The sequence below is a fragment of the Trichechus manatus genome, unplaced genomic scaffold (genome assembly GCF_000243295.1).
Source record: "Trichechus manatus latirostris isolate Lorelei unplaced genomic scaffold, TriManLat1.0 scaffold00122, whole genome shotgun sequence".
NCBI classification, from domain to species: domain Eukaryota; kingdom Metazoa; phylum Chordata; class Mammalia; order Sirenia; family Trichechidae; genus Trichechus; species Trichechus manatus.
Window position 1 is genome coordinate 7,421,015 of NW_004444058.1, and position 61,206 is coordinate 7,482,220.

At 42.9% G+C, this 61,206-nt stretch overlaps 1 protein-coding gene across 1 annotated transcript; it reads right to left on the reverse strand.

Annotated features, from left to right (window-relative positions):
• Window positions 1-30,294: 30,294 nt before the first annotated feature.
• On the reverse strand, window positions 30,295-55,547 carry LOC101355377 (docosahexaenoic acid omega-hydroxylase CYP4F3-like). Its single transcript, XM_023738771.1, has 12 exons — window positions 55,350-55,547; window positions 49,951-50,095; window positions 47,057-47,110; window positions 46,837-46,964; window positions 40,738-40,859; window positions 39,751-40,021; window positions 39,394-39,460; window positions 39,074-39,203; window positions 31,275-31,408; window positions 31,117-31,181; window positions 30,871-30,953; window positions 30,295-30,472 (listed from the first exon to the last, which is right to left on the reverse strand). The coding sequence occupies exons 1-12, from the start codon at window positions 55,545-55,547 to the stop codon at window positions 30,295-30,297; spliced, it is 1,575 nt and encodes a 524-aa protein (XP_023594539.1).
• Window positions 55,548-61,206: the final 5,659 nt, after the last annotated feature.

Sequence of the window (61,206 nt, forward strand, 5' to 3'; positions counted from 1 at the left end):
TAATAGGGAACCCAGGGTTGAGAAGGGAGAATGTAGACGTGTTATGGGGTTGTTAACCAATGTCATAAAACAATATTTGTACCACTGTTTAATGAGAAGCTAGTCTGTTCTGTAAACCTTCATCTAAAGTACAATTAAAAAAAAAGAGCTTGAAGGCACAAAAAAAAGAAACCACGTATTAAAAAAAGAGAGAGAGAGAAAAAAGGAAAATGTTTATCGTTTAGCCAAACTGTTTACTGAACACCCTGGTTTAATTCCAGTATTACAGGCTGGACTAAGAAACAATTCCCATTGCTAAGCTGACTAATTTGGCTTTTAACTACTGTATCCTTTTAATGATCGACAAGCCGTCCCTAGAGAAGAACTTCTAAGTTAGAAGGAAGTTGGATACTACCAGCACCCAACTACTAAACGTTGGTGAGGACCTAATAGCAAAACTGTTTACCAAATTATTTACATCTTCCCATAATTCAGAATTTACATTTACCCTTAAATTTAAAAAGAGAATAATTCTTTCACTAGAAAAATACTGGTAAAGTAAGTAATCCTTTGAACCTACCAACTATGTAACTTCTCATTGCTCCTGTTGCCAAGAAGAGAGGCAAGTAAAGCTTAAGGAGGATTTTGTTTCTGTTTGCACTCTGGCAAACGTTTTGACTTCTTTTTCTGTATGCTTTCTTGCAGACGTCTTGTCTGGGACGCCAGCCATAAAGTTCTTGTTAACTTAGGTTTTATTCACGTTGGTGGGGCTTGCTACAAAGAATCTCAGAGTCCTTAAACCAAGAAACCGAATGCATTGCTTCACTGTTGCAGTCTGACTTTCTGTGTGCAGGGATGAGTGAAATCACCAAATCTTGCAAAATAGGTAATGCCAATGACAGCTCTTTATCGGTTTTGTGCTGAATTTACTTAAAGTAATTTAAAATCTCAGTGATCACTTTGGAAAATGAATTTCCATCTACTATAGATTGTTTGGAGCCTTGGTGGTGCAGTGGTTAAGCTTTAGGCTGCTAACTAAAATGCTGGCAGTTTGAATCCACCAGCCACTCCTTTGAAACCCTATGGGGCAGTTCTACTCCATCCTATAGGGTCTCTATGAGTCGGAATGGACTCAACGGCAACGAGTTTATAGATTATTTTTTATTGGTGTAACAAGGACTTAAAGAATAAGATCATTCTGAATTGCTTTCTCTAAAGGATCCCGTGAAACACGCAAAAAACAAGACTATGAAAATAAAATTTTCTACCTCTGGATGGTACTATTAGATTAGATTATAATATACCTTCAAAGAACTTATTCTAATAGGTTTAACAATAAACAAGCTTTTATATAAATGAAATAATCCTAATATTCCCAAGAATTGATAAAATAATTTTGTTCTAACAAATATTTTTATTCCAACTTTAAAAACAAGATCTTAAAAAACTAAAGCTTTCTAGATAATTTAAACTAGGTATTATAAGAAATATGTCTTATTTCTAGAAGAGGAATAATTTTATTAATTCCAAAATAAGAAGACTGTTAAACTGCTTACAGTAATTACATTTTGTAATATATAAACTTAAATTACTAAGTAGCTTATTAATATTAAGCTGGATTAATGGATATTCATTATACTTAAAGTTTATAGACACTTACTTATATGTTACAGACAAAAGAGATATCAATAGATATTGTTGTTAGGTGCCATCAAGTCGGTGCCGACTCATAGCGACCCTATGTACAACAGAACGAAACACTGCCCAGTCCTGCACCATGCCCACAATCATTGTTATGCTTGAGCCCATTGTTGCAGCCACTGTGTTAATCCATCTCGTTGAGTGTTTTCCTCTTTTTCATTGACCCTCTACTTTACCAAGCATGATGTCCTTCTCCAGGGACTGATCCCTCCTGACAACATGTCCTAAGTATGTGAGACCTAGTCACACCATCCTTGCTTCTAAGGAACATTCTGGATGTACTTCTTTCAAGACAGATCGGTTTGTTCTTTTGGCAGTCCATGGTATATTCAATATTCTTAGCCAACACCTCAATTCAAAGGCATCAATTCTTCAGTCTTATTCATTTTCCACCATTCACATGCATGTGATGCAATTGAAGATACCATGGCTTGGGTCAGGCGCATGTATATATACACATATTTAGATCGGATAATGAGTATGTTCATTTTATGTCACTTGAAGGGTTATATTTTAAGAAATATGTAACAAAGACAAGGAATTTTAAAGGTTTATGTGAATTTTTTATATCAAAATTCTTACTTGTTATAATTAATAGATTAATTTATGAGAATTTTTGAGAACTTTTAATATCAAATAACATATAAAGCAAAGAATTAAGTTTCTAACTGTTAAAATAACAATTTTCTTTACTAGATAGAAGAGTTAATTTTATTCTTTTTGCAATCTGCCTTAAAGACATAGGATCAACAGAATAAATACCGAAGTCAAAAACCAAGCTGCATGGCTTTGAAAAAAAAACTAACGTTTTTACCTTTAAAATCTTTGCTTTAAGTAACTTAAGTATCGTTTCTCAGCAATCTTTAATAAACTCCTGATAATTGGGAAACTCCGTAGAAAGTCACAAAAGGTTTGTTTCTGTTGTGTAACAAAGAAAAAAATGCAAAAGATTTATTTAATATGTTATGAATTACATAAAATGTATTGTCAAAATCAGGAAAAGTGCCAAATTTTCTTTAAATTAAAAAATTACATGTCAATAATGTTTATCTAATGTTGAACAGCAAGCACATGATGTTGTTGTTGATGTTAGGTGCCGTCGAGTCAGTTCCCAATCATAGCGACCTCCTGTACAACAGACCCAAACACTGCTCAGTCCTGTGCCATCCTCAGTCGTTGTTATGCTTGAGCCCGTTGTTGCAGCCACTGTGTCAATCAATCTCATTAAGGGTCTTCCTCTTTTTTGCTGACCCTCTACTTTACAGAGCATAAGGTCTTTCTCCAGGGACTGATCCCTTCTGATAACATGTCCAAAGTATGTGAGACCTAGTCTCATCATCCTTGCTTCTAAGGAGCATTCTAGTTGTACTTCTTTCAAGAAAGGTTTGTTCTTTCTTTTAGCAGTCCATAGTATATTCAATATTCTTCACCAACACATCAGTTCTTCTTTGGTCTTCCTTATTCATCGTCCAGCTTTAGCATGCATATGAGGCGATTGAAAACATCATGGCTTGGGTCAGGCACACCTTAGTCTTCAACACTTTAAAGAGGTCTTTGGCAGCAGAATTCAGTGTGTCATTTGTCGTCTTGACTGCTGCTTCCATGAGTGTTGATTGTAGATCCAAGCAAAATGAAATCCTTGACAACTTCAGTATTTTCTCCGTTTATCATTACGTTGCTTATTGGTTCAATTGTGAGGATATTTGGTTTCTTTATGTTGAGATGTAATCCATACTGAAGACTGTGGTCTTTGATCTTCATCAGGAAGTGTTTCAAGTCCTCTTTACTTTCAGCAAACAAGGTTGTGTCATCTGCATAGTGAAGATTGTTAATGAGTCTCCCTCCAATTCTGATGCCTCATTCTTCTTCATATAATCCAGCTTCTCGGATTATTTGCTCAGCATACAGTCTGAATAAGGATCGTGAAAGGATGTAACCCCAAAGCACACCTTTCCTGACTTTAAACCATGCAGTATCCCCTTGTTTTGTTTGAATGACTGACCCTTGATCTATGTACAGGTTCCTCATGAGCACAGTTAAGTGTCCTGGAATTCCCATTTTTTGCAATGTTATTCATAATTTGTTATGATCCACACAGTCGAATGTCTTTGGATAGTCAATAAAACACAGGCAAACATCTTTCTGGTATTCTCTGTTTTCAGCCAGAATCCATCTGACATCAGCAGTGATATTCCTGGTTCCATGTCCTTTTCTGAATCTGGCTTGAATTTCTGGCAGTTACCTGTCGATATACTGCTGCAGCTGCTTTTGAATGATCTTCAGCAAAATTTTACTTGCATGTGATATTAATGATATTGTTTGATAATTTCCACATTCAGTTGGATCACATTTCTTGGGATTAGGCATAAATATGGATCTCTTACAGTCGGTTGGCCAGGTAGCTGTCTGCAAAATGTCTTGGCATAGTCAAATGAGCACTTCCAGTGTTGCATCCTTTTGTTGAAACATCTCAATTGGTATTCTGTCAATTCCTGGAGCCTTGTTTTTTGCCAATGTCTTCAGTGCAGCTTGGACTTCTTCCTTCACTACCATTGGTTCCTGGTCATATGCTACCTCCTGAAATGATTGAACGTCACCCAATTCTTTTTGGTACAGTGACTCTGTGTATTCCTTCCATCTTCTTTTGATGCTTCCTGCATCGTTCAATATTTTGGCCTTAGAATCCTTCCATATTGCAACTTGAGGCTTGAATTTTTCCCTTCAGTTCTTTCAGTTTGAGAAATGCTGAGTGTGTTCTTTCCTTTTGATTTTCTATCTCCAGATCTTTGAACATGTCATTATGATATTTTACTTTGTCTTCTCGAGCTGCCCTTTGAAGTCTTCTGTTCAGCTCTTTTACTTCATCATTACTTCCGTTCACTTTAGCTACTTGATGTTCAGGAGCAAGTTTCAGAGTCTCTTCTGACATCCATTTAGGTCTTTTCTTTCTTTCTTGTCTTTTTAATGACTTCTTGCTTTCTTCATGTAGGATGTCCTTGATATCATTCCACAACTAGTCTGGTCTTCAGTCAACAGTGTTCAATGAATCAAATCTATTCTTGAGATGGTCTCTAAATTCAGGTGGGATATACTCAAGGTCATACTTTGGCTCTCGTGGACTTGTTCTAATTTTCTTTAGCTTCAACTTGAACTTGCGTATGAGCAATTGATGGTCTGTCCTGCAGTCGGCCCCTGGCCTTGTTCTGACTGATGATATCGAGCTTTTCTATTGTCTCTTTCCACAGATGTAGTCGATTTGATTCCTATGTATTCCATCTGGCAAGGTCCACATGTATAGTCACCTTTTATATTGATGAAGAAAAGGTATTTTCAATGAAGAAGTCGTTGGTCTTGCAAAATTCTATTATGCAATCTCCTGCATCTCTTCTGTCTCTAAGGCCATATTTTCCAGCGAATGATCCTTCTTTGTTTCCTACTTTTGCATTCCAATCACCTGTAACTATCAATGCATCCTGATTGCATGTTCGATCAATTTCAGACTGCATAAATTGGTAAAAATCTTCATTTTCTTCATCTTTGGCATTACTGGTTGGTGCATAAATTTGAATAATATCTCAATATTGAAAAATAGTATCTCCATACTGAACAATAATTCGAGAAGCTCTTCAGGTCTTGATATTTTCATGTTGGCCTGACAGGATAGCAACATTCTGCAGTCCAAAATTTTTTCATGTACCTGCTGTCCATCAACATCACAGCTGTAGAATTAGCCCAAAATTTTGCACTCCTTTAGGTCATTACTGTCGCCATCATAACACAGTCCCTGGACATCAAGAAGGAACCCAAACTTGGCATCAGTGACGTGCAAATGAGCAGAACTTGCGTCCATTTCTCCGTGAGGATGGATAAGAATGCCCTTCACGATTCTTTCCATTTCCTCCTTAGCTGTTAACCTATCATCTCTTGAGATCTCAATAGCCATTCTGTTTCTTTTGTCTCCAACATCTTTCAACTGCTCAGTGGCACCCCTCCTTCAATTGGTGCCCAGGTTACGTGCCATACCTGCCATACCTTAGATAAGCCTCTGCTCCACTGACAGATGAGTGGATGCTGTGCATGAGATGCGTTGACCAGGAAACAAACTCAGGTCTCCCGAATGAAAAGTCAAGGATTCCACCACTGAACCACCAGTGCCCTCAGGCCTGGAACATAGTAGGAATCAGTATAGGTGATTTTTGAGAAGCCAGTGAGCACTAGGGTTAAGAGCAAAAATTCCAGGTCCAGTTGCCTGAGTTCAGTTCAGGAGCCACTGCGTGAATTTGTGCAAGTCCCTTTACCTCTCTGTGCGTCTTTTTTCTCACGTGAAAATTGTCATAATAACAAGGTTGTTGTGAAAATTAAATGAATTACAATGAGCAGAGTGTTTAGTACCCTTTGGGGCACCAGGTCCTCACAAGCATGTTGTCATATTATGGTAGGACAAGGACACAGGCACCAGCCAGGAGGCCTAGGTCCCTCTGGCACACACTTCAGGGTCCTTGCTGGCTATTAATGTCCCCCAGCAGAAAGGAGGCTCTAAGGAGAGGAGTTAGCACCCAGCTTGCAGTCAGAGGGCACTTGTGTGTCAAAGTCTGACTCTACCACTCGACAAGTGTGTCACCTCAGGAAAATCAGTTGCCCTCTCTGTGTGTCACGTTCCTCCTCACTGAAAGTGGTATAAAATAAGCCTATGGGACTGAGGAACGAGCTAAGTGTGTGTTCCCTGGAGAAAGATTCTGATGCAAAGACTTTAATGCAAACACTTTATTTGAAGATGATCCTAGGACAAGAATTCAACCGCAAGTAGTTTACTTGGGGGGTAATCCCAGGAAGCACCAGCAGGGTAGTGGAAGAGTTGGACAGGGAAGGAATGAACCAGTACAGGCTGTGCTATTAAGAAGTTCCCACAAACAACCACAGCCTCCACGATACTGGGTCCAGAACAACTGTATGGTACCTGGCTACCACCACTGACTACTCTGACAGGGATCACAATAGAGTGTCCCAGACAGAGCAAGAGAAAAATGTAAAACAAAATTCAAACTCACAAAAAAAAAAAAAGACTTACTGGTCTGACAGAGACTGGAGAAACCCCAAGACTATGGGCCCTGGACACCCTATTAGCTCAGTGCTGAAGTCACTGCTGGAGTTCAACCTTCCGCCGAAGATTAGACAAGCCGATAAAACAAATAACACAGGTAGTTCAACCAGGAATATGAGACAAAATGGGCACACCAGCCCAAAAGCAAAGCCCAGAAGGCAGGAATGAACAGGAAAACTAGAGGAACAGAAACTGGGAACCCGTGGTAGAGAAAGGGAGAGTGCTGACTCATCACAGGGTTGACAAACAAATGTTACAAAACAATTTGCGTATTGTTTAATGAGAAACTAAATTGCTCTGTAAACTTTCACCTAAAGTACAATTTTAAAAAAGTTCCACTGTGAGCAACAGGGGCTCAGTCCCACTGGGGACTGCAGGGAGGCAGCAGAGAGCACGCACCTGAGAATCATCCCACTGAGGGAGGGAACTGGCGTGTTGATCCACCAATAGCCTCCAGTCATTGGTCAGGGCTGATTCCAAGGGCGTTTTTTCTCCAGAAAGTTCTGCCTGCACTGCATGGTGAGGTCTAGGAACAGGAGGGGACTCCAATAGATTCTGTTGTGATGTGCACACATCCACACTCCCACACACATCCCACACACTCCTATACACACATGCACACGCACACATGCACACACACATTTTGATACACACACGCTTACATACATACATCTTCACACACACTCCTATACACACACATGCACACACACACACATGCACACACAAACACTGTACCCAGACCAGAAGCCTTAGAGCCTGCTGTCCCAGAAGTATCCAGCAGAGGGCACCAACACAATCAGGTCTAGGAAGAGGTCTGACCAATGCAGGGGCAGGCCCAGGTGTGTTCTGAGCATTACACATGCAGGGAGGCGTCAGCTGGTAGGAAAGCGGGGTCAGGGAAGAACTTGCATGATTGAAGAAATGACAGTGTTATCTGTCCTCCAGTGGGGATGACCCCATGGCGTGTGAACACTGGTTTCCTAAGAGAGAAAGGAGGGAGTCACTAGAGCATGTTCTTGAGCACATGGGAAGCTGGTCCAGCCTGGCTTCATAGAAGCAGATGGAAGGTCCATGGTGGCAACAGGTGTGAAGGAAATGCTGGTGGAAGAAGATGAGGTGCTGGGGCTTTTTGCAAGTTCTCTTCTGGTAGTTTTGAGTCCCCCAGGTGCACAAGTTATCTATTGCTGAGTAACAAATTACACCCAAATCAGAGGCTTCTATAACCCAGCAATCCCAATCTTAGGTACCTACCCAGGAGAAGTGAAGGCAGGAATGCAAACAGAAACCTGTACACCAATGTTCATTACAGCACTTTTCACAATAGAAAATGTGGAAAAAAATGAAATATCTATCAACAGATGACGGATAAACAAAATGTGGTCCATCCATACAATGGAATGATACTCAGCCATAAAAAGAAATGAACTCCTGATGCATACCGCAACACGGATGAACCTTGAAAACATCTTGCTGCCGTTGAGTCAATTCCGACTCACAGCGACCATATAAGACAGAGTAAAACTGTTTCCAAGGCTGTAAATCTTTGCTGAATCAGACTGCCACATCTTTCTCCCATAGAGCAGCTGGTGGATTTGAACCACCGACCTTTTGGTTAGCAGCCAACTGCTTTAACCACTACACCACCAGGGCTCCTAAGTCAGTCACAAAAAGACAAATATTGTATGATCTTACTTATATGAAATAAGCAAACGTATAGAAACCAAAGATTATTAGTGGTGACCAGGGGTGGGAGGGAGGGTGAAAGGGGGAATTTTTGCTCATGGCATTGAGTTTACGTTAATGGCGGTGGAATGATTTGGAAAAGAATTGGTTGCATAACTTGAAAAATCTAGCAGTGTCACTGAATTGTATGTGTAAAAATTGTTGAAATGGTATATTTGTTGTATGTATTTTCACCGCAACTAAGAAAAAAACTTAGTGGCTTGAAGGAACAGCCATGCATTATCTCACAGTCTCTGTGATCAGGACTCTAGGCACAGTTTAGCTGGGTCACCTGGCTCTACCAAGGCTACTATACAGGAGTTGGGAAGGGCCACAAGCATCATAAATCTGGGATAGTGGAGAATATGCTTCCAAGTTCACTCATGTGGTTAATGGCAGGATTCAGTTCCTCCCAGGATGCTGGGCTCAGTTCCTCACTGGCTGTTGGCTAGAGGTCACCCTCAGTTCCTTGCCAAGTGGGCCTCTCCGTAGGAAAGCTCACAACATGACAACCAGCTTCTATAAGATCAAGCAAGCAAGCAAGAGAAACTATTCCCAGAGGTCACCTTTTAGCAAAATTACATTGGCACACAAAATAAAGGATATTACCCTGAGTCCAGTGCTCCATTAAAAAACCATCTATATGAGACCAAAAGGTCAACAATTACTCTAAAGCAAAAATGAGAAGATAAGGGGCAGTGGAACTAGAGTAGTGGAAATAGAACAACCAGAACACAATTAAAGAGAATGTTGACACATTATGAAAAATGTAACTAATGTCACTGAACAATCTGTGTAGAAATTGTCAAATGGGAACCTAATTTGCTGTATAAACCTTCACCAAAAACACAGTAAAATATTATTAATAAAACAATAAATAAAAGAAAACATGCAAGAGAGTGTGTCAGAGTAGGACTGCTCCTTAGGGTTTTCGATGGTTGTGAACTTTGGGCCTTTCTTCTGAGGCACCTCTGGGTGGACTCAACCACCAGCATTTTGGTTAGTAGCTGAGCACTTGACCATTTGCACCACTCAGGTTGCCTATGCAAAATATATAAAGAGCCCTAAAAATCCAACAATAAGAAAGAAAACACATGAGGAAAAATAATGGGCAGAAAATTTCACCAAAGAAGATATATGGATAGCTAGTAGGCATATGAAAATATGCTCAACCTCATGCAAATTAAAACCACAGTGCTCTACCACTGCACATCCATACGAATGGCTAAAAAAAATACTGACAACACCAAGTGTTGATGAGTATGAGGAGTAAGTAGAACTCTCATATGTTACTGATAGGAATGAAAGATGATACGGATGTTTTGGAAAACAGTTTGGCAGTTTCTTATAATGTTAAACATACACTTATCATGTGACCCAGCAATCCCACTCCAAGCTCAGTGAAAACTCATGTTCACATGAAAACCTATACATGATTATTCATAGTAATTATATTCATAATGGAGTTCCTGGGTGGCACAAATGGCTAAGCACTCAACTACTAGTTGAAAAGTTGGCAGTTCAAACCCATCCAGAGATGCCTCAGAAGACAGGCCTGGCACTCTGCTTCTGAAAGGGCACAGCTTTGAAAATCTATGGAGCAGTTCTACTCTGCATTCATGGGGTTGCCATGAGTCAGAATTGACTCAGCAACCAGTAAGAACAACATATTCATAATAGCCAAAACCTGAATACAACTCACACGTCTTTCAGCTAATGATCAGAGTGGTCCATCCATACAATGAAACACTATTTAGCAAAAAGAAAAGAAATAAAGTATTGATACTCACAACATGAATGAATATCAAATGCATTATGTTAGGTGAAAGAAGCCAGATTCCCAGACTACATTCTGCATGAACCCATTATACAACAATCCTAAAATGGCAAAGTTATAAGGAAAGAGAACAGAACAGTGGCTTCCAGGGGCTAGAAGCAGAAGGTTTTGACTACAAAGGGGTAACACAAGTCAATTGTTGGAGCGATGGAGCTTTTCTGCATCTAGACTATGGTGGTGGTGGTTACACAACCCTTGGCATATGTCAAAATTCACAACTGTTCACCAAATAGAACAAATTTTGCTGTATGAGTTTCTGTTATTGGTGGTGGAATAATTTTTAAAAGGTTAGTGAGAATGGCTGCACAACTTGAAGAATGTAATCAATGTCACTGAATTGTACATGTAGAAATTGTTGTGATGGCATAGGTTTTGTTATGTGTATTTTCACCACAGTTAAAATATATATTTATATTTTTTAGAGAGAGAGATGACCTCGAGAGAGCAGCGTTGCACAACGAGCTATGTATAGGAGCCGACACACTGACAGCCACATGCAGGTGCAGTCCCCTGCAGAGGGTGGGCTTCTAGAGGCAGGTGGTGCAGGAAGCCACCAGGAGCGGAAAAGGGCAAGGAAACCCTTGGGGAAGAGGAGAAAGGAGGGGATCATATGTGCCTAGAAGCGATGTCCTTCTGCAGCAAGATAGGGAGCCTCTGGGTCAGAGAGCTCCAAAAGCAATAACATCTAGTGTCCTTACGACTACACAGTAGTATCTCATCCAGGGCTAGCAGATGTTGGGCACAGTTTTGAGGGGTCTGTAAAGCAGGCAGGCTCTAAGTGGCTAAGAATCTGCTTATCTGGGCTATTTTTAAAACAATTGGATGTGCACAAATTTGTATTTGGCATCAGCAACCTTTTTTCTTTTTTTTTTTTTTAGGTGGGGGGTTAACAGGCCTCAGCTTGCTATAAAGAAGTAAGTAACTTGGGGTCAATACACAGAGGACTGTTTTAACTCATGAATATAACAGGTCACCAGGCCTGTGAGAATGGCACAGGACCGGGCAGTGTTTCCTTCTGTTGTACATAGGGTCGCTATGAGTCAGTTCAACAGCACCTAACAACAAGAACAACAAGACTGCACATGTTATATGAAAGACGTTGAACCACATCTACAGCTTACACGAATGTACTATGAATGAAATTGCTATGTTGAAAGTTATTTCATTAAAACTAACTCAATTTATAGTTGGTGGTGACATCTCAAGCCATTAATGGGCATAAAGAGAATTCTTGCAAAGTGAGACAAAACTTTCAGATTATTGTCTAGTATAATGCTATTTTGAAAAATAGGGACTTGAATACTGAACATTTAGTGATTTAAAAGAACGCTAAATGATGTTCCATAAGATTATTTAATGTCACAGATAGATGTTCATATACCATACTATAAATTATAAATAAATACATTGATAATATATTTAATATTTATAAATATATTGTTATGTGAAAATCCAGATTAACAAAAAAGTATGATAAAATAGCATTTTAAACAGAAAACTGCATGTAAATGTAGAAATAAAATGCATTACAAATGTAAAAATACATTAAAAATAAAAAATTTTACATGTAAAAGAGTACATGTAAATAACAAACTAGAAGGATGTACAGGAAAATATTAACACATTATTTTTACATGTGGAGATTGTGGGTGACATTTATTTCTTACTTTTGCTTAATTGTATCTTACTCTATGAATTAGTATCACTTTTGGAATAAGAAATATGTTTTAAATAATAAATCTGAAGGCAAAGAAAAACAGAACTGACTTACATAATTTATCAGCTTAGAATATATTAAACATACACCCTGTTTCTGCCCCAGTCCCTTGCCTTCAGGAGTCCCCCACTCAGGGCTGGATTAAGGCATGTGAGGGCCCTAAGCACTGATCATTTGTGGTGCCCACTCTCTGCTTACTCACACATTCAAATGAGATATGTGAGTTGTATATATGTGTGTATGTGTATGTATCCATATATATGTATACATATATTACATATATGTATGTTATCTGGGGATTGGAGACCCCCAAAAAGGTTTATAGGTGTTTGGCCATAGTGAGGAAAGTTAGGATAAGATCCAGTTTCCCTTTCCCCTAGTTGTGTGATAGAAAAACTGGCACAACAGATTTCTCCCCTGGTTAGTAAGTGTACCTAGGTCAAACAAAGAAGGAAATGCTCAATGACATATGCCATCTGATTTAAGTTAAAGGTTGGAGTCCTGGTATTATCTTATAACTACCTTGTGACTATGAATCAGGATCGCATGATCATGAGTTGACCCCAGCCACCAGGTAGCCAGGTAATTAAAACCCCAGAATCACTTCTATAACCTTTTTTAACCATAATTATGTATCTACAATCAAAATGCTCCTTACAAGCAAGAATGATGAGACTATGTCTCATATACTTTGGACATGTTATCTGGAGGGATCAGTCCTTGGAGAAGGACATCATGCTTGGTAAAGTACAGGGTCAGCAAAAAAGAGGAAGACTTTTCAACAAGATGGATTGACACAGTGGCTGCAACAATGGGCTCAAGCATAATAACGATTGTGAGGAGGCACAGGACCAGGCAGTGTTTCATTCTGTTGTACATAGGGTCGCTATGAGTTGGAACACACTCAACGGCACCTAACAACAACAACAGTTATGTACGTATCCTAGTCGTGGTCCTTTCCCTGCTTCGTAGTCCCACTTCTGACAGTGATGAATTGACCTTCTACTAATCATGAACTTGTGATGGTTTTCTGTGTCCTCTATTGTATATAATGGACATCATGGCTGTGATTCAGGGGATTCCATCGGCCTCTGTACTGGGTACATGCTGACAGTCTCCCTCATATGGATGATTGTCAATGTTTTTGTCTTCATCTTGGTTTAATAAAAATCTCTTTTGATTAAATCGAAGTCTGAGATTTTTTTCCCCTAACACAATTGGCATAGTCGGCTACAATCCAAAGCCATCCTCCTTCAGCAGGACCCTCAAGGAGTAGGGGATGCGACCAGGTGCCCATGACAGGACCCCTTGTGCCCTACCCTTCCAAGGAACCCAGAGACCCTACAAAGGTAAGCGCTCTTGTATTTGAACGGTGATTTATGACGTGATTCTCCAAGATTTTTTATTGAGTTTCTTGTTTGTGTTTTTCTATCTGGATTTTCTCGGACATGTTTGTATGCTTTCACTTGTTAGTGTTGTCTAAACTTGAACATCTCAGGCAGTGCGGAGGTAAATATATTTTCAAAGAGTATTTCTTTGTGATTTGGGAAAAACTGAAAAAATTCTCTGTATGGGTGGTTTGTCTCTGATATTGTTCAAAGGTGAAGTTTACACGCCACCTAGGCTGTATCTGCAGATTTCTGAATTCTGAGTTGCACATGCTGAACGCTGGTAGGGGATGGAGAATGCTACCTTTAAGGAGCAGAGGGGACCACTCTCTGGAACTCTGGCGGCATGCATGCTTAGAAATTACAGCGTAAATTCAGTTCAGTTTCTTGGGAAATGGCACGCACTTACCAGAGGCAAGGAATCGAACCAGTGGCCGGTCTGGGAAAATTTTGACATCAGTAACATTAACTTTTCTGCACAGTGAGTTAAAAAAAAAGGAAGCGCTTTTTTTAAAAAAAAAAAAAAAAGAAGTTTCAGGTGTTAGTAAGTTCCCTCTGCTTCTTTGCTGGCCATTTTTTTCTCGCTACCTGTCTCAAAATCGACTCAATGACCATGGGTTTGGTTTTTGGTACCTGTCTCTACTTGAAACTAAAAACATTCTTAATTCTGAACTTTCAGCCTTAGTAAAAAGGCATTTGCTTGATTGAAAAATTGCTCTTGTTGTCAAACTAACAGGTATGACTCATAAACTAACTCAGACCGTAGACTAAGACAAGTAAAGTAATGGCTTACAGATGCATGGCAGCTACAAACTCAGCCAAGGGAGAAGTTCCCATTTCAAAAAAGACGCCCTGGAAATAACAATGAGTTCAGGATTTACTCTAAACCTAACTGCCCTATTAAGAAGGGGAGAAAACCACATTTTAAGAAAAGGATAAACCTCCTACAGTCATTTTTATTCCCTGGTCAAAAGCAAAATCCTTAAGATTGTCAAAGGGTTCCCAATTATCCTATAAGGATGCCATCCTCATTCATGACTGCAATACTCCCACTTGGCCATCATGATGAAAAAGAGGGAATAGTTAACAGTGATAGAGCGGTTATAACACCTGTAAATATGGCACCTATATAAAAACATGGAAAGGGTTTACCAAGATTTGTCTTAATTGATTAATAGGTTAGCTGTTGTTGTTGTTGTTGTTAGGTGCTGTCAAGTCAGTTCCAACTCATAGCTACCCTATGCACTACAGAACGAAACACTGCCCAGTCCTGCGCCAGGCTCACAATCATTATTATGCTTGAGCCCATTGTTGCAGTCACCGTGTCAATCCACCTCATCGAGGGTCTTCCTCTTTTTCGCTGATGCTTTACTTTACCAATCATGACGTCTTTCTCTAGGAAATGGTCCATCCTGACAACATGTTCAAAGTATGTAAGACATAGTCTCGCCATCCTTCCTTCTAAGGAGCATTCTGGTTGTACTTCTTCCAAGACAGATTTGTTTGTTCTTTTGGCAGTCCGTGAAATATTCAATATTCTTCGCCAGCACCACAATTCAAAGGCGTCAATTCTTCTTTGGTCTTGCTTATTCATTGTCCAGCTTTCATATGCATATGATACGATTGAAAATACCATGGGTCAGTCACACCTTAGTCTTCAACGTGACATCTTTGCTTTTCAACACTTTAAAGAGGTCCTTTGCAGCAGATTTGTCCAATGCAATGCCTCTTTTGATTTCCCGACTGCTGTTTCCATGGGTGTTGATCGTGAATCCAAGTAAAATGAAATCCTTGACAACTTCAATCTTTTCTCTGTTCATCATGATGTTTCTTATTGGTCCAGTTGTGAAGATTTTTGATTTCTTTATGTTGAAGTGTAATTCATACTGAAGGCTGTGGTCTTTGACCTTCACCAGTAAGTGCTTCAAGTCCTCTTCACTTTCAGCAAGCAAGGTTGTGTCATCTGCATAACGCAGGTTGTTAATGAGTCTTCCTCCAGTCCTGATGCCCTTTTCTTCTTCATATAGTCCACCTTCTCCGATTATTTGCTTAGCATACAGATTCAATAGGTATGGTGAAAGGATGCAAACCCTAAGCACACCTTTCCTGACTTTAAACCAAGCAGTATCCCCTTGTCTGTCTGAACAACTGCCTCTTGATCTGTACACAGGTTCCTCATGAGCACAATTAAGAGTCCTGGAATCCTCATTCTTCGCAATGTTATACACACAATCGAATGCCTTTACATAGTCAATAAAACACAGATAAACGTCTTTCTGGTATTCTCTGCTTTCAGCCAGGATCCATCTGACGTCAGCAATGATATCCCTAGTTCCACATCCCCTTCTGAATCCGGCCTGAATTTCTGACAGTTCCCTTGTTGATATACTGCTGCAGCCGCTTTTGAATGATCTTCAGCAAAACTTTACTTGGGTGTGATATTAATGATATTGTTCGATAATTTCAACATTCGGTTGGATCACTTTTCTTGGATAAGGATCTCTTACAGTCGGTTGGGCAGGTAGCTCTCTTCCAAATTTCTCAGCATTGATGAGCGAGCACTTTCAGTGCTGCATCCATTTGTTGAAACATCTCGATTGATATTCTGTCAATTCCTGGAACCTTGCTTTTCACCAATGCCTTCAATGCAGCTTGGACTTCTTCCTTCGGCACCATCGGTTCCTGATTATAAGCCACCTCTTCAAATGGTTGAACGTCGACAAATTATTTTTGATATAATGACTCTGTGTATTCCTCGATCTTCTTTCGATGCTTCCTGCATCGTTTAATATTTTTCCCATAGAATCCTTCACTATTGCAACTCGAGACTTGAATTTTTTCTTCAGTTCTATCAGCTTTAGGAATGCCAAGCGTGTTCTTCCCTTTCGGTTTTCTATCTTCAGCCTTTTACACATGTCATTATAATACTTTACTTTGTCTTCTCGAGCCACCCTCTGAAATCTTCTGTTCAGTTCTTTTACTTCATCATGTCTTCCTTCTGCTTTAGCTACTCGACGTTCAAGAGCAAGTTTCAGAGTCTCTTCTGACATCCATTTTGGTCTTTTCTTTCTTTCCTGTCTTTTTAATGACCACTTCCTTTCTTCATGTATGCGTCCTTGATGTCATTCCACAACTCGTCTGGTCTTTGGTCATTATTGTTCAATGCATCAAGTCTATTCTTGAGATGGTCTCTAAATTCAGGTGGGATATACTGAAGGTCATACTTTGGCTCTCGTGGACTTGTTCTAATTTCCTTCTGTTTTAACTCGAACTTGCATGTGAGCAATTGATGGTCTGTTCCGCAGTCAGTCCCTGGCCTTGTTCTGACTGATGATATTGAGGTTTTCCATCGTCTCTTTCCACAGATGTAGTCAATTTGATTCCTGTGTATTCCATTTGGTGAGGTCCATGTGTATAGTCGCCGTTTATGTTTGTGAAAAAAGGTATTTTCAATGAAGACGTCATTGGTCTTGCAAAATTCTGTCATGAGATCTCTGGCATCATTTCTATCACCAAAGCCATATTTTCCAACTACCGATCCTTCTTCTTTGTTTCCAACTTTCGCATTCCAATCACTAATAATTATCAATGCATCCTGATTGCATGTATCATCAATTTCAGACTGAAGAAGTTGGTAAAAATCTTCAATTTCTTCATCTTTGGCCTTAGTGGTTGGTGCGCAAATTTGAATAATAGTCGTATTAACTGGTCTTCTTTGTAGGTGTATGAATATATCCTATCACTGACAGGGTTGTACTTCAGGACAGATCTTTAAATGTTCTTTTTGACAATGAATGCAACACCATCCCTCTTCAATTTGTCATTCCTAGCATGGTAGACCATATGATTTTCCAATTCAAAATGGCCAATAACAGTCCATTTCAGCTCACTAACGCCTAAGATATCAATGTTTATGAGTTCCATTTCATTTTTGGAGATTTCTAATTTTCCTAGATTCATACTTCATACATTCCACGTTCCAATTATTAATGGATGTTTGCAGCTGTTTCTTCTCATTTTGAGTCTTGCCACATCAGCAAATGATGGTCCCGAAAACTTGACTCCATCCATGTCATTAAGGTCTACTCTACTTGAGGAGGCAGCTCTTCCCCAGTTGTCTTTTGACTGCCTTACAATCTGGGGGACTCATCTTCAGGCACTATATCAATGTTCTGCTGTTATTCATAAGGTTTTCACTGGCTAATTCTTTCCAGAAGTAGGCTGCTTCTACCTAGTCTGTCTTAGTCTGGAAACTCAGCTGAAACCTGTCCACCATGGGTGACCCTACTGCTATCTGAATACCAGTGGCATAGCTTCCAGCATCATAGCAACACGCAAACCCCCACAGTATGACAAACTGACAGATATGTGTGGGAATATGTTAGTAGAAAAACCCAACAGTAGGCTGAAGAAGCGCATTTTTAAAAAACTAAAAATTCATTAATAATTAAACCTAATGCTTCAGGCATTGAATTATTAGATCAAACAAAAGTAGTAACTAAGATTTTTAAATGCCATCCCTAAGGGTTTTTTTTCTTTTTTTTTCAAGAAAAATTAATTGGGCAATAGTTCAAAACTACAAACAAGCTAAAAAAGGAAAACTGTTTATCATTTAGCCAAACGGTTTACTGAACACTCTGGTTTAATTCCAGAGTTTCAGGCTGAAGTAAGAAACAATTCTCATTACTAAGCTAATCTGTCTTTTAAACACTGGATCCTTTTAATTGTCAACAAGCGGTTCCTAGAAAAGAACTTATAAGTTAGAAGGAAGCTGGACACTATCAATATCCAACCACTAAACTTTGGTGAGGATCTAATAGCAAAATTGTTTACCAAATTCTATACATCTTGCCATAATTCAGAATTTACATTTACCCTTGAATTTAAAAAGAGATAAAAAAAATTCTCTTATTTAAAAGTACTTGTAAAGTGCTGCCTTCTCAAAGTAGAGTTGACCTTAATGACAAGGATGGAGTCAAGCTTTCGGGACCATCATTTGCTGATGTGGCAAGACTCAAAATGAGAAGAAACAGCTGCAAATATTCATTAATAATCGGAACGTGGAATGTATGAAGTATGAATCTAGGAAAATTGGAAATCATCAAAAATGAACTGGAACCCATAAAGATCAATATCCTAGGCATTAGTGAGGTGAAATGGACTGGTATTGGCCATTTGGAGTTGGAAAATCATATGGTCTACCATGCTAGGAATGACAAATTGAAGAGGGATGGTGTTGCATTCGCTGTCCAAAAGAACGTTTAAAGATCTGCCCTAAAGTACAACGCTGTCAGTGGTAGGATAATATCCATTTGCCTACAAGGAAGACCAGTTAATACTACTATTGTTCAAATTTATGCATCAACCACTAAGGCCAAAGGTGAAGAAACTGAAGATTTTTACCAACTTCTTCAGTCTGAAATTGATGATACATGCAATCAGGATGCATTGATAATTTCCAATGATTGGAATGGTAAAGTTGGAAACAAAGAAGGATCAGTGGTTGGAAAATATGGCCTTGGTGATAGGGTGATAGAAACGATGCCGGAGATCGTATGATAGAATTTTGCAAGACCAATGACATCTTTACTGCAAATACCTTTTTTCAGCAACATAAACAGCAACTATACAAGTAGACCTTGCCAGATGGAACAGACAGGAATCCAATTGACTACATCTGTGGAAAGAAATGGTAGAAAAACTCAGTATCATCAGTCAGAACAAGGCCAGGGCCCAACTGTGGAACAGACCATCAGTTGCTCATATGGAAGTTCAAGTTGAAACAGAAGAAAATTAGAACAAGTCCATAGGAGCCAAAGTATCACCTTGAGTATATTCCACCAGAATTTAGAGACAATCTCAAGAATAAATTTGATGCATTGAACACTAATGACTGAAGGCCAGAGGAGTTGTATAATAACATCAAAAACATCACACATGAAGAAAGCAAGAGGTCATTAAAAACACAGGAAAGAAAGAAAAGACCAAAATAGATGTCAGAAGAGACTCTGAAACTTGCTCTTGAAGGTCAAGTAGCCAAAACGAATGAAAGAAATGAGGAAGTAAAATGATGAAGCCAATTGCTTCTTGATCATATGCTACCTCCTGAAATGGTTGAACATTGACCTATTCTTTCTGGTACAGTGACTCTGTGTATTCCTTCCATTTCCTTTTGATGCTTACTGCGTTGTTCAATATTTTGGCCTTAGAATCCTTCAATATTCCAACTCGAGGCTTGAATTTTTTCTTCAGTTCTTTCAGCTTGAGAAATGCCGAGTATGTTCTTCCCTTTTGGTATTCTAACTCCAGGCCTTTATACATTTCATTATAATACTTTATTTTATCTTCTTGAGCTACCCTTTGAAATTTTCTCTTCAGTTCTTTTACTTCATAACTTCTGCATTCTGTTGAATCACCTTTCTTTGGATTAGGCATCGATATGGCTCTCTTCCAGTTGATTGACCAGGTAGCTGTCTTCCAAATTTCTTGGCATAGACAAGCGAGCACTTCCAGTTTTGTATCCCTTTGTTGAAACATCTCCAGTTGGTATTCTGTCAATTCCTAGAGCCTTTTTTTTTTTTTTTTTTTTGCCATTGGTGAGTAGAAGTGGCAAAAAATGTGTAGAGTAACAGAACAGTAGGAAAAAAATCAACTGCTTCCCGACAACAGTGTACAGCGCTATGTCCTACAAGACTAAGTGAATACGCACCACATGGTATGAAAATGGCATATTCATTACTTTCTAAAAATTTATGTTGCATTCTGTTATAACACTCTGACATATTGGCGGCATTATCATAGGACTGGCCTCAGCACTTAGAAAAATCTATTTTGCAAACTTCACATAAGTAGTGAAGTACTTGATTTGCAATTTCTTCACCGGTATGACTTTTGAAGCTAGTAAACGTGATAAATCGCTCCACAGGTTTTCCATCTGTTGGAGATATGTATCTTAAAACGGTACTTAGCTGATCTCTATGAAAAAGATCAGGAGTGGAAGCTACAGACAAACTGAAATACTGAGCTATACTTACTTCACTGAAAATAGTAGATAGGAAATTGATAGTTGCTAAAAATTGATTGAACTGAGTAAAAAGTTCAAATAAACCAAAAAAATTTCCATTTTGTGGCGACCGAAACACTTTATTTCTTCCTCAAAAAGATAGTCCACATTCAGCAATTGTTATAATGACGACATCCTGTTGCAAAACAGCTTTCCAGTACTGATGCTCTTCATTAATTTGTGTTTCCAGTTCATGAATTAAGCCAAAACTATGTCTTCTGTTTAAATATGACAACATACAATCTCTATGAACGGAACTGTTTTCATGTTTATCAGTCATATTCGAGTTTCGCCAGTCACTAAATCCATCCATAGCAAATCAAGAATTAAATGATTTAGGACTGAATAGTTTGCAAAAACAATACACAGAGCTGACTAATGGAGAATACAGTAGCCACTCCTTCTTATAATTTGCACGATTAACTTTGCACCCTAGAAATGTATTCGGGCTACAGAACCTTGTTTACCAATCAGAAATTTTTTACACAAATTTTCAAATGGTCCACTGTGATGTTGACAATCACTTGACCCTTTTTAGATCCAATAATTTACATCATTAGAAAAAAAATTATTCCACAAAGCAGGATCTATATTTCTGTTATTAATGGGATCTGCAAATGAGAAAATTTCAGATTCTAAAATAATTTTACTTTCTACATCGTTACTAATTTTTTTACTACAGCAAGAAATGGATGCAGAATTTGGAACAAATTCTGTTATATATGTATTGCTATTAGTAATTTCAGTACTAGCAGTACTAGTACAATGATTTGCACCCATTAAACTCTAGTGTTTAATGGAAGAAGCCTCTTATTCATTACGTTTTAAAAAGGGAGTTAATTTTGGAATTGTCTTTTTTAAAAAAACCAAAGCACAAATCCTTTTCTTTTTATCTTCTGCGAGCTTTCATTTTTGTGCTCCACTTAGTTGTTGCCATTCCATTTTACCTGGATATAAAATTATGTCACTTTTTAAATTTGGTCCTACTGTAGCAAATAAATTTGAATCATTGAAAATACATGAAATTTATAAAATAATAAAATTTATATTCAAATTTGGACATTAACACAAAAATTTATATTTGAAAATTAGTAAGTAAAAAATGATTTAGAACATGTAATTTTGTTCTTCAGCTTTGAGAAATCAAAAGAAATAGTACTTACAAGGTAGTCAGAAATAATTTCATTCTTTTGTTGTACAATGTTTTTTGATGGGCCCTTTACAGATCTCCACGAGTGTTTTTCATCTTGAAATAATACTTAAATACTTGAGCACTCACTTTCTGTCCTTTGATGCTGTGTCTTCACAGTTCATTGGGCTACTGCTGATACTCAATGGGAGCAAGGGAGATTGCAAAGAGCATGATACAAATACAAGGGTATGCTCAATCTAAAGATGTATTTTGGTTCGCTCTGCACAGGACAGGACCAGATAAGTCACGAGTCAAGTGATTATACTGCCACTGGTGCATTCTTATGTGGTTGACAAGAGAGAACTGAATGTGAAGTTATACTTTATTGATCTGAAATGAAAATATAATTGTCATCATATACAAAATTTATAAAATGCACATTTTATTTCTTTGTGGAATTGTTCAACTCCCATATTCAGAAATACGTACTTAATTGATGTAACAATAGCACCACTTCTCAACGAGCAAGTTTGTTTTGCAAGTCATAACAATATTAATCAATTTCTTTAAAAAAAAATCAGTCTAAAGGGAAATGGAAAACAAAATACATTTATATAATTTTTATGATCTAAATATTCATATAATTTATTTCCTTGAGGAATTGTTCAATTTCCTTACACAGATACGTAAATTTTCTGATAAAATATAAATGTAATGTTCTGATAAATACCGTTTGTTTCTTTCTTGGAGGATGAATTTAGAAACACACTCATTGTTGCAAAACAGAAACGTATTTTGCATGATAAATATTGAATTTTGCATTCTCTTAATATGTCCAATCCACAACACATCTGTCATTTGTCAAACTGTAGTGGCTTCCATGTTGCTCTGATGCTGGAAATTATGCCACTGGTGTTTCAAATACCAGCAGGGTCACCCATGGTGGACAGGTTTCAGCAGAGCTTGCAGACTAAGATAGAAATAAAGACCTGGAAGTCTACTTCTGAAAAAAAAAAGGCCAGTAAAAACTTTATGACTAGCAGGAAAACATTGTCTGATATAGTGCCAGAAGATAAGCCCCTCAGGTTGGTAAGTGCTCAACATACGACTGGGGAAGAGCTGCCTCCTCAAAGTAGAGTCCACCTTAATGACGCAGATGGAGTAAAGCTTTCAGGACCTTCATTTGCTGATGTGGCATGACTCAAGATGAGAAGAAACAGCTGCAAACATCCGTTAATAACTGGCATGTGGAAAGTACAAAGTATGAATCTAGGAAAATTGGAAGTCATCAAAAATGAAATGGAATGCATAAAGATTGATATCCTAGGCATTAGTGAGCTGAAATGGACTGGTATTGGCCATTTTGAATCAGATAATCATGTGGTCTACTATGCTGGAAATGACAAACTGAAGAGGAGGGGAGTCACATTTATTGTCAAAAGAACATTTCACCAAAATATCTCAGCAAAAAGATGGACTATGTTGGACTTGCTAAAAAGACTGTGACTATACTGAATAAAATTTCTATAACTCCTATGCAGAAGCCGATGAGTTCACAGACTGTGGCTGATCCAGAATCACATGGAACAGAAATTAACTACGTAAGACTGAGTAAACTAAAGGAAACTATGTTTTTTTTAATATTGCTGATATTTTAAGGTCCTAATTTTTGGATATAATAATTCTTCTTTCTCCTAAATTATCTAACTAATGGGTTTAGATACTGTAACTCTTGAATTAGAAGTTCCTGTTGGTAAACTTAGCCAAGTTGTAGATATCATAACCAGGAACTGTCTGAAATTTGAGCTATGATTTCACAAAATAGAACAGCATTAGATTTCCTGTTAGTCTCTTAAGAAACAGTTTGAGCCTTAATAGATAAATGTTGCTGTATTTATATTAATATTCAATCTGAGGTTTTGCAGAATGTAGTTGCTGTTGAGGCACATGAAAAGCAGTTACTGATGCTGTTTATGTAGAGACAAACACCTCATGAGATTTGTTTCCTTGGTTCAAAGACTTTACACTCACGGTTTCATTGGTTATTTCAGACAATTGGCCTAATATACTTGTTAGTGTTTCTGTTTTATTTCCTAGTTTGCTGTAAGGTGCCTGGGATCTTAAAAAACAGATGATGTCCAATTACCTTTTATTGAACATTTTTTATAGAAGATGCTGTAACAAGATCATGATCCAAAGGAAAGAATGATGAAAGAGTTGTATAGAATTCTCCTGGAATCCAGATTTCTGGCTTTCAGGGAGGTTGAGGTAACCCACATGGGATATTTGCCCTTGGGTGTCCTTTTGAACCTTGAGCTTTGAGAAAAAAAACTGGTTCCTGAAGATACTTTGAGTCAAACAATGGTCCAGGTAAACTAGTAAGACCATTTTGCTCTGGGTATTGAGCTTTTGTTTTTGAAGATTTCAGTCTGTTTCAGGAAACTAACTTCAAAGATCAGACTGAGAATTATGTTTAGGGTAAATTAGTAATTATTTTAATCAGTCTATAAGACAATGTCGTATGAAATACCAGTGTAATGTTTGTAATCAAACTGTCACCATCTTAACGATGCACAAAATTACGTATCTTAAAGGAACCAGATTCTGAGGAGATCGACCTCATGGCTCAGACTCCGTTTTGTCTTTGGTTCCATTTCTGCTTCTGAGAAAGTGACCCATGACTGTTAATAGGTAAACCAAGGAGGGGCGGCTTGCTCTTGGAAAGAACACTTATTATGTTGTAAACAGACTAACTGAAGACCTCCTACAGGAAAGATCCATGCTGTATTATCTTGCTATTCATTAGTTCTCTAATGAAAACTTGTCACATGTAAATTTTTCTATACCCTCTGTTTCTTCTAGACAAACTTTGTCTGCTCCTTATGGATATATGTTTCTGTGTGATACATCCAACTGTACTAATTTAAATGATCCTTTTCCAACTGATAGTGAATTTATGTAGGCAATCTCTTGTTTAGATTCCTGACGAATGCATAGACAATGCACTTTGGAAACTTTAGGATTATCTTTAAGTATTCATAGTAACAATGCTAGTAAATATTGGAATGGTAATGTTAAATTGTTACACTTCGTAAAATGAAAGTCAGAAGAAAACCCATTGGTCCAACACTCAGGGTATCGTTGGTAGCTTAATTCCTACTTATGGTATAGTTGAACTGGAGAAATCTTTAAGAAAATTTGTCAGTCACTATGGGACAAATAACAGATGAGATGGAAGCACAACAGTGACCTCTGATCTCATAAGCCAAGGTGACATAAGATAACAAAATAGCCTTAGATTTTTTTTATCAGTGTAGTCTGTGCTGTAGCAAATACCTCTTGTTGCATTTGGATAAATAACACAAGAGAAGTAGCACAAGATATACATAGAATTAGATACCAAGCTACTTGGTTACACACTATAACACTCTTACAAACACCAGATTTGTTTGGTTGGTTACCATCAGGAGTAAGTACAGGGGCTAGATCACTATTACAAGGAATAGTAATATTCTTAGTCTATATCCTAATAGTCTTAGGCATAATAAAAGTTGTCTTCTATTGTCTTATACACTTAAAAGACAAGGCCTCGGGCTAAAATGTTGATGTACATTGAGTCTGCTCACTCCAGCAATGTGATTGATAAGAACATCACTCTTATTTAAGATCCTGCTGAAGAACCAGATGGTATCCAGTGGGAAACGAGCACCGTGAGTTTAAAGAACCTGCAATGGCCACCATCTAGGGGCTCGACTAAGTCCAGGTATTGATCATCGATGTGTTATCTCCAATCTCCGATCAAAAGGAGGGAATGATTTAGAAATAATATTTGGAATCATTATTCCCTGACCTTGAGCTTGGAGAATTTTGATCCAGCTGGGGCTGGGCCCCTACAGACTCGCAGAGACACATCAACTGGGCCCTGAGATAGACAATAGAAGGGACAATCTCAGAAATTATCTTAAGGAAGTTTTCACAAAAGCCCATCAAACAGAACACAAAAGACTTTCCACTCCTATCTTTTTCTATTAGCATTTAGTGAATAGAAATTTTTTGGACCAATGAAGACCCTCCTGACTCTCGTTACTGAAACCTGTACCAATGATTGTTAAAAAAGACAGTTCAAAATGTAGAATCACAGTTTCTAGGCAATCTGAAAAGGCTAAGTTTTCAATGGTTTTGCCCATTTGTAATGTTAATATATACTGATGGCTCTTGTCATGGATTGAACTGTGTCCCCAAAAAAACGTGTGTAACAATTTGGCTAGGCCATGATTCCCAGAATTGTGTGGTTGTCCTCCATTTTGTGATTGTAATTTTATGTTAAAGAGAATTAAAGTGGAATTGTAACACCACCCTTACTCAGGTCACATCCCTGATCCAATGTAAAGGGAGTTTCCCTGGGGTGTGGCCTGCACTTGTAAGAGATAAAAGGAAAGGGAAGCAAGCAGAGAATTGGGGACCATCAAGAAAGCAGTGCCGGGAGCAGAGCGCGTCCTTTGGACCTGGGTCCCTGCACAGAGAAGCTCCTAGTCTGGGGGAGCACCAAAGAGAAGAAGGCCGACAGAGAGAAAAAGCCTTCCCCTGGAGCTGACACCCTGAATTTGGACTTTCAGCCTACTTTGACTATGAGGAAATAAACTTCTCTTCGTTAAAACCATCCACTTGTGGTATTTCTGTTATAGCAGCACTAGATGACTAAGACAGCTCTGTAACTGTTCTTTGGACTCGAGCAGACATGGCTGTGGCAGCATGCTTATCCGTTTTCCCATTCTCACCTATTCTGTAATATTCTTTGGACTTGGGCAGACATGGCTCTAGCAATATGCTTGTCTGTTTTCCCACTTTTGTCTCTTCTGTAATATTTCCTTAGATTCAGCCAGACATTCTAGCTCTGGTAGCATGCTTGTCCGCTTCCCACTTCTGCCCTTTTTGAATATATGCCGAACAAAACTTTCTTTTTTTAAAAAAAAAGAACATTTCAAGATCTATCCTGAAGTACAATGCTGTTAGTGATAGGATAATACCCGTATGTCTACAAGGGAGACCAGTTAATACAACCATTATTCAAATTTACACATCAACCACTAAGGCCAAAGATGAAGAAATTGGAAATTTTTACCAGCTTCTGCTGTCTAAAATTGATCAAACGTGCAATCAAGGTGCAATGATAATTATGATAAACTGTGTGGATCATAATTATCAATGCATTGATTAGAATGCAAAAGTTGGAAACAAACAAAAGCATCTGTAACTGGAAAATATGGCCTTGGAGATAGAAACGATGCCGGAGATCACATGATAGAATTTTGCAAGACCAAAATTATGATCTTATTCATGGCAAATGTATTTTTCAACAACATAAATGGCGACTATATACAAGGACCTCACTGGATTGAAAACACAGGAATCAAATCAACTACATCTGTGGAAAGAGACAACGGACAACTTCAATATCATCAGTCAGAACAAGGCAGGGGCCAATTACAGAGCAGACCATCAATTGCTCATATGCAAGTTGAAGTTGAGGAAAATTAAAACAAGTCCACAAGAACTACAATACAACCTTGGGGATATTCCACCTGAATTTGGAGACCGTCTCAAGAATAGATTTAACGCATTGAACACTGATGACCCAAGACCAGACTAGTTGTGGGATGACATCAAGGACATCATACAGAAGAAAACAAAAGGTCATTTAAAAGACAGGAAAGAAAGAAAAGACCAAAATGGATGGCAGAAGAGACTCTGAAACTTGCTCTTGAAAGTAGAGTAGCTAAAGAGAATGGAAGAGATGATGAAGTAAAGAGATTTCAAAGGGAGGCTTGAGAAGACAAAATAAGGTATTATAATGAAATGTGCAAAGACTTGGAATTAAAAAGCCTAAAGGGAAGAATACGCTTGGCATTTCTTAAGCTGAAAGAACTGAAGAAAAAATTCAAGCCTCGAGTTGCAATATTGAAGGATTCTAAGGCCAAAATATTGAACGATGCAGGAAGCATCAAAAGAAGATGGAAGGAATACACAGAGTCACTTACCAAAAAGAATTGGTCGACGTTCAGTCATTTCATGAGATAGCATATGATCAAGAACGGATGGTACTGAAGGAAGAAGTCCAAGCTGCACTGAAAGCACTGGCAAAAAACAAGGTTCCAGGAATTGACAGAATACTAATAGAGATGTTTCAACAAATGGATTACAGTGCTGAAGGTGCTCACTCTTCTACGCCAAGAAATTTGGAAGACAGCTACCTGGCCAATTGACTGGAAGAGATCCATATTTGTGCCCATTCCAAAGAAAGGTTGATCCAACAGAATGTAGAAATTATCAAACAATATCATTAATATCGCACACAAGTAAGATTTTGCTGAAGATAATTTAAAAATGGTTGTAGCAGTACATTGACAGTAACTGCCAGAAATTCAAGCCAGATTCAAAAGAGGACCTGGAACAAGAGATATCATTGCTGATGTAGATGGATCTTGGCTAAGAGCAGAAAATACCAGAAAGTTGTTTACTTCTATTTTATTGATTATGCAAAGCATTCGACTGTGTGGATCATAACAAATTATGGATAACGTTGGGAAGAATGAGAATTCCAGAACACTTAACTGTGCTCGTGCGGCACCTGTGCATAGATCAAGTGGTAGTCATTCAAACAGAACAATCGGATACTGCATGGTTCAAAATCAGGAAAGGTGTGATTCAGGATTGTATCCTTTCACCATACTTATTCAACCTGTATGCTGAGCAAATAATCAGAGAAGTGGGACTATATGAAAAAGAACATGACATCAGGATTGGTGGAAGACAGCCTTTGATATACAGATGACACAACCTTGCCTGCTGAAAGCAAAGAGGACTTGTAGCACTTACTGATGAAGATAAAGACAACAGCCTTCAGTATGGACTACATCTCAACATAAAGAAAACAAAAATCCTCACAACTGGACCAATAAGCAACATCATGATAAATGGAAAAAAGATTGAAGTTGTCAAGGATTTCATTTTACTTGGCTCCATAATCAATGTCCATGGAAGCAGCAGTCAAGAAATCAAACAACCTATTGCATTGGGCAAATCTACTCCAAAAGACCTCTTTAAAGTGTTGAAAAGCATAGATGTCACTTTGAGGACTAAGGCGGGCCTGACCCAAGCCATGCTATTTTTAGTAGCCTCATATGCATATGAAAGCTGGACTATGAATAAGGAAGACTGAAGAAGAACTGATGCCTTTGAATTATGGTGTTGTCAAAGAATATTGAATATACCATGGACTGCCAGAAGAACGAACCAGTCTGCCTTGGAAGACGTACAGCCAGAGTGCTCCTTTGAAGGGAGAATGGCAAGACTTGTCTCATGTACTTTGGACATGTTATTAGGAGGGACCAGTCCCTGGAGAAAGACACCACACTTGGTAAGGTAGAGGGTCAGAGAAAAACAGGAAGACCCTCAACAAGTTGGAGTGACACAGTGGCTGCAACCATGGGCTTAAACATAGCAATGATTGTGAGGATGATGCAGGACCAGACAGTGTTTTGTTCTGTTGTATATAGGGTCGCTGTAAGTCGGAACCAACCTGATGGCACCTAACAACAACAATGTGCCTATTAATATCTTGTTTATTAGTATATACAGAGTAATATCAAGCACTGTGTCCCATACAACAGACAATAAAAAATGAAACTCATTTGATACATAAATTAAAACTTTCCAAGTTAGATAAATATTAATATTTCCAGTATTTTGGGACGTTTGCTATGTTAGCATTATATTAAATTTTTACTCATGTTAGCATTATATTAAGTGTATGCTGGATTGTGTCTGCTTGTATGCCAAACATATATTAAAGTTATAAATGTTATTGTTTTCAAAACTTAGGATATAACTCTGTACATAAATGCTATACAGTTAAAAAGTAACTTAATTGAACTCATTGCAGTGGTCGACTTATTTGAATTTCATCACTTCTCCGAGTCATCTAGGACCGGAGTTCCCATTGGTTGTTTACCAGGACATGCGCAAGAGAATACCCTTATGTTTGTGTCATGGCAAAGAGCATTGCTGGCCCTCCTGGCTAGAGCTGCTGAATCAGCAGACGTGGATATACAAAATGGTTCTGTCAAAATGGATCAGAGACCTCTTATCTAGTAATATAATCCAACATCTTCAGGAGGGAACTAAGAGCCCTGGACTCGCTGCCAAGGTGTGGGCTGTGCCCTTCTCCCCTGTGTTCTGAAACTTCTTTTTGGGGGACCCTGACAGCCTAAAGGAAGAGATCTGCTACTATGGATTTCCCTCCCTGACTCAGGGCCTCAGTCTTGCCCCTTAAGTCTATCCTCAACCCTGGTTCCTTTCCTGCTCTAATTCCTCCCATGGCTCCCTATGCCCACAGGGTAATTCCATGATCAGGCTCTGGGAGAACCCGTGAAAGCGTGGGGCTCCTGTGGTCAGCAGAAGATGCAGTCAGGGTCTTCGGCTCAGAGACACTGACCCTGTCTCCACCACACCACTCCCACCTCTGGGCTCCCAAGGTCCCCAAGCACCCCTGCTGGCTCTCGGGGAGACTCCGGCAGAGGTGACAGCAGTTTTATTCGTGGGAGTCTGCTAAGGTAGGTGAGTGAGTTGGGGTGGGTCTAACGGGCAGGGGTGGGTCACTGCAGGCCCACGCCCAGTGGCTCCACGCGCAGCCACAGCCCGTCTTCAGCGCGCAGGATCAGCTCCGGCTTTCTCCGCGGCTCGGTGTCGTCCGGCAGGACGCGGAAGCGCAGCAGGGTGAGCGCCAGGACCACCTTCATCTCGGTCATGGCGAAGGTCTGCCCTATGCAGTTCCTGTGGGCGGGGAGGGGAGTCTGACTTAGCCCAAGACGTCCGTCCGGGCCCCTATCTCTCCTGGAACCCGGCCGGGGACCCCACCCCCACCTAGATTAGCTGGAGGAATAGAGAGAGGGTAAGTGAGCCTGGGACCCCAACGTGGGCTTCCGTGTTCCCTGAACTTGGCTCAGATTAACCCTCAACTCAGCCAAGCAGATGGGAAAGGGGCTCTGAGCACCTGGGCCCTCCTTGGACCTGCCCCGTTTTCCTAGAATCTTGTCCAAACTTCTCCCAGAACGATAACTCTGACCCTTAAAACACATCGCCCCCCATTCAGGGATGGAGGTAGTTTGACTACCTCCCAGACCCCTGCAACCCCTCACCCCATCCCTGTCTTAGATGTTCGCAGGCCTCACCTGGGCCCCGCCGAAAAAGGAATAAAAGCCAGCGGTGACCTCTTCTGGGGGTTTTCTGGGTCAAAGCGGAAGGGGTTGTATACCTGGGGGCAGGGAGAGACAGCGTTACTGGTCTTTTAGCACAGCCATCCACAGTCAGAAAAGACACACGTGTGTACAGTGTAGGGGAAATGTGTCTGATTTCCCCAGGCTGGGCCCTGCACCCTCCCCTAGGTCTCCGTGGATGAGAAGGGGGAGGGGCAGCACCTCTGGCTCAGGCCAGACTGATGGGTTGTGATGAATCCCGAAGATGCTGATGACACAGATGTTCCCTGTGAGGGAGGAAGGGACAGTCAGAATGAGGTCCCTGCTGCCTGATGGGCCCCCTTCCTGCCCATGACCTCCTCCCCTGCTGTTGTGGTCACCTTTGGGGATGACCCGGCCATCAGGGAGCACGACATCCTGGGTACAGCAGCGGGAGATGACGGTGACCGGGGGATGCATCCGCAGACTCTCCCTGATGCACATGGTCAGGAAAGGCAGCTTGGCCAGATCATCCCTAAGGAAACTCACAATTAACATGAGAGCAAAGACTCCCCCAGCCCCCGTCACCCAGTTGCACCCTCTTACCATCTCCCTCTGACCTTCACTCCTGATAACAAAATAAATTGCAGGTGAACCAAAGATTTACATATTAGAAAATCAAAATCACAAACACACCAGAAGAAAACTTGGCCTTGTATTTTGAGAAGCCCCTCCAAGCAAAACATAACATTCAGAGAGCATCCTTGAAAGGGTGAATACACTTGCATTAAAATTAAAAATTTTCTGCAAAGTAAAAAAGCAAAAATCAAAGGACAAATGAGTCAAAAGCAAAACAAAGATGTCTGCTATTACAATCTATAATGTAATATTGTACTGGTGATACTAGCTAATACAATTAGACAAGAAGTAAAAAAAAGGAAATGTGGAGGGAAAGATATCATCTTTGCTAGGTATTTTGCTGGATGCCTTTGAATTATGATGTTGGCAAAGAATATTGACTATACTATGAACTGCCAGAAGAACAAACAAATCTGTCTTGGAAGAAGTACAGCCAGAATGCTCTTGAGAAGTGAGGATGGCGAGACTTCGTCTCACATACTTTGGACATGTTATCAGAATGGACTAGTTCCTGGAGAAGAACTTCATGCTTGGTAAAGTAGAGGGTCAGGAAAAAAGAGGAAAACCCTCAGTGAGATGGATTGACACAGTAGCTGCAATGATGGGCTCAAGCATAAAAACGGTTGAGAGAATGGTGCAGGACCAGTTTCGTTCTGTTGTACACAGGGTCACTATGAGTTGGAAATGACTCGATGGCACTTGACAGCAACAACATAGCTAATACAACCAGATGGTTCAAAATCAAAGTATAAAAGAAGAAATTTTCCCTTTTGGAACTCCTATGTTCCAAAACCATACAATTCTCTTCCAGATTGCTAGTTTTTATAACTCTTTCCAGAGCTACTATTTGCATCATTGTTAAAAACATTAGTAGCACACTACATATTATACGGAGTCCCTGAGTTGTGCAAATGGTGAACACGCTCAGCTGCTAACCAAAAGATTGGAGGTTCGAATCCACCCACAGATGCCTCAGAAGAAAGTCCTGGTAATCTACCTCTGAAAAAACAGCCATTGAAAACTCTATGGAGCAGAGGTTGGAGCCCAAGATGGCAACTTAGACGGACACACCAGAAGTCTCCCTACATCAAAGACCTAAGAAACCAAGTGAAACAGACACAGATGACAGCCTTGGAACCCTGAACATCAAATGGAAGGATGAAGAATTAGACCAAGCTCTGAGTGGAAAGAGAGATAGAAAACAGCAGCTGCAGAGAGATACGGACCCGTGGTGCCTTGCCACCTGGCCAGGCACTGAGTGGCCATCTTGGGACAAAGCAGGCAGCATTCCTGCGTGAGGAGCACAAGAAGGCAACATTAGGAACTCATGACAGGAGAAAAAGATACTGTGCAAACAAACCTGGAATGAAACAAGATGAGCAGGACACAAGGTAGGGCTAAAAAGGGAAAGTGCAGGAAGATGGGGCAGGAGCACCAGAGATCCTGCTGACCATGGAGAAGGGAGGGAGTCAGAAACTGGGGAAGGGTATACTCGCCAGCAGCAGAGCCTGACCGTTTGGCCAGGAAACACCCAATGAATAGTACAACTTCAGAGAAGCAACTAGAGGTCCCCCCACCCAGCCAGCCTCCAGGTACTCCCCCACCCCACATTTGAACCAACTGGGCCCCAGCTGCCTGGGGAAACTAGGCAGGAGAGTCCTCTCACACCTGCAACTAGCAGTGTGAGCCCAAGCCTGCTCTGCAGAGACTGGCAAGAGCACACCTGGAGCCCATGATTGGCAAGAGTGCACCTGCAGCCCGGTGACTAGCAGGGGTGCACCCACTTCCTGGCAACCAGCAGGAGCATGCCTGCACTCTGGCGATTGGCAGGAGTGCACCCACTTCTCCACAACCAGCAGGAGCCACCTGCGATCTGCAACCAGAAGGAGAGAGCCTGCTGCCTGGAGACTGGTGGGAGCACCCCTGCATCAGCTGGGATTCCCCCCAAGCCTGCACAGTAACCAGAAACACATCCAGCGCCATTGCCAAGCAACCAACAGGTGTGCCCCATGCCCTAGCCCAGCAACTAGAAGACACACCCCTGTGTACTCTGCCAATGACCACCCAGCTTTGCTAGGCAGGCACATCCCATTACCATGACTGCCAGATGCATCCTGACAGACTCCAATGACAGGCAGTCACCCCCTGTATCAAAACCCAATGACCACCTGGCTGCAACATCACCCATCCTACACCCAGCCAGTTCCCACAGACCAATCCCACATGCACTGAGACCCCTTGACCTCCCACCAACTACTGAGATACCAATTCATGCCCACGTAAAGGGCCTATCCTGTCCATTTGGGTAGCATTGCTAACCTATGGCAAAGGAGACGACCTGTCCTGCTCTCCAGCAAATGCACTAACTGCTAGCCCCAACCTGGAAGGACTCCATGGTCCCACAAGGGCTGTGGAGGGACCCAGACCACCCAACACTTGTCACCACAAACAAAAAACCATGACAAAACAAACAAACATACAATCAATAAATGAATAAAATAACACCTCAATGCCTCAGAGACAGCAGACAATATCAAATCAAACAAAGATACAGGACAAGATGTCTAAAGCAAGTGACCAAAATAAAGGGACAGAAAATTTTCCTGATGAAGAAATGGCAATAGAACTACCTAACAAGGAATTCAAATGACTTACACATAGGATCCTCAGAGAGGTCAAGGAAAACATAGACATAACTCTAGAAGAATTAAGAAAAACAATATAAGTACAAAATAAACAGACAAGTAGAAACCATACAAAAACAGCAACTAGAAATCCATAAGTTTAACAATAAAATATCAGAAATAGACAACTCAATGGCAGGACATAGAACACCTGACTCAATGGAAGAAAGCAGCAGCAAAATAGAGGATGAATTCCTTGATACTAATTTATTTTAGGAACTATCAGAAAAAAGAATAAAGAAAAATGAAGAAATCCTAAGAGTTATGTGGGACACTATCAAGAGGAACAATCTATGCATGATTGGAATTCCAGAACAGGAGGAAGCAAGAAAAAACACAGAGAATTTTTGAAGAATTGCTGGCAGAAAACTTTCCTGATATCATGAAAGATGAGAAGGTTTCCATCCAAGAAGCTCAATGAATCCCATACAGGACAGACCCCAAAAGAAAGTCACCAAGACATATAATCAAGCTTTCCAAAACCAAAGACAAAGAATTCTGAGAGCAACTCATGAAAAATGAAATATCACACACAAAAGGACACTAATAAGACTAAGCTCTGACTTCTCTGCAGAAACCATACAGGCAAGGAGGCAATGGGATGACATATATAAAACCCTGAAAGGAAAGAATTGTCAACTAAGAATCATATACCCAGCAAAACTGTCTCTCAGATATGATGATGAAATTAGGACATTCCCAGATCAACAGAAATTAAGGGAATTTGAAAAACGCAGACCAACCTTAAAAGAAATATTAAAGGGAGTCCTTCAGACAGAAAACCAATGACATCAGATAACAACCTGAGACCAAGACACACAACAACATCACCCAGATACCAACCCAGACAAAGAACTCTTAAAATTAAAATAAAGCTACAGAGCTGAAAACTAGGAACCAGAGACGCCAATCTGAAATCGATGACAACTTCAAAACAAAAAGAAAGAATGAATGGTATAGTTATAGAACTTGCATATGAAGAGGAAGTCAAGATAATACAAAAAAATTACAGACTTTCAAACATAGGATGATAAGGATAAACTTCACAGTAACCACAAAGAAAATTAACAAACCTACTCACCAAAATAAAGAAGAAAATCAAAAAGACCCCAAAAACACAAAATAAACAAAAACGAAGGAAATGAAAAGGCCATTCATGAACAAAAGAACTGAGCACAGAAAATGAAGTGGAACAAAGAAACCTTCAACAACACACAAACAAAAAGCATAACAAAATGACAAAAGTAAATTCATAGCTATCGGTAATCGCAATGAATGTAAACGGTTTAAATGCACCGGTCAAGAGACAGAGAGTGGCAGAATAGATTTAAAACAAAAAAAAAGAGCCATCAATATGTTGCATACAAGAGACACGTCTGAGACGCAGAGACATAAATAGTCAAAAATCAAAGGATGGGAAAAAATAAGCAAACAGTAACCAAAAAAGAGCAGGAGTGGGAATATTAATCTCTGATGAAATAGACTTTAAATCAAACTCCATCATAAGAGATAATGAAGGACATTATATAATGATTAAGGAATCAATTCACCAAGGGGACATAACTATAATAAATATTTATGCACCCAATGACAGAGCTCCAAAATGCATAAAACAAACCCTAACAGAATTGAAAAGAGAAATAGACAGTTCTACAATAATAGCAGTCTGTCAGTTTGTCCTGATGTGGTGGCTTGCATGTTGTTATGTTGCTGGAAGCTATGCCACCGGTATTTCAAACACCATCAGGGCCACTCATGGTGGACAGGTTTTAGCCTAGCTTCCAGACTAAGACAGACTAGGAAGAAGGACCTGGCAGTCAACTTCTAAAAAAATTGGCTAGTGAAAACTTCATGAATAGCAGTGAAACGTTGTCAGATATAGTGTGGGAAGATGAGCCCCTCAGGTTGGAGAAGAGCTGCCTCCTCAAAGTAGAGTCCACCTTAATGACATAGATGGAGTTAAACTTTTGGAACCTGCATTTGCTGATGTAGCATGATTCAAAATGAGAAGAAACAGCTGGAAACATCCATTAATAATTAGAACAAGAAATATACAAAGTATGAATCTAGGAAAATTGGAGAAGTTGTCAAAAATGAAGTGGAATGCATAAAGATCAATATCCTAGGCATTACTGAGCTGAAATGGACTGGTAATGGCCATTTTGAATCAGACAATCATATGGTCTACTATGCCAGGAATGACAATTGAAGAGGAATGGCATTGCATTCATCATCATAAAGAACATTTCAAGATCTATTCTGAAGTACAATGCCGTCAGTGATAGGATAATATCCATACGCCTACAAGGAAGACTGGATAATACGACTATTATTCAAATTTATGCACCAAACACTAAGGCCAAAGATGAAGAAACTGAAGACCTTTTACCAACTTCTACAGTCTGAAATTGATCAAACATGCAATCAAAATGCATTGATAATTACTGGTGATTGGAATTCGAAAGTTGAAAACAATGAAGAAGGATCTGTAATTGGAAAATATGGCCTTTGTGATAGAAACAACACCAGAGATCGAATGATAGAATTTTTCAAGACCAACGACTTCTTCATTGCAAAATCTTTTATCAACAACATAAACGGTGACTATATGCGTGGAGCTCACCAAATGGAATGCACAAGAATCAAATTGACTATGTCTGTGGAAAAAGACAACAGAGAAGCCCAATATCATCAGTCAGAACATGGCCAGGGGCCAACTGCAGAACAGACCATCAATTGTTCATATGCAAGTTTAAGGTAAAGCTAAAGAAAATTAAAACAAATCCACAAGGGCCAAAATACGACCTTGAGTATATCCCACCTGAATTCAGAGACCACCTCAAGAATAGATTGGACACATGAACACTTTTACTTAATCATTTCTTCCTTTTGTTTTAGCTACTCTACATTCAATAGCAAGTTTCAGAGTCTCTTCTGACATCCATTTTGGTCTTTTTTTTTCTTTCCTGTCTTTTTAATGACCTTTTGCTTTCTTCATGTGTGATGTCCTTGATGTCATCCCACAACTCGTCTTCTGTCCTTAGTGTTCAATGAGTCAAATGCTGCTGTTAGCTGCCATCAAGTCAGCCCCCAACTCATAGCAACCCCATGCACAATGAAACAAATTGCTGCCCACTCCTGTGCCATCCCCATGATGGGTTATGGATTCAGATCATTGGGGTCTTAGAGTTTTCACTGGCTGATTTTCAGACGTCAATTGCCAGACCTTTCTTCCTAGTGTGTCTTAAGTCTGTAAGCTCTGCTAAAACTTACTCAGCATCATAGCTGCACACAAGCCTCCACTGATGGGCAGGTAGTGGCTGCACATGAGGTGCATCAGCCAGGAATGGAACCTGGGTCTCCAGCATGGAAGGTGATATTTTTGCCATTGAACCACTACTGACCCCTCCAGTGAAGTAGGGAGCACTACCTCCAAAGTGTCCAGTCCAATGCCTCATCTCCAGCCCCCAGCCCAGAATCTGCTTCCTAGACCCCCAATATCTAGAGTACCCCGCAGTTTGCCCCAGATAGATCTTCTAAAACCCAGATCTGACCTGTACCTCCCCTGTTCAAACACCTCCCGTGGCTCTGCATTGCCCTCCTTTGGAAGTCATTGAGATGCCCTATTCAGTTTTCCTGTCAAGATAGAACTTGCTGTCTAGATGCAAGGGGTGCAGTTAGCTGACAGCCTCTAGCCACAGGGTCTTCAGGCTCTGCAGTGGCATTCAAGCCTCACTTCCCTTTCTCTCTACCTAGCCTTGCTCATGTAGGACTAGGATGGGCCTGGGCACAGAGCTGGGGAAGGAGAGGTAGTGTGAAAGTGTTTGCTGAATGTCTTAGTTACCTAGTGCTGCTATAACAGAAATACCACAAGTGGATGGCTTTAACAAAGAGAAACTTATTCTCTCAAGTCTAGGAGGCTAGAAGTCTAAATTCAGGGCACCAGCTCCAGGGGAAGGCCTTCTCTGTGTGGCAGCTTTGGGGTAAGGTCTTTGTCATCAATCTTCCCCTGGCCAAGAAGCTTCTCAGCGCAGGGACCCTGGGACCAAACAATGTACTATTCTGGCTCTTGTTTCTTGGTGGTATGAGGTCCCTCTGTCTCTCTGCTCACTTTTCTCTTTTATATCTCAAAAGAGACTGACTTAAAACACAGCCTAATCTTGTAGATTGAGTCCTGCCTCATTAACATAACTGCCACTAATCCCACCTCATTAACATCATAGAGGTAGGATTTATAACACATAGGAAAATCATATCAGATGACAAGATGGTGGACAATCACACAATATTGGGAATCATGGGCTAGCCAAGTTGACACACATTTTGGGGGGACACATTTCAATCCATAACACTGAACAAAGAGATGGATGACTTTTACCCCTGAAGATCTCTAGTGGATCCTTGGGATGGACTATTCGGTAGAAACTAGGGAGAAGAATGAGCAAGCAATCACGGGAGTGAAGATCTTTGAAAAATATGCAATTTCAGGAAGGAAAGCAAGGGACAGGAGGGGAACTTTATTTACTGGATGACATCTGCTCTACATACACTGTCACAAATTCTTTAAGCAGCCCTATGGGGTGGAGATTGCCCCCATTTATAGAAAAGAAGGTAGTATTCAGAAAAGAGAAGTGATTTCATTTAAGTCATACAGCAAGTTATGACGCACCAAGCATCAACAGTTAAACCTTTCTAACACTAAAGCCTGAAACATTTCCCTCTCAAGTAGGCTGGGTACCAGGCCACGCCTCTTGCCTCTGCTCCTATTCCCACTAAGCAATAATGGAAAATTGGCAGAAGGATCTTCCCGAGTCCCCACCAGGGACAGAGCCAAGGAAAGGGGCTTCAGAGGATAGGTCAAGAGAGCCTGCACTCACCATTCAATTTCCTCTGGCCTGCGGTCCCTCAGGAGCTCTTGCACCTCCTGCCTGCAGCGCTCCTGGTATTCTGGGTGCTTGGCGAGGTTATACAGGACCCAGGAGAGGCCACTGGCTGTGGTGTCATGACCTGAGGGCAGCCAGGTGGGCTTGGGTCACTGGGCTGCTTGAACACCAGAGAATGGACAGCTCCCTTGTATTGAAGTCCTCAAGGAAGATTGGGGAAGGTGGGGCAGAATGGGGCAGTCCAAGGTCCACCCACCAAGTCCCTGGGAAGGAGACATCCTTGCCCACAATGCAATCCCATGCTGAGACCTCACCCTCAAACATGAAGGTGTCGGCTTCTGCTCGGATGTCCTCATCTGACAACTCCTTCCCATCTTCATCCTGGAGAGAAGGCAAGACCACCACCATCCCTGAATCACACCATCTCTGAGGGCTCCAGTATCCATCATCCCCACAGCCCCTGTGCCAGCTCAGGCCTCCTTCTTGTCTCCTTGCCTCTCCAGACAAAATTCCATTGAATGATCCCTAAGACACATCTCTAAACCATCCCTTCCCCCCAAACATCTTCCATGGCACTCCAATGCCTTCAAAATCAAACCCAAGCTCTTCAATTTGATATTTGAAATTGGGGTCCCGCCCATCTCTCTAACCCAGGTAGCAGAGAAGCCCACCTTGGCCAGCAGGAGCACGTCAATAAAGTCCAAAGTCTTGGCCTTGGCTTTGGCCTTGAGGAAGTAATCAGCACCCTGAGTGGTGAGGGTATGGCGCCGCTCCTGGATCACGGCGTCTGTGAACTCATGCACCAGGTCACAGGCCCTGCGGAAGCGCCGCCCGTCGGGAGTGAGGTGGTACAGGAAGTCCATGTGCAGAAAGATTTGAAGGTGCCGTTTCACCACTAGGGCACTGAGCTCCAAGATGGCAGCAATATATTCGCTGGGACGTCTGCAAGTCCAGGCCACAGACAGGCTGGATTTTCTTTAACACACATGAAACCCTGGGAACACCTCCCACCCTGAACCACAGGACCATGCCCTGTCTGGGAAAGGGCACCCCCTACGTTTGTATGTCCCCCTGTATCCCCATCACTGGGAGCTGCCTCCAGGCACCGGGGAACTAGACGGAGGTTGAGCACATGCTCATCCTTCTCTCCTACCCAACACCTGGTCCTACCCATTCTTCTTCATCGGTTTCTCTCATACTTCCTCATTCTCTACACCCTACTCAGACCTCCTCCTTCCAATATCAACATGATAGTCAGTCTTCCACAGAGTCAGATTTCTAAAGCTCAGCTCTGACCACATCCCTCCTCAGCTCAAACACCTTCTCATGGCACCCTGAAAACCTCAGAATAAATGTCATATACCCCTTTGCCTGGCTTTTGAAACCCCGTAAGATTTAGTCCTTGCTGACCTCTCTGACTTCGTATCTAAGGTGTCTTCTCATCATCTGTTACATACACTCTGCTCATCCTAGCCTTCATGCCTTTACTATCTACCTGGAAGGACGCTTCTTTAACTCTACCTTTTCTTGTCCTTCAATGCCCAGGTCTGGCCCATCTCCACCAGGAAGGCTCTTCTGGTTGCCCTGGTCAGCACTCTTTCCCCCATCTACTCCCTTGGGTTAATGGTCCAAGTTCCAGATCTAGGTTTAGGACTCACTCCTGGCAGTGGCTGTCAAAGCTGAAGACACATTTCTGCAGACTGTCCAGGGTCATGAGGCTGATATGCTCAAACATGTCCAGACGGATGCTGCCCTCTGAGGCCAGGCGCTGCCACTTGGCCTGGCAAAAACAGAGGAAGGAGCTGGGGCTGGGCTCTTTCTACCCTGAGACCCTCCCCAGGCCCAACCACCAGGATGGACTCAGCCCAGAACCCAGCCTCCTGGTCCTCCATCCAAAGCACCCATCACAGGAGCAGACTAGGATTGGGTAGGAGTGGAAGCTATCATTATTAGGACGTGAAGACCCCACATGATGAATCAGGAGCCCTGGATTCAGGTTCCAGCTCAGTCCCCTATGTTCTGTGTGCCCTAGATCAACTCATTGCCCTTCCCTGGATCCCAACTTTTCAACAGTCACTAACAGTTAAAATGACTTACTTTGGTGTCAGATTAAGCAGGTGGAAATCCCAGCTCCACCCCTTACTAGCTCACGTGCTAGCTGCATCAACCTGGGCAAGCTCTGAAACGTCTCTGAGCCTGTTTCATCATCTGTAATGTGGCAATTCACAATCATCTTTACCTCATGGGGCTGTGAAGTTTAACTTACACAGTACGTGTGGTGGAACTGGCACATCGTTTCTTTTTTGGGAAAGGAGTGAAGGAATATATTAAAACATTTTGTCAGTGTTTGTATCTACAATTGCAGAGATCCCAAAAATAATTTCATGTAAAAAAGAAATAAGCATTAACCATTCAATTAAAATGGAGTGAAACCTTGCAACATCCTGCCCCTCCATAATGCAAAGCTGAATAAAAACACAACTGGGGATGGGATCCTCTACTCCAAGACAGGCCTACACCAGTCATTTCGTTATGCTGACAATAAAGTAACCTGCATTTTACACAGCAAGTGTACTGGCATTATACATTGTTTCAATTTTCTTAATTTTTTGATAAGCAATATTGCCTCTCCTCCATGGCTAACATTAATAATGCTAATAAAATTGTATTAAAGATGACTAAACTTAAATATACCTTATTTGATTATGAAATTATCATATATGGTAGTGATAATTTAAAAATACATTTTTTTTGCCTGTATGGTTGTGCTTTTATAATTGTCCTTTATATGAAGATTACAGAACAAACTAGCTTCTCATTAAACAATTAGTACACATATTGTTTTGTGACATTGGTTACCAACCCCAAGATGTCAACACTCTTCCCTTCTCGACCTTGGGTTCCCTATTACCAGCTTTCCTATCCCCTCCTGCCTTCTGTTCCTTGCCCCTGGGCTTGTGTGCTCCTTTAGTCTCGTTTTGTTTTATGGGCCTATCTAATCTTTGGCTGAAGGGTCAACCTCAGGAGTGACTTCTTTACTGAGATAACAGGGTGTCCGGGTGGCGTACTGTCAGGTTTTCTCCAGTCTCTGTGAGGCCAGTAAGTCTGGTCTGGTACTCCCTATGGTGATCCCTGTCAGAGCTGTCTGTGATGGTAGCCAGGTACCATCTAGTTGTGCTGGATTCAGTCTGGTGGAGACTGTGGTAGTTGTGGCCCATTAGTCCTCTGGACTAATCTTTCCCTTGTGTCTTTGGTTTTCTTCATTCTCCCTTGCTCCAGACGGGGTGAGACCAGTAGAGTATCTTAGATGGCTGCTCATAAGCTTTTAAGACCCTAGACACTACTCACCAAAGTAGAATGTAGAACATCTTCTTTATAAAGTATGTTATGCCAATTGAGGTAGATGTTCCCCAAGACCATGGTCCCAACAGCCCTCAGCCTAGTAATTCGGTCCCTCAGGGAATTTGGATGTGTCTATGGTGCTTCCATGACCTTGCCTTGGACAAGTTGACACATCATTTCTGGCATATAGTGAGTGCTCAATAAATGTTAGCAGTCATCATCATTGTCATGGATTGAATTATGTCCCTTAAAAAATGTGTGTATCAATTTGGCTTGCTCATGATTCCCAGTATTGTATGATTGTGTAGCATTTTGTAATCTGATGTGATTTCCTTATGTGTTGTAAATTCTATCACTATGATGTAATAAGATGGATTGGGGCTGTTATACTGATGAGGTATACAAGATTGGATAGTGTCTTAAGCCAATCTCTTTTGAGATATAAAAGGAAGAAGCAAGCAGAGACACAAGGGAAACTCATACCATCAAGAAAGCAGTGCCGGGAGCAGACTGCGTCTGTTGGACCTGAGGTTCCTGTGCAGAGAAGCTTCCAGAGCAAGGGAAGATTGATGACACGTATCTTCCTCCAGAGTCAACAGAGAAAGCGTTCCCCTGGAGCTGATGCCCTGAATTTGGACTTGTAGCCTACTACTAGACTGTGAGAGAATAAATTTTTCTTTGTTGAAGCTATCCACTTGTGGTATTTCTGTTATAGCAGCACTAGATGACTAAGACAATCATCTTCATCATTATCTTAGTGGCAGATGATTGCAATAATGTCCCCAGTTAGTCCTGACCCTTTGCAATAAGATTTTTGGAACTCCTTCCTTTAGGAGGTGGAGCTGATTCGCCTCCCCACCCCTTAAATTTCAGCTGGCCTTGGGACTTCCTTGGCCAATGTTGTTGTTGTTGTTGTTCTTAGCTGCCATTGAGTTAAATTAATGGAGACCTTTTGTATAACAGAAATGAAACGTACCCTGTTCCTGCATCATCCTCACTATCGCCGGCATGTTCAAGTCCATTATTGTGGCTATTGTGCCAATCTATCTCACTGAGGGGCTCCCTTGCCCTCCCTGGCCCTCTTCTTCACCAATTATGATGTCCTTCTCCAGCGATTGATCTCTCCTGATGACGTGTCCGATGCAATGTTCTGTTGTGATCTGTAAGGTTTCCATTGGCTAATTTTCAGAAGGAGTTTACCAGGTCTTTCTTCCTCATCTGTCTTATTCTGGAAGCTCCATTAAAACCTGTCTACCAAGGGTGACCTTGCTAGTATTTAAAATACTGGTAGCATAGCTTCCAGCAGCACAGCAACACAAAAGCCACCACGGTATGACAAACTGACAGATTGGTGGCAGGCTTTGGTTGATAGAATGTGGTTGTCTTAGGCTGGGTTCTCTAGAGAAGCAAAACCAATGAAGCATATAAATACATGTAGAGAGAGAGCTTTATATCAAGGAAATGGCTCACACGGTTGTAGAGGCTGGAACGTCCCAAGTCCATGGGTCAGGATAGAGGCTTCTCCCGATGCATGTAGCCACAGGGGCTGGCAAACCCAAGATCAGCAGGTTGGAGAGCAGGGCTCTTGTTCACAGGCTGTGAAGATCAACGAATCCCAAAGATTGGCAGGAAAGACCGCAGGTAAGCTGCTAGCTCAAGTCCCAAGAACTGAAGATCAGATGAACAGGAGCCAGCTGCAGGATCCAGAATGAGCAAAAGCCCACAAGCCTTGCCAGAATATCCACTTATATTCAATGCAGGCCACACGCCCAAGGAAACTCCCTTTTAATTGATTGGCTGCTCACAGCAGATCCCATCATGGAGGTGATCACATAATATCAAATATCATCATGGAAGTGATCACACCATCATTGTTGTTAGGTGCCATCAAGTCAGTTCTGACTTCTAGAGACACTATGCACAACAGAAAGAAACACTGCCCGGTCCTGCGCCATCCTCACAATTGTTGCTATGCTTGAGCCCATCGTTGCAGCCACTGTGTCAATCCATCTCATTAAGGGTCTTCCTCTTTTTCACTGACAGTCTACTTTACCAAGTATGATATCCTTCTCCAGGGACTGATCCCTTCCAATAACATGTCCAAAGTATGTGAGACAAAGCCTCACCATCCTCACCATAATTCAAAGGTATCAATTCTTCTTCGGTCTTCCTTATTCATTGCCCAGCTTTCACATGCATATGAGGCAGTTGAAAACACCATGGCTTGAGTCAGGTGTACCTTAGTCCTTAAAGTGACTTTTGCTTTTTAACACTTTAAAGAGGTCTTTTGCATTATTACTTCACTAATAAACCCCATAATCATGAGTACTATCTGTGAGTTCTGTGTGGTCATTGCAATGAACCATCAAACCCAGCAGAGAAGTACAGAGTGCCGTGGGAGGGATGGTTGGTGTCAGAATTGGTAAAGATGGTGGAGAGGGCAGGCATGTCTGACCTCCGCCTCATAGGAATCAGCCTTGGGCTGTTGATCTTGATTCTATTTCCCTCTTGTGAAATTAGAGGTCAGACTCTTCCCCCACACTGTTTTTTACAACCATACTTATTCAATCTGTATGCTGAGCAAATAATCTGAGAAGCTGGACTATATGAAGAAGGACGCGGCATCAGAATTGGAGGAAGACTCACTAAAAGCCTGTAGTAAGTAGATGACACAATTTTTCTTGCTGAAAGTGAAGAGAACTTGAAGCACTTACTGATAAAGGTCAAAGACTACAGCCTTCAGTATGGACTACACCTCAACATAAAGAAAACAAAAATCCTCACAACTAGACCAATAAGCAACATCGTGATAAATGGATGTCTCAGACATCTAGCACTGCCATAACAAAAATACCACATGTGGATGGTTTTAACGAAGAGAAATTTATTTCCTCACAGTCAAAGTAGGCTAAAAGTCCAAATTCAGGGTGTCAGCTCCAGGGGAAGGCTTTTTCTCTCTGTCGGCCTTCTTCTGTTCGGTGTTCCCCTGGACTAGGAGCTTCTCGGAGCAAGGACCCCAGTCCAAAGGATGCGCTCTGCTCTTGGCACTGCTTTCTTGATGGTATGAGGTCCCCCTGTCTCTCTGCTCACTTCTGTCTTTTATATCTCAAGAGATTGCCTCAGGACGCAATCCAGTCTTGTAGATCAGTCCTGCCTTACTAACACAATTGCCACCCATCCTCCCTCATTAACATCATAGAGGCAGGTTTACAACACACAAGAAAATCACACAGTACCAGGAATCATGGCCTAGCCAAATTGATACACACATTTTTGGGGGGACATAATTCAAACCATGACAATGGGAAAAAAGTATGAAATAGTGAAGGATTTCATTTTACTCGGAACCACAATCAATCCCCATGGAAGCAGTAGTCAAGAAATCAAACGATGTATTGCATTGGGCAAATCTGCTGCAAATGATCTCTTTAAAGCGTTAAAAACAAAGATGACACTTTGAGGACTAAGGTGCACCTGACCCAAGTCATAGTATTTTCAATCGCCCCATATGCATTGCCAAAGCAAGACAATGAATAAGGAAGCCAAAAAAGAATTAATGCGTTTAAATTATGGTGTTGGCAAAGAATATTGAATATATCATGGACTGCCAAAAGAAAGAACAAATCTGTCTTGGAAGAAGTATAGCCAGAGTCCTCCTTAGAAGGGAGGATGGCAAGACTTCTTCTCACGTGCTTTGGACATGTTATCAGAAGGAACAAGGACATGTTATGAGAAGGACATCATGCCTGGTGAAGTAGAGGGCCAGCAAAAAAAAGGAAGAACCTCAGTGACACGGGTTGACACAGTGGCTACAACAATGGGCTCAAGCATTAGGAACAACTGTAAGGATGACACAGGACCTGGCAGTGTTTCGTTCTGTTATATGTAGGATCGCTATGAGTTGGAACTGACTCAATAGCACCTACAAAACAACAATGAGCACTTACTAAGGCTCGGGATGGTGCAAACGGTTTGCTCTTGGCTACTAACAGAAATGTTGGGGGTTCGAATCCACCTAGCAGCACGGAAAAAGAAAGGCCTGGCCATCTACTGCTGTAGGATTATAGCCATTGAAATCCCAATGGAGCACAGCTCTACTCTGAAACACGTGGGTCTCCATAAGTTGGAATCGACTTGACGGCAACAAGTCAGGTTGTTTTCTTGTTGTTGTTGTTGTTTGCTTGTTAATTTGTTTGGAGCGCCTACTATGTGCTAGAGGCCTGATTCCATTGTGCCATCTTGAACACCCTTCAAAATGGGGATTATTATCCCCACTTTACAGATGAAGAAACTGAGGCTCAGAGAGGAAGGGCAATGGCCCAAAAGCCACACAGCAGAGCCAGGACCTCAGACCAAATTTATCTGCAGCCCCTCCCCCCGAGGCTCATCAGAGGCCCTGGGTTCACAGGACTCACGTGCATGATGTCCGTGCTGTCATTGAAGATCTTCATGTAGGGCTTCAGGATTTCAAAGTGGAAGGCGGGTGTCAGCAGGCGGCGGTGGCGGTTCCACTTGTCACCACCACTCAGCAGGAGCCCATCCCCTAGTAGGGGCAGCCATGGGGAATGGGCGAGGGCAGCACCTTCCTCTGGACCCCTTGATTGTCCCCAACCCCCTTCACCCACATTTACTCACCCAACCAGGGCTTCAGGAAGCTGTAGAAAAACATGTCCTTGGGAGCAACGGTGGCTGACATGAGAGATGGACCATGAGGGCCCATGGAGAGAAGGAGGGGAGGGGCTTTGGGTCGGGGTGTGGTCTCTCAGCCAGGGGTCTGTCCTTCCTCCAGCCAAGCCCAGGATGGCAGGACTGGGTACAAGGGCAGAGGAGGCAGGGAGGAGGGGGAAGCAAGGGAACACCAGACCAGGCTACAGTAGCAGGAGTAGAGCAAAGTCAAAGCCCGTGGAGATACAGCCCAACATGTTAGACAAACCCTGTTATGGATTGAATTTTGCTCCCCACAACTATGTGTTGTAAACCCTAACCTCTATGCCTGTGGTTATAATCCCACTTGGGAATGGATTGTCTTTGTTATGTTAATGAGACAGAATTAGTGTCGGGCTTATCTTGAGTCAATCTCTTTTTAGATGTAAAAGAGATTAAACACAAGCTAGAAGCAGAGATGGTGAAAGAGAGGTGCCAAGCCACATGATGATTGCCCAGGAGCAGAACCTTGGAAGAGATAAGGACTTTTCTCCAGAGCTGACAAAGAGAGAAAACCTTCCCCTATAGCTGGCGGCCTGAATTAGGAATTCTAGCCTCCTAAACTGTAAGAAAATAAATTTCTGTTTGTTAAAGCTCCTCACTTGTGATATTTCTGTTATAGCAGCAGCCAAGAAATCGAATGATGTATTGCACTGGGCAAATCTGTTGCAAAAGACCTCTTTAAAGTGTTAAAAAGCAAAGATGTCACTTTGAGGACTAAGGTGTGCCTGACTCAAGCCATGGTATTTTTAATCGCCTCATGTGCATGCAAAAGCTGGACAATAAATAAGGAAGACCAAAGAATTGATGCCTTTGAATTACGGTGTTGGTGAAGAATATTGAATATATCACGGACTGCCAGAAGAACGAACAAATCTGTCTTGGAAGAAGTACAGCCAGAATGTTCCTTAGAAGCAAGGATGGCAAGACTTCGTCTCACATACTTTGGACATGTTATCAGGAGGGACAAGTCCCTGGAGAAGGACAGGTATATGCTTGGTATAGTAGAGGGTCAGCCAAAAAGAGGAAGACCCTCAACGAGAGGATTGACACAGTGGCTGCAGCGATGGGCTCGAGCACAGCAACGATTGTGAGGAAGGCGCAGGACCAGGCAGTGTTTCATTCTGTTGTACTTAGGGTGGCTATGAGTTGGAACCGACTCGACAGCACCTAACAACAACAACAACAGATAACTGAGACACACCCTAACATGGAGTAACATGCTCCAGCAAGCTTTGATTTGTCTCCTGCATGCTTCAACACCCTACAAGATGCATTACATGAACTGAGGGTGCCTTGGCATGGATGAGTCTCCTCTGACATCTGTGCACCTGAGACAACTGACATGACACCAATGTGTGATAACACGCCCTGATATGGCCTCACATATATGACATGCCCTAACCTGTCCATAACATGACACAACATGCTATAACATGGACCAGAGACATCTGAAATGACCTCAACATGCCCTACACACAAGCTCTGGGCAAGATTTCAATATAGTCCTGTTAATGTACCAGATAGGAGTACCTGGGTGGTGCAAATGGTTAAGCACTCAAATGTTAACCTAGAGGTTGGCGGTTCGAACCTACCCAGAGATGCCTTGGAAGAAAGTCCTGGCAATATACTTCTGAAAAGTCACAGCTTTGAAAACCCCTATGCAGCAGTTCTACTCTGCATACATGGAGTCACCATGAGTCAACAATGGCTTTTTTGTTTTCTTTAATGTTCCAGACATGATCCAGATAAGACACACACTTTGTTAGGATCCTGCCCCTGCCACCAGACTTGGGTTGACATAATTAGGGTCTGAAAGAGACCAGAGGATGCCAAAACCTCCTCCCATGCTGAGTTCCACCCACCAGGAAAAACTACCTCTGCTCCCTCAAGCCCAAAGAACAGCCTCCAAGGTCCAGCCAGACATCACGGGCGAACGTGGAGTCTGGAGGATCTTCTCCCACATAACCTGGCCACTCCCAAAATCACCTTCCAGCTTGAGGTCCCTCCCAGCAGAGGCAGCTGGGGCAGCCAAGAGTACACAGAGTAAGAGGGGACTTTGATAGGCTGTGTGACCCTGACAAAGTCACTGTACCTCCTTAAGCCTCAGTTTCCCCACCAAGAAATTCTCACCTCCCAGGGGTGCTGGTGGATGGTCGTCTGTGGTTTCTGCCGGTCCAGCTTTCCTCTGCTTTCTTCTGGTACCCCCATATTCCACTGGAGAACCACTCCTCCCCCACCCTCAATATAAATAGTTGGAAGATGACCATCTCATCCCACCCCCTGCCCCAGAGCTGAGCATATGACCCTAAGCCTTAGCAAGCAGGTCACAGTGATTGGATGAGGAATTGATCATGTGACCCAGGCCAGTCAATTAAAGCAAATCCTGGAACTTTTGCTGAGACTGTGGGAATGAGCTCGCTTTTCCATGCGAGTGGAGCTTCTGAGACTCATCTTTACCAGCATGAGTGGGGAGCCGTCACAGCAGAAAATAAAACTAAGAGATGAGGACAGATTCCTGATGGCATTGTCGGCAACCTGGATCCAGCCTGGAGGCAACCCTCCCTGGACTTTTCAATTAATAGATTCTCTTTCTTTGCTTAGACTACATGGAATTGAGTTTCCACCACTCACAACTGAAAGGGACTTCAGTAACCAGAGAGCCAGAGACCCGCCCAGAGTCATCCAGCTGGTTAGTGGTGGAGCCACGGGCTGTAATGGACACTGCTCGCTCCTGTACTCAGCCTGGCCTGTCCAAGGGTGGGAAGGGCAAGGAACAGGGGCAGGAGAAAAGCTGAGGTCAGGGGGGCTCCTGGAAGAGTTACCTGGGGCCTGGAGCAGGGGAGCAATAAACTTAGGGTGGACAAGCCGCAGGATGGGGTAGAAGGGCCCGACCCACCAGAGGTGGATGTCACGGAAGAAGTGGCCCAGGTCCTCCAACAGTCGCAAGCCCTCCTCATTGCTCTGGACCTGGGGACAGCAAGGCTGATGCCAGGCCTGGTGGAGGAGTCAGTTGCTGCCATTCCCAACTCAGTCCCCTGCCCCTTTCTGCCTGGATTATTGGTTTGCGCCTCTCCCCACCTCACTGGGTCAGCCTCTCTGTGGGTTTGTATGTCTCTCTCAGTCTCTATGTGCCTGTCTCCTCACTCTTTTTACCTCTCTTCCCCTCTCTCTCTCAATCTCTTCTCTCTCTCTTTACTATCTCTATCTCTATTTCTGTTTCTTTTACTCCCTCTGTCTTTATCTTTCTGTCTCTAACTCTCTGTCCCTCTCCATCTCTCTGTCTCTGTATCTATCTCTGCTATCTCTAGCTCCATCTCTATTTCTAAGTGTGTTTCTTTTACTCTGACTCTATTTCTGTCTCTCTTTTTCTCTCTCGCTACCTCTCTCTCCTCTATCTCTGAATATGTTTCTTTTACTCCCTGTTTACTGTGTGTGTCTCTCTCTCTCCTTGCTTCTCTCTCTATCTCTCTTTGTTTCTCCCACTACTGTCTCTCCATGTCTATCTCTCCGCCCCTCCCCACACCTTACACTTCACCCTCCCCATTTCAAGTGAATTCACAGACAATCTCGCCCATCCAATTTCCTTCTCCCCGCCCCCCACCCCAACCCCAGTACAGCCTCTTGCCACTATCTCCTGCCAGGAGCCTCCCCAGCTTAGCAGAAAATAGCCTTTCTTGGCCCACCATACCCTCTAAGACAGCAATGCTTCCCCACCCCTGTTTCCTCCAATATTTCTTCTCTTCACCTTGAACTGAAACCATTAGCAAACAAAAGACCACCATTGGAGCAAGTGTAAACACACCCCCTTTCCCCAACCTGACTGCACCAGCTCAGCCCAAGCCAGAGCCTCATCCCAGCATCACAGTGCCCCATTGCTGGCATACAGGAAGGCCCCAGGCTGAAATTCTCAGGAGGATGCACTGCCCAGCCCAGTGACACATCACCCCAGACCTGCACCAAAGCCAGAACCCACCGGGGGAGATCAAGGGGGGCCCCAGAGAGGACTGAGAATGAAGTGGAGGAAAATGGGTAGAAGCCCCTCAGGAGGGGAGGGGACAGGCAGAAGGAGAGCAAGAAGTGATAGACTGAAGGGTCCAGGGACACTGACTTAGTTTGGATTCTTCAGAAGCAGAGTCTAAGCTGGGGGTGCTTGGGTACATGGTTTATTGAAGGAGGGCTCTCAGACTGATCTGGAAAAAAGTGAGGGAAGCCAGACAGGAAGCAGAAAGAAGAAGCCAAGCAGACATGTGCTCAGCAGGAATCCAGCCTCAGCCTGACCCCACGGGGAGCCCTGGAGTATGAATAGCGCCCTGAGCTGCACCTCTCTGAGGCAAGGGAAGGTCTCTGGGTGGAGCAAAAGGTTTGCGCTCAACTACTCACCTAAAGGTTGGCAGTTCAAACTCACCCGGCAGCACAGTGGAAGAAAGGCCTGACTCTCTGCTTCCATAAAGATTACAGCCAAAAAAACCCTATGGAGTAGTTTATTCTGAAGTACATGGGGCCTCCCTGAAACAGAATCGACTCCAAGGCAACTGATTTTGGGGGACTTAGTTTCCTAAGGTTCCTGGGTGACTCAAATGGTTTGCACTCAACTATAACTTAAAGATTGGTGGTTCGAACCCACCCAATGGTGCCACAAAAGAAAGGTCTGGTGATCTCCTTCTGTAAAGATTATAGCCAAGAAAACCCTACGGAACACAGATCTACTCTGACACACAGAGGGTTGCCACAAGTCAGAATTGACTTGATGGCAGCAGGTTTGGTTTTGATTTGTTTGAAGCAAGGGAACTGGGCGTTTGTATCCCCATATCATCAATTATGGGGTGCAGCACCCCACTCACTCCTGGGAGTAGGGACTCAGCCTTCCAGAAATCTCTGAACAAGAGCAAGACACCTCCCACACCCAAGGGCAAGTCTCTGAATACGGGGACAGCAGTGAGCTATTGGGGACCACACTCACAGCAGCTGACACCTGGGTGCAGCAGCCTATGGGGGGGGTCTGGGCAGGACACCAACAGAGTCTACCAGAGACACCTGGACAGAGATGGAAAGATAGAAAAGGAGACGAAAACCAAAAGAACAACATTGCTGTCACGTCAATTCTGACTCATGATGATCCCATGTGCTTCAGAATAGAACTGTGTTCCATAGGGCTTCTTGGCTGGAATCTTTATTGAAGCAGATTGCCAGGTCTTTCTTCTGCAGCACTGCTGGGTGGGTTCAAACTGCCAACCTTTATATGAGCAGCTGATTGCAAACTGCTTGCACAACTCAAGGACCCATAAGAAGACACGGACAGAGAAATGGAGGGAGGAAACACCAGTGAGAGAGAGAGAACCAGAAAGACAGAAAGATACAGAGACAGACAGTTGCAGAAAGGACAAAGACACAGATGACGACACACCCCCAGACACTGTCCTCCTGGTGTCCAAGACTCCCCTCTCCTGATCACCACCCCCACACACACACTTCTCCATACACTTCACTTGCTGCTCCTCAGCCTGACCTCAAAACGTTAGAGTTCCTTGTTCAGGCCTGGACCCTCCTCTCTCTCTGGGCTCTCATCTCCCCAGAGACCAATTTCAGTTCCCATCTCTGCTCGGACACCCCTCATGCCCCCAGCTTATCTCCTGGGCCCCACAGGGGTCCACCCCTCCTAGGAAGCTCACGCAATGCCCCAGACCCTCAGATTCAGTGTGGGTCCAACAGAGCTCAGCCCTTGGTCCCCAAACTGCTCACCCCCACGGGTCAGAGATCCAGGGGCCAATATTCCCTGTCCCTCTTCCCAGCTCCCCAGCCAGTCAGCCCTTCTCTGCCCTTCTCCCTACAGAGTGTCCCTCAAATCCAGCCAGCAGCATCACAGGCCTCTCCTCCTTGGCCTGGGGCACAGCCATGGCCTCCTCCCTGGACTCCTCCCTCTGTGCCCTTCACACATGCAGGTCTGACTGCAACCCTCTTCTGCTCACACACCCTCCATGGCTCCCTATCGTCCTCAGAGTCAAGTCTCAGCCCCCCGTCCAGCCTCAAGACCCTGTTGGCTCTGCCCTGCTCTCCACCTTTCTCTCCTTCTTTTCTGATCCCTCCACCTGCAATGAACGCCTTCTAGATGCTCAGAACCAGGTGCTCACTCGCTCTCTTTGAGCCTCTGTGGGGGCTGTTCCTCCAGATGGAACATCTTCTCTCTTCTTAGCTTAAAAGTCCCTATTATTCTTTCCAGCAGCCCCTCCTCCAGGAAGCCCTCCAGCTTGCCCCAAAGGCAGACACCTTGCCTCCCCTCTGGGCTGCTTGGTCTCATCTCTTCCTCCGACCCAGCCCTGACCACACAGGTTTGGGGTGTCTATGTCTAGTTCTGTGTCTCCAGGATTCAGGGTACCTCCAGGGAGGGGCTGGGGGCTGAGTCCTTCCCAGGTGGAGTCCCACGTCCAGAATACCAGAGCAGGTGTCGGCAAATAGATGAAAGAAAGACAAGGATGGCCGAGGGCAACCAAGAGAGGAGGGGTCCTGGGTCCTGCAGAGGCCGCACCAAAGCTCGGCCAGGAGGGAGCTTGGCATCCTCATCTGCAGCCATGACACCCACCACCAAGTGCTCTGAGTGGTACCTGTGATGTTGACGACTGACTGGTTGGTGGCAGGATGGCAGAGGACGATGAAGGGGAAGATGGGACTTAATTATAGTCTAAAGTCCTGGGGGTAGGTGGCCACCAGGTGAGTCAGGTCCACCGGGCTCTGCTTTTTGGGGGGTGATCTGCAAGCAAGGTGTGTGGTCACCTAGCGGAGGAGCCACAGGAGCGCCCTCCAGGCCCAGAGGACCCAAGGGTCCCCACTTAGAAAGGCCAGGTGGGAAGGAGACAAGACCGGAGGCAGAAAGTCCACAGGGAGGGAGGGAGAGACCAAGAAGACACATCTGGAAGCTGGAGAAGAGGAGGCTCCTGGAAGGACGAGCAGCCAGCTGGGAGGAGGGTGAGATGAGGGAGGTCCTGGTCATCCATGGGTCATCTCGTGGGTCATCCCAGCATGATGGGGTGGGGATCAGACTAGCGCAGTGGACAAGCAATTGGGGAAATTGAGGCAACAAGAGCAGATAACACTTAGTCCACGTGGAGATGGCACAGCGGGCTGACAGGAGGGTTGGATGAGAATGAGATGCACTGGAGGTGAGTGGGTAGATTTACCTGTCACCTGTCTGTCCTTCTTGGTGACCTCCTCCAGCATCGTCAGGGAGAAAGCTCAGAGCACATGAATGGTTGGGCTCATCTAAGGGGAAGTTTTGACAAATGGCTATGAAGGACAGCCCAAAGGGCAAGTGATGGACTAGGGAGTCAGAGCCAGCTATATGCAAGGGAACAGGGTTCAGAAGGAACTGCTGGCCTGGAACATAGAGGGGGCTGGAAGGAGTTTAGCAAGGAAGATGGAAGGAGAGGGGTTGTGATCAAAGGACGCAATGATGGGATCAACGGCATTGGAGATGGTGTCCTTACAGGTGATGTGACTGTGGCAATAGGGAGCCAACACAGCTTGGAGGAAGGGATCCTGGGGACAAGATCAGGATGGTGGGTGCAGAGCCCCCTCTCAAGAAGTTTGACCATTAGGGCAGAGGCCAGAGTAATCCTTTCCCAAAAGGGAAAGGGAAGTGGGCAACAGTCGGGAAATGGGGCTCATTGGCATATCCTAGAGGTAGAGGGAAGATAAGAAGAAGAGGTACCCCAGGAAGCGGAACGATGGGGAGACTGCCTGCACCTCTCCTCTGGCCCAGCTGTGCCCTTGTGGTTGGGGGGAGAGGGTGGACACTGGCCTGAGGCCAGCAGAGGTGAGCCAGGTAGGAATGGACCCTGGACAGTGTTCCTAATGAGGCCACCCATTCAGTGAGACTGTGGGACAGTCAGGGGCTCCAGCTCCGCCCAACTTGCCCTGGGAGCCCCCCAGGAGACAGAGGTTCACTAATGGGGGGAACACAGGCAGGAAATTGATCCAAAGCAGGCCTGATAGGAGGGGAAGAATGAGAGAAAGGGCTCAGGCACGGGGGGAAAGGGGGGACAGAGGGGAAAAAAGTGGACCTGGGGGAAGAGGGAGGAAAGAGGGGCTCCCCTTGATGCCCCCACTGCTCTGCTGTCCTAGATCCTACCCAGCCCCTGACCCCAGCCCCTTGAATCCTATACCTGTTGCTTCACTAAGTTCTGCCCTGGTCCTGACACCCCAGATTCATTCCTGCCACCCCACTCACCAGGCCTAGGTGACCCCAAAACCAGTTTCGCTTTGGGGGCTGTGGGAAACATCGGAGGCGGCAGCAGTTGTCATAGAAGGTATAGGTCCAGGCCAGGACACGGGCCAGGAGCCAGGAGGTCCCAGCCAGCAGCAGGAGCAGCCATGCAGAGGCTGCTCCAGGCCAGAGTCCCAGCCATGACAGGTTGAGCAGCGACATCCTGCAGGCTGAGTAGAAGGATGCTAATTGTGAGCTGGGAAGCAGAGGTGGGATAGGCACAAAGCAGAGAAAGGGGCCAAGGGTGTGGGCTCCAGGAATAGGGGAGGGGGAAAATATGGGTAAATATGGGGCCAGAGAGGGGAAGGGAGACAGGGAAGGCCAAGGAAAGACTTGGGGAGACAGAGAGAGAGAGATGGAGTGAGAGGGAGAGAGGTGGCTGGAGGCCAGGAAGTCCCAACCGCAGCCAGCAGCCAGTGGCAGGTTGCCAGGATCTCCAGTTACCCAGTAACCACCCATCCCCCTGGACCAGCTCACTCCCAGGAGCCTCCCCAGCCATGGGTAGCACCCCCTCCTCATGTCCAGGCCAGGATGCCCCCAGCCCTGCCACCCCCAGCCTGGCACCTTCTCTCCAGAGTAGCTCTTCTCCTTACAAACTCCTCTCCCCTCTCTCCTGGGACTTCTTTGACTCTGGCCCAACCCTGACCTGGAGGAGGCTCATCTGGGGCAACCAATCCACGCAGGCCTGGCTGCCTCCTCCCTGCTGGCAGCCGGCCCAAGATCTGGAGGCGGACACTGGCTGCCAGGGAAAGGAGCCAGCTCAGGGTCACACATGTGAGAACTGGAGCCTCGAGATCCAGAACTTCCTGCTCAAACTAGGGGCAAAGTTTACCCTGGGTCCCAGGTTTACAGCCATGCTGGCCCTTCCAAGCCCAGGGAGCAGCACGTAAAACCTTGAACTTGAGGGTTCAGGGACCAGTGAACAAGACCAAGACAAGTCCTTCCCGCAAAACATTTTCCAGACTTCTCGCCATGCGTGGGCCATGGGGTTAGTGCACACATTTCTCGGAGCAGGAATCAGAGGCTGGGAGACAGGAAGATGCTGGCCCAGGCCACCCAGCCTGGCAGGAATCCAGTTCTGACTCCTGCCAGCCCAGGAGGCAGCAGAAACAAAGACTCCAGCCTTGCAGGGGATTATGGGGATCAGATTCTGGGAGAAACGGCTCAGGTGAGACAGGACACTTGGAGGCTGTGCAAGGGAGGACGGCGAGGAGGACAGAAGGTCAGTAGGATGAGCCCAAGAGGGCACGTGCATGGACAAGGTACAGGGGGAAGACTGAGTGGAGGTACCTGGGGAGAGTCCCCATTCTGCCCATCCTTGCTCTGATTGTACTGCTCATTCTCTTGGCCTCAGTCTTCCCATCTGGGAAATGAGGAAGTAGGTGGGGACCTTACAAGAGGGGCAGATCTTATCCAGATCCAGAATTGTACTATGGGTGGTCTCAGCCTCCCTGAGGTCTCCTCATGGTCAGACCTAGAATGAGAGTGAATTTAAAAATAGGGTGGCTGAATGAGAGAATCAGAGGCAAGATTCCCCCTGTAACAGATAGAATGTTAGGGAGACCCCATAATTTCCCCCATCTTAGATTCCTTCCAGCCCTACCTGCTCTGGCTTCAGGTGAGTGGTCCTGGAGCCTCAGCAACTTAGGGTGCACCACCATGGCTCACCTCCTTCTCTGCTGGGGTGGATCCACCTGTTGGCAAGTGCATCCAGGGAAAAGCCAGGAGAGGGGCTAGGATTTCTTAAACCAAGGCAGTAGATGAGAGGCAGCAGGAATGGCCTGATTGGACTAGGGGGAAGCAGGAGCAAAGAAGAAGAAACAGAAGTTCAAACAGGTCCAGTAGCAATGCTCTAGGCACCCAGTGAATTAATTAAATGTGACATCGCCAGTGACTACTACGTACTATGAGCACATAGTAGGCACTCATTAAATGTCTGAGAAAGAAAGGGACTTATGTAGTCATGAGCTCTCAGAACTTGATACTCAAAATGTGGTCCTTAAACCAGCACCATCAGCGTTACCAGCAGCCTCTGTTACAAATGCAGAATTCTGGGCTAAAACTCAGACCCACAAAGCTGGATTCAAGATGGCTGCAAATTCACTCACCCCATCAAGAGGTCCTTGTGTGGCACAAACGTTTTGTGCTTGACTGGTAACCGAAAGATTGGCAGTTCAAACCCACCCAGGGTGATGTGGAAGAAAGGCCTGGCAATCTGCTTCCATAAGTGATTACAGCTAAGAAAACTCTAGCCATTAAATTGTACTTGCAGAAATTGCTGAATTGGTGTATGGTCTGCTGTGTATATTCTCAACTACAAAAAATAAAATAAAATAAATTTTTTAAAAAAGGAATGAATTCAGAGCTCCCAGCAGAAGACAGAGCACCCAGTAAGAAGTGCCATATGCTTTCCCACCCCCCACCATTCTTTTCCCAACTCTGCGTCTGCCGCTTCCCACTGGCCGCGGTCTCTTGGCCAGGAGACACCAGCTCTGGCCCAATGCCACTTGGATTTGCCCCACCCACACTAGCCAGCTCCATCAGTGCCATTTGTTTGTTGCTGGTGTTGCTCTTTTTCTTATTCTTTTGGTTTCTTCCCTGCCTCTCACCACCTCCCCCTCTTTTCTCTTGAACACCTGGCTCTGTGTGCCAGCTTTGCTTCTTCTTGAAAGGCTGTGGAGCACAGCTCAGATGAGAAACTGCTTCCCTGGTCTGCACTGCCACACTGGTGGGATCCCTGGGGCCTTTTCTTCTTTTTGGTTTTGTTTTTTTGTTTGTTTTGTTTTGCTTTGTTTTGTTCTGTTCTGCTTTGTCTTGTTTGTTTGTTTGTTTTCTTTTTCTTTTTGTGGCTTGGGAGCCCCTTCTAACCAGGCTGTACTGCTTGGCTTGGGAACCACTTCCCCGATCTGCACAGCCACTCTGGTGGGATCCCTGGGGGAGGAATTTCTTTTTTTTCCTCTCTCTCTCTTTTACTTTTTGTCTTTCTTTATTTCTTGGTTTCTTGTCTCTCTATACTTACCTTCTTTTCCTGTCTCCTGAATACCTGGTGCTATGTGACACCTCTGTCCCTTCTATCCAGGCTGTACTTTGTGGCCTGGGAGCCACTTCCCAGGTCTTTGCAGCCACACCAGTAAGATCCCTGGGGGCTTTTCTTTTCTTTTTTCTAATTTTATTTATTTATTTCATTTTTTTTTCTTTTTTTCTTTTCCGTTTTCTTTTTCTCCATTTCTCCTTCTCTCATCTCTCCACTCCAGGGGCAAACTCCCTTACCACTCTTTTTGTTTGTTTGTATGTTTTTGGCTCCTGTTTCTCTATGCTCCTTCTCTTCCTTCCCATACCCATCTTAGCTCCACACCTCAGAACTTCGGCCCTCTTTCCTGCTTAACTGCACTGTGTGTTGAACATCACACCCCCAAGCAACACAGGCATGGCCTACCAGAACCTGCCCTGCACTGATTCCCAGCCTGCCCTTTTGGCATTAGTACCTGCCACAAACAAACCATCCCAGCCCCTCCCCTTCAGATGGACCTGCCCTGCTACACCATAGCTAAGTGACTGGCCCTGACCATTGGACAAGGAGGTGAAAAGTATCATACCCACCGATGAGCAAACAACAGAAAACACACAGCTCGCCTGCTCTGACATAACCAAATAAAACAAAAAAGCAGGACAAAACAAACAAATCTACAGTCAATAAACTAAGAAAATAACTACTGAATGTCCCAAAGACAGCAGACAATATCAAAACATTTAAAAAAGGACAGGATGGTTTCAGTAGGCATCCAAAATAAAACACCAGATAACTTCCCAGTAGAAGAAAAGGCTCTGGAACTACCTGATAGGGAATTTAAATCTCTAATATTCAGAGCTATCCAAGAGTTGAAGCAAAAAGCAGACAAAAATGAGGAAAAAATAGACAAATTCATGGAAAAGACAGACAAATTCAAGGAAAATAGGCAAAAAATGGAAGAATTCAGGAAATAATACAGGAACAAAATGCCAAAATACATTCACAGCTAGAAATCATACAAAAACAACTATTAGAAATCTTAAAGATAAACAACAAACTTTCAGAAATGGACAGTGTCATAGAAGGCCTGAGGAGCAGGTTTGAAACAATGGAAGACAGGATCAGCGAAATTGAAAACAAACACTTGGATACAACTTTGAGGAAAAATCAGGAAAAAGAACGAAGAAAAATGAAGAAACCCTGAGAATTATGTGGAATACAATCAGAGCAAAAATTGCAAAGTGATCAGAGTTCCAAAACAGTGGTAGAAAATGGAAAATACAGACAGGATCATTGAAGAATTGCTGGCAGAAAACTTCCCTAATATCATGAAAGATGAAAAGCTGACCATCCAAGAAGCTCAACAAACCCCATATAGGATAGACCCCAAAATAAAATCACCAAGGCATATCATAATCACACTGGCTAAAACCAAACATAAAGAAAGACTCTTGAGAGTAGCTTCAGAAAAATGAAAAGTCACATATAGAGGGGAAACAATAAGACTAAGCTCTGATTCTTTGGCAGAAACCAAGCAGGCAAGAAGGCAATGGGATGACATGTATAAAACCTTGGAAGAAAAAATTGCCAACCAAGATTAATATATCCTGCAAAACTCTCACTCAAATATGATGGTGAAATTAGAACATTTCCAGATAAACAGAAATTGTAACATGTAAAAACCAAACCAAACTTACAAGGATTATTAAAGGGAGTCCTTTGGTCTGACAACAAACAACATCAGACCACAGCCTGAATCTAGGTTGTAAGATCCTACCAGCCAGATACCAACCTAGAAAATGAACTCTCAAGGACTATGCAAAACCAAAAGAATTACAACAGGGAACCAGAGAAGTTAATCTGTAAATGACAACAACATCAGAACAAAAAAAGAGGGAATAAATGTTGTAGGTATAGAACTTTCTAATGGAGGGGAAGGCAAGGTGATACCAAGTAATAAAAGACTGGTTCAAACCTAGGAAGCTAAGGGTAAATTTCAAGGTAATCACAAAGAAAGTTAACAAACCTACTTATCAAAATAAAGAAGAAAAACATAAAGTCACAGTAAAAACAAAATATACAAAAAGAAATGAAAAAATCCACACACACACAAAAAAAAGGAATTCAGCACAGGAGAGCAACAGGAAGCAAGAAAATGTCAGCACTACAAAGAAAAGCACTACAAAATGACAGCTATAAACTCACACCTATCAATCACACTGAACATAAATGGCTTAAGTGCACCCATAAAGAGACAGAGAGTAACAGAATGGATTAAAAAAACAGCATCCATCAATATGTTGTCTACAAAAGACACACCTTAGAAACAAAGATGTAAATTTATTAAAAATCAAAGCATGGAAAAAAATATATCAAGTAAACAGTTACCAAAAAAAAAGCAAGAGTGGCAATACTAATCTCAGATAAAATGGACTTTAAAACAAAATCCACCATAAAAGACAAAGAAGGGTGCTACATAATGATTAAAGGGACGATCCATCAGGAAGACGTAATCATAATAAACATCTACACACCCGATGATAAGGCTCAAAAATACTTAAAATAAACTCTAACAGCACTGAAAAGAGAAATCAACAGTTCCGCAATAATAGTAGGCAACTCCAACACATTACTCTCAGTAAAGGACAGAATATCTAGAAAGAAACTCAACAAAGATACAGAAGAGCTAAAAGGCACAATCAGCCAACTTGATCTCATAGACATATCTAGAACACTCCACCCAATAGCTACAAAATACACATTCTTTTCCAACACACATGGAACATTCTCCAGAAGAGACCACATCTTAGG

Coding starts and splice junctions, on each gene's coding strand:
- LOC101355377 (XM_023738771.1), bottom strand. CDS start 55,547: ATGTCGCTGCTCAACCTGTCATGGCTGGGACTCTGGCCTGGAGCAGCC. Junction 39,204..39,393: donor CGACACCTTCATGTTTGAGG/GTGAGGTCTCAG, acceptor GGCTGCCCTCAG/GTCATGACACCACAGCCAGT. Junction 30,473..30,870: donor CCTTTTTCGGCGGGGCCCAG/GTGAGGCCTGCG, acceptor CCCCGCCCACAG/GAACTGCATAGGGCAGACCT.